Source organism: Anopheles arabiensis, chromosome 2 (genome assembly GCF_016920715.1).
Source record: "Anopheles arabiensis isolate DONGOLA chromosome 2, AaraD3, whole genome shotgun sequence".
Taxonomy (NCBI): domain Eukaryota; kingdom Metazoa; phylum Arthropoda; class Insecta; order Diptera; family Culicidae; genus Anopheles; species Anopheles arabiensis.
Genome location: NC_053517.1, coordinates 56,082,795 through 56,154,883, shown reverse-complemented (window position 1 = coordinate 56,154,883; position 72,089 = coordinate 56,082,795). Strand labels below are relative to the sequence as shown.

General features: G+C 39.4%; 5 protein-coding genes and 1 long non-coding RNA gene across 9 annotated transcripts; 2 read left to right on the top strand and 4 right to left on the bottom strand.

The window, feature by feature from the left end:
* Positions 1-389: 389 nt before the first annotated feature.
* LOC120893885 (probable serine/threonine-protein kinase DDB_G0282963) lies at positions 390-4,133 on the bottom strand. The gene is made up of 4 exons (XM_040296070.1): positions 3,846-4,133; positions 1,953-3,779; positions 1,670-1,885; positions 390-1,286 (listed from the first exon to the last, which is right to left on the bottom strand). Exons 2-4 carry the CDS (start codon positions 3,555-3,557, stop codon positions 1,218-1,220), a joined length of 1,890 nt encoding a protein of 629 aa, XP_040152004.1. The 5' UTR covers positions 3,558-3,779; positions 3,846-4,133; the 3' UTR covers positions 390-1,217.
* A 4,788-nt stretch (positions 4,134-8,921) lies between these two features.
* Positions 8,922-9,873, top strand: LOC120894382. 2 transcript variants are annotated; one of them, XR_005738191.1, is made up of 3 exons: positions 8,922-9,355; positions 9,422-9,519; positions 9,598-9,873. It is a non-coding gene; the product is annotated as an uncharacterized LOC120894382 (long non-coding RNA). The 2 variants fall into 2 exon arrangements; XR_005738190.1 differs by having other exon boundaries at positions 9,416-9,519.
* Positions 9,874-21,507: 11,634 nt separating this feature from the next.
* Positions 21,508-24,530, bottom strand: LOC120895219 (serine protease grass-like). Of its 2 annotated transcripts, XM_040298359.1 has the most exons (5): positions 24,396-24,530; positions 24,057-24,288; positions 23,784-23,995; positions 23,281-23,702; positions 21,508-22,500 (listed from the first exon to the last, which is right to left on the bottom strand). In XM_040298359.1, exons 1-4 carry the CDS (start codon positions 24,475-24,477, stop codon positions 23,320-23,322), a joined length of 909 nt encoding a protein of 302 aa, XP_040154293.1. In that variant the 5' UTR covers positions 24,478-24,530; the 3' UTR covers positions 21,508-22,500; positions 23,281-23,319. The 2 variants fall into 2 exon arrangements, with proteins under 2 accessions (XP_040154293.1, XP_040154294.1); XM_040298360.1 differs by lacking the exon at positions 21,508-22,500 and having other exon boundaries at positions 22,641-23,702; positions 23,783-23,995.
* Positions 24,531-25,042: 512 nt separating this feature from the next.
* Positions 25,043-26,273, top strand: LOC120895217 (serine protease easter-like). The gene is made up of 2 exons (XM_040298358.1): positions 25,043-25,428; positions 25,498-26,273. Exons 1-2 carry the CDS (start codon positions 25,091-25,093, stop codon positions 26,150-26,152), a joined length of 993 nt encoding a protein of 330 aa, XP_040154292.1. The 5' UTR covers positions 25,043-25,090; the 3' UTR covers positions 26,153-26,273.
* On the bottom strand, positions 26,225-27,441 carry LOC120895220 (serine protease grass-like). Of its 2 annotated transcripts, XM_040298361.1 has the most exons (4): positions 27,283-27,439; positions 26,981-27,212; positions 26,724-26,914; positions 26,225-26,643 (listed from the first exon to the last, which is right to left on the bottom strand). In XM_040298361.1, the coding sequence occupies exons 1-4, from the start codon at positions 27,341-27,343 to the stop codon at positions 26,249-26,251; spliced, it is 879 nt and encodes a 292-aa protein (XP_040154295.1). In that variant the 5' UTR covers positions 27,344-27,439; the 3' UTR covers positions 26,225-26,248. The 2 variants fall into 2 exon arrangements, with proteins under 2 accessions (XP_040154295.1, XP_040154296.1); XM_040298362.1 differs by having other exon boundaries at positions 26,531-26,914; positions 27,283-27,441.
* Positions 27,442-29,697: 2,256 nt separating this feature from the next.
* LOC120894901 (transcriptional activator cubitus interruptus) lies at positions 29,698-69,900 on the bottom strand. The gene is given in 11 exon segments (XM_040297764.1): positions 29,698-30,582; positions 30,763-30,828; positions 31,087-32,155; positions 32,157-32,543; positions 32,545-33,171; positions 33,302-33,466; positions 33,538-34,218; positions 34,293-34,697; positions 34,699-34,766; positions 37,003-37,454; positions 68,515-69,900. Coding segments are annotated over 11 exon segments (5,064 nt in total). The 5' UTR covers positions 68,898-69,900; the 3' UTR covers positions 29,698-29,821.
* Positions 69,901-72,089: the final 2,189 nt, after the last annotated feature.

Here is a 72,089-nt window from a genome sequence, read left to right as displayed (position 1 = left end):
CAGTTTGGATGATCATCTGTGTTTTAAATAACCTAGGCCATGCGCTAAACGGTACGGATTAAGCAATTTAAATATCAGAATAATTTTGAAGAGGGTATTATTGTTTTTCGTAATTTTAAAGAAATAAAATTATTTAAAATTATCAGAAATGAAATTATAGAGAAATTTTTTTGTCATTTTTGCTACATAATTAACACAGGTTAAATACGAGAAAAAAAATAAAAAAATATTTGAACACAACCATGTGGGGAACTCCTCAAAAACATCCGTTTTTGCGGGTGCTTGAATAAAAAAAATAATTATTCATGTTTGTAACATCAAGACAAATATTTACTATATTATAAGTATATATTCTTATAAGTATATTATAAGAATATAATCAATTGATAAGAACGAAAAAAAGATGATAGAGGGCCGCGTCAAAGCTATTGGTTGTATTTCGAAGGGCTTTGCGATAGTACGGAAGTCACTTTTTGTTCAAAGGTAAAGCCAAACTGTCAAAGAATTCTTGGTATTGTGTTTTTAAGTTAGAGTTTATTAGGAATGTATACATACACATAAAAAAATCTATCAATTTTGATGCAAAAAATGTCGCGCAGCCTGATAAAATCCAGAAGGAATATTCATGCTTGAAACCGTTTAATTAATTAGAGTATCTAGAAAGTTATAGAGATGCATAAGCGCTGATGGCAGGAAGTCTTAATCATTATCATGCTAAATATAGATATAATTTAGGTTTTAACATGTTCAAACATGCTCAGTAACCAAGCCAGGAACAAAAATGTTCAACCAATTCGAAGCAGTAATTATTCTATCTAAATAATGAACAAGGGCATTGAGGAAATTTGAACTTTAAAGGCAGGCAAGGCAGTAAATTTCCACTACTTCTTCATTTCTGATACTTCTAACAGTTTAAGTAACTCTAAAATTATGAAAAACAATAAATCTCTTCAAAACTATTATACTACAATTATTAGAGCCTTCCATAAACGTTATTTGGCTGGTACAGACCCTAAAGCGCTTGGCCTAGGTTATTTAAAACACAGATGACCACCCAAACTAGTCGATGGACCTTTAATAACTAATATCAAATGAGTTAAGAACCATATTGGTCAATTTTGACATCCTACATGGTGATGTTGCTATGAAATGAAGACTGTCCGACTTTCAGTGGAACGCATAAATTTCATACCTTTTACGCATAGTGTTCCGAGATTTTAAAATATATCGGTAGGATTTTTTGCAGGGACATAATTGAAGAGTAGCCTATAGAACTGTCCAGGGTGCTGCAAAGTCAGATAATAGGTGAAAATAAGAGGTGTCAGATTTTAGGTGTCCGCCACTGTACGTGTAAGTTTATTCGTTTTAACATTGATCAAAGCAAATCAATTTTAGAAAACCAACTGTTAGAATTGTTTATCTATGTTTATCTATATGCGTTAAATACTAATCGTTAACTGTTTTTACGATCGTTTCACAGAAATGGATAACAAATGAATTCGGGGCAACTACAACAAAAATTAAAAATTAGCGATTGTTCATTGCCATTACTGCAATACCTTATTGTTCGCCTGCAAGCGTAGTTAATGTTTCTTATTGTTGTGTAACGTGGTCCGTATTTTTTTAATGCATGACATATTTCATATTTCATAGTCATAACAATACTTACAGTTTTTTGTAGTAGCTTTACAAATGATCGGCGACAGAACTTGACCCTATCAAGCAGATCCGTCGATTTAGCAACTATATATACTGCAGATAAAATAACGCCGACCATCTTTTCCGAACCAGAGTAGGATTCAAACAGAAAAATCAACCATGGTTGAATGGGGGCTGCGGCACGATACAATTGGGAGAGCGATTCTATCATTAGGTAGACCTTGCCCTAAAGTCACGATTGAAACAATATATTAGCTTTTAGAAGTTAATATGTGCTTTTATATAGTACTTACCCTACTTTTGTAGTCTACCACTCGAGGCGGCATAAGCGTAACAATAATTTTGATTACAATGGTGATCAGCTTCAGTATTAAATCTGTTATACAAACAGCAAACAACAGTCCTTTAAGCGATTCAGGTTGCAGATTATCAGACATGAAAAGTATCACCAGACAGATACTCTTCCATTCAATCACAAATCCAAATATGAGTAATGCTAAAATGATAATTATCAGCTCACGCAGCAACACCATAACACGTCGTTGCTTTTGTTTCGATATTTCTTGTCGGACTACCCAATTTGCGTGGTAGAACGTCATCAATAACAACAGAAAGTGCATTATCCCATCTAAATGATCGTAGCATAATTTAGCCAACAAAATCAGAAGTAATGGCATATACCGTGCTAATGTTTCTATTAAGGCGCGAGTTTCTGGCAACTGATTAAGCGCTTCATGAACGGTGGCTTCCTCATTCTGGTGATTCGAACTGATGCTGTTACTACGAGTAGCACCACCAGCACCAATGGTAGGTGCATTTCCTGCCGTCGGTGTCAGTACAGCACCATTTGTGCCATCACTACCCATAGATGGAATACCCTCACCACCACCAATAGATATGGAAGACTGTGAAGCCATCGACACTGATGCTGCGGATAGTCCAGCAGCGGATTGCTGGTGATGCAAGGCCAAAGGTTGATGATTGTTAAAGTGGTGATGATGGTGACTGTAGTTAAAATTTGGCATTAGTGGTGAACGTCCACCAATCAAAGAGCCCGAAGGTGGAGCATTTTCATCGCCGGATTGAATCCATAAGAATGGTCTAATACTTGTATTAGCTGTGGAAGATGAGTTTGACATAGGGTACAGCTCATTGTGAGAAGAACGCGAAGAACCTCCACCAATCGTCCCGGTTCCGTCGTCGACATCAATTACAACATCACTAGTAGCGATATTAGAATTTCCATTTCCGATCGAACCAATAGAGTTACTCATCATCGGAGGTGTACTTGTTCCTGTACCGTGAGACCGCTCCGAATTGAGAAAGAGTCCTGTACGCTCACCGGAAAATAAACTACCCGGATGTCTTGCCTGCTGCAGAAGGGCCATAAAATCGTTCAGCATAACGTTACTAAAGTTGGAACCTCTTCGTGAAGTCGTTCCATGATTGTTAGACCGTCCACGTTCAACAGACATAAGCCTGCTAAACATACGTCCATTACTCAATGAGTTGCGAAAGCCACTTGGTCCTCCGCCACTACCCGAACCAGCTCCAATTGACATTGATGTACTATCTAATGATCCAACAGATGTCTGACGCTCGACCACGGGGGTGCGGATCTGTGACGCAGGTAACGGAGAACCAGTTGGTGGAACAGTACCGCCAGATGGTGGCTGCTGGGTGCAATTTCCAGTACTGGTTTCGTTAACAATACTTGAAATGTCGTTTGAAGTTATAGCAGGCGGGGACGATGATTCTACTGATGATAGTGAGTTGGATGCTACGACATTAGTATCTTCCGCTGACGGTACAGAATCATCCACAGGTCGGTTCGAGTTTTCCAGTTGATTATTGGTCTGATGTGTGGTGTTTACTTCTAGGATAGCCTTTTCGGACATTTTACACTATAACTGGGACGTGGGTTCACACACCACCTCCGCTTTAAGTTTTGTTCTTATCCTTCTGTTTTGCTGTTAGAACAAGCAGCTGTTTCCAAGTTTATCAACAATCGTCTCTCGAAAAAAAATCTTCATACAATGATGCGCTAACCCGGGATGTACTTTAGTTGCGGGCAATTATCTGTCGACCGTCACAGACTTAATCATTTTACTTCCTACATCCTAAAAATGATATAAGATTTGATCTAGTTAAAAATCGACATTACCAAGTCGGAAATTAATACGAACGGGTTGAAACACCATTTGACAATAGCGTATTAGATAGGATTTCACTACGATATCGATGATTCTAGTAACATTGATGACTCATCCTGCCGTGAACAATATGAGTGCTGGTTTTGGTTAACACAGTAATAATTTCAACTACCATCTTACGAACAGCAAAACAATCCTTAAAACAAGTTCCACATACGATATCAGAACCTAGCGATGTTATTTTTGTACTGAAAAGAAAGTTTTCGATTTTTGTACAGTTTTTCTTCTTCTGCTTGTGTTTCTGTTTTTATGTGTCACTTTCGAAATGTTTACATGCGTAGCTTCGATTCTCAAATTTCGTCACATACTGCCGATTTGATAATCGTAATGAGATACAGTTGTCCTTTTCCGTGTCCTCCCTTATGGCTATCATAACGGTATTCATTTTAATCTGTTTTGGGGTTCGCCAAGGTCAACTAGGCAAGTGAAGTACAATACATAAGTGTACAAATGAAATTCAAATTACAATATGTTCAAATTGGGCACTGTCTGTTGCAAAACAAAACATATACAGTATGTTCCTGAGTTACGCGGTTCTCGATTTAAGCGGCGCTTTGGCACCAATCGAACGAGACAAACAAACACGACTCTGTTCGATAGGTGCTCTGTCAGCTGTTCGTTGTCTTAAGCTACGGCTAGATGATAGCTACTTGTATGCGGCTACAATTGACAGCTTCCAATTTCTTTTGTTCTTAATGTCAAATGTAGTTACGGAATGTAGCTATCGTTTGGGAGCCCAGCTACGCTAGTTTGTTCTCGTGTCATATTGCGCTTGTCATTTATGGTTGATTTGTGTTTATACTTGTAGCGATTGATTGGTTTGGGCTTTGCTCCATATGTTTTATTGTTTTGTTAAGGACGACAATAAAATTTATCAAACTCAACTTCTACCAGCTATTGCTTCTGAAGTGGCCACTTTAATGATGCTTCTTATTGAAGAGGAGGAAGAAGAAAATCAACAGGAAATTGAAAGGCGCTGCTGGATGACCGATATCTTCCTGTAGCGGGAAAGTGTGTGGAGCCGGTTGTTTGGCTTCGTGCAATTTCTTTTTTGGTGCGTCTGTAGGAGTTCATCAGGTTTTTTCCATTTTTCCTGGGCGTCCTCTGGTTTTTCGTCTAGCGCTGCTCAAATTTCTCGCCAAGCCTGGTGGCGTATTTCGTGGTTTTTATACTGCCGCTCGGAATCCTTCCACAGACATCCCAAGCGCCACAGATTAAGCTTAAAGGACTGGAAAATTGAATATTCATAGAAAAAAAATGAAAGCTCCACAGCTTCATTGGTTTGATCAATAGATGGCGTATTACAACTCATCATTATATTGCTATCCTTTTCTCGCAATGAGTTTCAACAAGTTTCATCTTATCATGACCTATATAGCCTTCTAACTTTCTGAGCAAAAATCTATATGAATGGTCGTGTGGTCAGATACGTGGGTATCAACACCAACGACCATTACTCAAATCTCACTTGCTTCAGTGCTGTTGGTTTCCATTGGAGTTTAGTATTTAAACATTCGTATCGCCGTTCTAGTTCTAGCGATGCATAACTTCAAAGCGAAACCATACAACAGTACAGAGGAAATGAGAAAGCTCTCCTCCTAGCGATGAAGCTCAACTGGTTGGCTATCCCACAAACACATGGCGCCACCAGCTTTTTTGCTATTTTTAGAATGCATGAGTCGTTTGCCGTCTGCTAAACGAAGTCTTTCTATATTCCATTTAGGTAGAGTGCTTGAGTCGTTTAGAAGCCGTTAGGTGGTCGTTTAGTGGATTTGTGGCACTTGGGTTGTAGCCGCATACAAGTAGCTATCATCTAGCCTTAGCTTTATAGACCCGCCATGATGCGCTGCATCTTTTCATCTTAATAATGGAGTATTTTCATATTTTAAATAGATATCCATCTACAGAAGGAAGATTCAACAAATAATTTCCTAGTAATTCACATCAATAATAATATAAAAACCATTCAAATTTAATATTAAAAAATGTAAACAAACTTCCGTGCCCAAACACATACAGTGCATAGACAAGCATTAGTTACAGTAGAGCGTCGATTATCCGGGCAGCTCGGGACCGGACGGTTGCCGGTTAATCGATTTGCACGGATAATGGTCCAAGAAATGTCAAACGCATATAAAACATGTTAAATTCACTAGTTTTATTATTAATTCACCCATAATCAATCGATTAATCGTTAGTAGAATATTATTTTAATCAATAACTGTTGGTGTTACAACTGTTCATGAACAAAAATGAATTTCGAAAATACCCCTAGACACTAAAGAGCTGCACAAGAAACTGGTTACCCAATTGACTATCGCTGCAAACATTCGCCATACGTTCATACATGTTCATACGTAACAGCTGTCAGATTTATGCGCACGGTTAAGCCGCCTGCCGGTTAATCCGTCCCCGGATAATCGACGTTCTACTGTATTTTAGTCAAAAAACGTGAAATTCGACTAATGCGTATATTCGAGTTACGCGGATTCGTCGGGTACGCAGAAACCGCGTAACTCGGGAACAGATTGTACAAGGCAAGTTAGGGCTTGGTACTTGTTTCGACGCAGCGTATCGCAACGCATTGCGTGACGCACGCTGGTATCTGTTCGCTGCGTTCTGCATGGATATGTCAACACATTTTACTAAGAAAAACATCAACAAACAGCAATAATACCTCTTATTTATAGGTTCTCATGTGATTATAATGTTAAATTACAACTGTAAAATCATTTCCAGTTCTGCTCAAAACAGTGCAAAGCATGTTTTCGCTTTATTATTGCACATTGCATACTGACCCGCACACACCTATTTTGCAGCAATTACGAAATTACTTTCTCTACATTTATTTTGTTTTGTTAATAAAATTATTTAGTAGTCCAATTACACGTCCAATTGCGCTCGAAACAATTTAACGTGGAAAAATTTCGATTTTCACCCGATATGATTGAACCATTTTGACAGATGCATCACGACGTGCGTCGAAATAGAAATTTTTCTACTTTGACGCTGCGTCGTGCGTCGTTAACGCATGCGTCTGTCAAATCCCATACATTTTGGCAAAATCGCAACGCATTGCGTCGGAACAAGTACCGCTCTCTTACAGAACTTAACCGCACGACTCCACACAGCATAACACGGAGCGCAACATAACAACTGACAGCTGCTAAAAAAATCGAAATAAAATACTTACAGACTCTTTAAAATTACAACTTATGCTCCAAAAAATCATAAACTAAAAGTTGGGAGGCTACGGAAAATTTCAGGTCAATAAAAGCAATGAATCAAAAGTGATTTCAGTTTAAAGTTTAAAAAAATACCCGGGTATCCGGTTGCCAACTTACAGGGTTTTGAATCATATAATGGACTACTTGATCCACTCGGTGGAATGTTTCAAATGGTTAGGGGATGTATGCATCGTTGCTATGGAGGTTTGCAAGCATATAGGAGAATATGTCAAACGCTTAGGAGAAGTCTGCAAAACAGCTATGGAGTTTTGCATCCAGCTATGGAGCGCTCGGATGTAGCGCTGTAGAAATTAATCCTAGATTTTTTTAAAAAGGAAGGAAATAATGGCTAATCCGTAATAATATTTATTTGGACTAAACTTTCACTACGTCCTATCCGATTCAACATTCTATTCTACTATTTCTTTACATCATCAACACTTTCACACGTATTTAAACATGATGATTCTTGAGGGTATTGTCAAAGTTTTAAAAGAAATCGTTTGAGATATGCTTTACTATTTTCTGGAATTTCAGGCTGGTTCTTAGTTGGTTCTAAATTTAACACGGGTGATTAAAGAAGGGAGGTAATTTGATTACCAGGAGAACTATGATGAACGTTACTTGAATATGCGTGTTTAAATATGAGGAAAAATGTTGCCGCAAAGAAAAAATAGTAGAGTAGAGAATTTTACAAAGAATATTGTTTAAATAGCTAATTCAATTTAAAAATAAATTATTATGTTGCTTGACAATACCAAAAACATGTGTTTCATCACTTCAAACATTTAAATCATCACGCGGTGCTTTTTAAAAAATTCTAGGATTAATTTCGACAGCGCTCCACAGCTGGATGCAAAACTCCATAGCTGTTTTGCACACTTCTCCTAAGCGTTTGACATATTCCCCTATATGCTTGCAAACCTCCATAGCAACGTTGCATACATCCCCTAACCATTTGAAACATTCCACCGAGTGGATCAAGTAGTCCATTATATGATTCGAAACCCTGTAAAGGTTATTTGACACCTCTACAATTTGAAAAACTTTCTTATTTTAACATTTTCCACAGTCTCTTCATTTCCAGTACATTTTTGTCCCTCTAATTTGGAAACCTGTGAAATCTGTGTCCCTCTCAGTTGTGTATGGTGTTGCCATGGTTATTGAATGATGTATGCTCAAATTGGCAATCGTATGCACAATTTCCTATAGCACCAGTTAAGGCTGCATACTAAATGTCTCTTTCTTGTTTGTATGGACCTTTCATTCACTTTCAACCTCTGTAATTTGAAAACTCCTCTTATTCGACAGTCCCCTCGCCTCTCAAATAAGAGAGGGTTCACTGTATATGGAGGTGCACCGACACACACAAACAAACAATCGAAGTCGATAGTAGACAAGTATGTCGAAGACTGTATTGTTGATGAAACCAAGGTGTATGGATATTTGGAGGTGAAGTGCTTCAGAGCAAATTGACATTTCACGACTTGACATCAAGGTGTATGCAAATTAGGCGGTGAAGTGCTTCAGAGCAAATTGACATTTCACGACTTGACATAACAATACTGGAGTCACCGGTATTAAAATCGGGAAGGGATGGTGGGGGGTATAGAAAATTGTATGCGATTTTACATAACAATACTCAAAGATGGCGCCCGGAAAACGCGCTAATAATTCACCTTCTTAATAAACACACCTTGCTTGACATAACAATACTGGGTGCTCCGGTATTAAAATCAGGAAGGGCTGGAGGGGGGTATAGAAAATTTTATGCGATTTGACATAACAATACTCAATGATGGCGCCCGGCAAACGCGCTAATAATTCACCTCCCAAGTAGCAGAGCCGAAGTTGTTGAGAGGTTTTTCTGTGAGCCAAAGCGAGAGGCCCTGTCTTCTCTCTCTAGATTTTGGACGGCAAACCGCCGCCCGTGCAGAGGTGTGTGCGTGTGACGAAAAATTATGGATGAAATACGGGGGAAGCGGGGTCTGAAGTTTTTCGTTCGTCACACACACATGCATTTACCAGCGGATATCGCTGGACCGAGTCTACCCATCTCTCTCGATCCACCATGATTTTTCTGCTATCGCGCTCATCCGGGTGTTAGGCATCCTCAGTCTGTCCAGAACTTTCCCTGTGGAAGGATGTACTGAAGTGAGGTGCGATTTCTTGTGCGACGTACTTTGCTCATTTACGTTTTGTGCCGTGTTCCTTCTTCCTCAGTTATGGAATGATTTATCCTAGCAAATTGTTGAGGTAAGTTTCTTGCTGTGTGCTTGTGCAGGTACATTCAACTAACCCTTGGTGTCTAAAAAGTCACAGGTGTGTGCGCTATTTATCAACGACTACCTGCTTGCCTCGTCAACAATCTTCAAAGTGAGCGACGGAAAGAAAACGTTTTCCAGTTTTAAAATATTAAGGTAAGTTTTGATCTAATCCTATGCGCTAAACTCTCCATAGTAACACATACTACATACATTCATTATTGCTTCATTCAGCCCCCGGTGAGGACGTCATTACTTAACAGAAGCCGGTTCAACACGCGCAGCTCCTGTTCATGACGTCATCACGAAACTGAAGCCAGCTGAACACGCGCAGCACGGATGGTACCCCGAGCGCGGTAGGAGGAAGGAAGAACGAGAGGAGGAAGAACGGTAAATTTGGAAGGGGGTAAGCGTTCTGCCGTCTACACAGCGGGAGTATCCCAAAACACATGTGGGAAGGGAGAGGGATATTATTCAATAAACAGCATGCGAATGTGTGCATAAAGCAATTGTGAACAGCCTCATCATTTCTATAAGCAATCCGAAAAAGGGGGTGGAGCAAATACATTGGTATGCGTGAGCGGCTGAAGAAACCAGAACGTTTAGATTTGTGCGTGACGGATGGTTCGGGCGCCTGTGGCGAAGCTCTCGACAAGCCTGCAAACGAGAGCTTTGTGGAGAGCTTTGTAGGGAGCTCAGATTACACAGGCCGCCGTCGGTTTTTGCGTCCTTGGGCTTCTAAATAAACACACCTTGGATGAAACCAATACTAGAAACTGCACCCAGAAGCCACCATCAGGCTGTACTGTCGAGTTGAACATCAGAGTGGCCAGATTATTTTTGCGGTTTTCGGTAGGCGCATCAAAATTTTATCGGTAGTTTTCGGTAGGAGTTTAAGATTATTTCGGTAGTTTTCGGTAGGCTTTGAAGTGTTGAGCGGGGGGGGGGGGGGTTGTCGTAGATGGAAGCTAATCTGTCCCATGAGGAACAGCACGAAAAAATCACATCTTTCATTTATTTAAAGGAGATAGTTTGGATTTGGTTCATAGCGTCCGCGCAAAGCGATGGAAGAAATCAAGGCGTTCAGAGAATTTTATCATGCCTCCCGCTGCGCAAATTTGAGCAGTTTTCTGCGTAGTTTTTTGCGTCGTTTTGTGTCAAAAAATACGCAAAAAAATACGCTAGACTTCAGCCAAAACTACGATAGCCAGCGTATTTATTGCAGTTTTTAGGTGCGGAACGAGCGCCATCTGTTGAAGGAATGGATGAACTATTTCAGACGGTGGAGCAAAAAAACGGCCGAAAAATTCAAAAATATTGGCGCCCATTCCTTCCTCCTCCTCTTCCTCTAACTCCCTTCCCCTCCCTGCCTTGCCTTATACTTGCGCTTCAGCCCGTGCCTTTCGCTGTCAGCTGATTGTGTGTATGTGTTGGTGTATATGTACATTGCGGTTGTGTATTGTAATTGGTGGGTATTAGCATTTATTTATTCGTGTGTGACCTTGACGATGCGGGAGAAGCTGGTTCATTTTGGGATTTAAAGTGTTATCGGTGTATTGATGGTTTATTTTATTTCGTGCCGCTGCTTCCCTCCTTCCCTCCTTCCCTCCTTCCCTCCTTCCCTCCTTCCCTCCTTCCCTCCTTCCCTCCTTCCCTCCTTCCCTCCTTCCCTCCTTCCCTCCTTCCCTCCTTCCCTCCTTCCCTCCTTCCCTCTTTCCCTCGTCAGGGGGTACTGGCACACAGCTGTTGGAAGATTTAACAGTATACTTAAATTGCCAGCGGGGAGGGAGTTCTTCCCTCCTTCCCTCCTTCCCTCCTTCCCTCCTTCCCTCCTTCCCTCCTTCCCTCCTTCCCTCCTTCCCTCCTTCCTTCCTTCCCTCCTTCCCTCCTTCCCTCATTCCCTCCTTCCCTCCTTCCCTCTTTCCCTCCTTCCCTCCTTCCCTCCTTCCCTCCTTCCCTCCTTCCCTCCTTCCCTCCTTCCCTCCTTCCCTACTTCCCTCCTTCCCTCCCTTCCTTCCCTTCCACCACCATATTCGTACCTTTCCTTTCCCGCTGCGCATGACCGGGAGCAGGGGGTACTGGCACACAGCTGTTGGAAGATTTAACAGTATACTTAAATTGCCAGCGGGGAGGGAGGGGGATGGTCATGGGATCCCTACGATCATCTTTCCGGGGGCCTTTGTCGCTAATACTTGTAGACATACGGCCTACCGTTAGATACATAGTCCGGACATAGTCCGCCTACCGTTAGATCCGCCGCTGGTTTATGACGGTTTTTTTTAATATGGAGGTGCATTCTTGCCCCTAGCTGCAGCGTATGCATCGGGAGGGAGACAGTATGTTTAATATGTTTAATATGTTTATTGATTAATCCATCGGGAAGATCCTTGAAGATCCTACATGAATCTACTTAAATTAGTGCTTATAGACTATGTAAGGTACATAAATCGATAGGGGAGAACAGGTGCACAAGAATAGAAAATGTATTTTGAAAATAAAATTATTACGTAAGTTGTGTCCTGAGTCTATCTCTAAAAACATTCTGTAGTATGTTGAAATTCAATAAATCAAAGTTACTAATGAAAGTTTGACACATAGCTGACATAGGATCAGACTGGCCAAAACGAGTTCTATAACGAGGGACGGATATGAATTAACGTGTACGTAGATTCTTAGATGGGGCGTTAAATTATATCGTAGCTAATAGAGTAGGAGCATCAATATGGTGGTTAAGTAGTCCTGATATAAAAAGGCATTTAGCTATCTCACGGCGCTTTTTCAACGACTGAATCCCTAAAAGCAGACACCGGGAATGGTATGACGGTAACACATCGCCCTGTCGCCATGGTAAGAGTCTTACAGCATATCTAGTCGCTTTTCTTTGGATGGCCTTGATTCGATTACTCCATTGTTCGGTACAGGGGTCGCTAACAATACTGCCATATTCTAACACTGATCGAACGTAGGCACAGTAGATGGTTTTTATGGTCATAGGATTACGGAAACCTTGCGTTGATCGAATAATCCAACCCAGTAGTTGGTATGGCAGTATGCAAGTTGCACGCTGGATAGGAGCGGGCCCGCGGCACCGCCATCATTCCGCACATTTGCATGGCCGTCGTGGGTTCTAAACGCGCATGAACCGTCCGCCGTAGCAAGGGCTGACTATCCGGCTACGTCGTATTCAAGTCCTGAAAGGCCTGCATGATCGCGTAGGCCGTAATGACAACAATAATAATAATAATAAAAAAATATTAATAATAATAAGAATCAGAAGAAGAACTTAGCATAACAGTCCACACCCGGGGAAGAGTTTGTCTTCATTTTGTTGCTGCCGAGTCTACCGCTGGGGCGCGACTAATCAACGGAATACAATCGACCAAAACATGAACCTACCGATCCGAACCCATTCCAAGGCATTGCTGGTCAATCAGCGTCATGATAACGACTCCAAGCCAATAAGCTTCCAGATTCTGGACGGACAGGTGCAGCACCATACGCGCACCGTAATAAACAAATCCAGAATCCTCCTTTGTATGAATTCAATTCATAATGTTGTTTCCACTTGCATCCGCTAGCTGAATTGGAAAGAAACGTGCTACATATCACACGCACGTTTGCTTCGATCGTGTGTCTTTTTAATACCCTCAACAGCAGAGCCGGTCGCAAAGATTGTGGTGCCAATTAAATGGTTGTATTGTCTCCTAGGTAGCGGTAATCGACCGGGCGGCGTACAGTGCGTTTTCTGAGAATGCATGGAGTGTGTAGACGCAGCCGGTGACAATGCACGCATCAGAATCAAACAGTTTTGGGGTTCCCGCACGCACACACACACACGCGCGCACGCACGCATGTACTAGTGATGGGTAACCGGAATCGCACACACGGCTCGGAATCGCTTCCGAGCATTGCTACTCCGGCTCCGATTCCGAAAAATTCAAATCGTCGATTCCGCCCGGAGCCGTCGGAGCCGTCCGGAGCCGTCGGAGCCGTCCGGAGCCGTCGGAGCCGTCCGGAGCCGTCGGAGCCGTCCGGAGCCGTCCGGAGCCGTTGGAGCCGTCCGGAGCCGTCCGGAGCCGCTAGTCGGCAGCTGGAGCCGTCGGAGCCGTTGGAGCTGTCCGGAATCGTTGGAGCCGTCGGAGCCGTTCGGAGCCGTCGGAGCCGTTGGAGCTGTCGGAGCCGCTAGTCAGCAGCTGGAGCCGGTCGGAGCCGTCGTAGCAGTTGGAGCCGACGGTGCCGGTTGGAGCCGTCCGGAGCCGACGGAGCCGACGGAGCCGTACGGAGCCGGTCGGAACCGTCGTAGTCGTTGGAGCCGACAGAGCCGTCGTAGTCGATGGAGCCAACGGAACCGGTTGGAGACGTTGGGGTCGTCGGTGCCGTCGAAGCCGACGGAGCCAGTTCGAGCCGTATGAGTCGTTGTAATAGTCGGAAGTCTTCTGAAGCGCTTTAATTTCCCGATATCAGCGATGATTTCATTTAAAAACAGCTTACGAGTAAAAAAATAGTCTTCTTCATTTATTGCTCTGAACTTTTTTTGTATTTTTTTTAAACAATAAAATCAAAAACAATTGTTTGCTCCGTATATCTAGAGAAAAATTATGAATCAAACTATTATTGATCTTTATTTTTATAAAAGATGGGCGGATGATTGATAGTTATATTCTTTGTCTTGTCCATGTGCCATCATGTTATTCGGTAAAAAACAAGTGCGGCCTAAACCATACACGTTAGTCGATGTAAACAACCGTGCAAAACTGCCATAATTACGTTACGTTGTTTCGTATTTTATCAAACCCACCTCCCGTCATAGTTCTATTGCTCCTTGACCTCCTTATTTGATTCATTTTTTTCCTATATACATACGGAGCAAACAATTATTTTTGGCTTTATTTTTGAAAAAAAAAACACACAAACAAACTTCATATCAATAAATGAAGAAGTTTTTTTTTTACTCGTAAGCTGTTTTTTACAATAAAATTATCACTAATATCGAGAAATTAATGCGCTTCAGAATGCTTCCGACTATTACAACTACTCCGACGGCTCCGACGGCTCCGACGGCTCCGGACGGCTCCAACGGCTCCGACGGCTCCACCGGCTCTGGACGGCTCCGGCTGCTGACTAGCGGCTCCGGACGGCTCCGGACGGCTCCGACGGCTCCGGACAGCTCCGACGGCTCCGGACGGCTCCGACGGCTCCAACGGCTCCGCCGGCTCCGGACGGCTCCGGCTGCCGACTAGCGGCTCCGGACGGCTCCGGACGGCTCCGGACGGCTCCGGACGGCTCCAGACGGCTCCGAGGTCGGAGTTTTGCACCTACCTTCCGGAACCGCTTCCAATTATGGCGGAGTCATTCGGAAGCGATTCCGGATTTTTGTTGAATTTACCCATCACTAGCATGCACGCGCGTACGCGAGAACGCACCCCCGAACGCGCGTACACGCACGATCGATTTCCGCTACCTTATCGGTAGAATTGCTGGCTTAACTTGTAGCGCATCCTCATCCAAAGCACCGGGAGGGGAGGGGGATCGCGGCATGATAGAGTGGACGATCACTTTCCCCGCGCTGTGTGTGTGTCGTGGCCAGAAAACTCGAGACAAATTCCGGCACATTGAAAAAAAAATTTTTTTTATTGCCACTATACACCGTGCTACATGATGTTTAGAAGGTCGTTGATGCATCACACATGTTCAGATTAAACAAAAAATATTAGATCAGTGTTAGACGTTCTCGTACGCTTATTTGAAATTGGCTTCTTCACCCTCGATTGGCACGGGCATTAAATGGCCTCATCTGCAGCGGCACGAAATAAAATAAACCATCAATACACCGATAACACTTTAAATCCCAAAATGAACCAGCTTCTCCCGCATCGTCAAGGTCACACACGAATAAATAAATGCTAATACCCACCAATTACAATACACAACCGCAATGTACATATACACCAACGCATACACACAATCAGCTGACGGCGAAAGTCACGGGCTGAAGCGCAAGTATAAGGCAAGGCAGGGAGGGGAAGGGAGTTAGAGGAAGAGGAGGAGGAAGGAATGGGCGCCAATATTTTTGAATTTTTCGGCCGTTTTTTTTGCTCCACCGTCTGAAATAGTTCATCCATTCCTTCAACAGATGGCGCTCGTTCCGCACCTAAAAACTGCAATAAATACGCTGGCTTTCGTAGTTTTGGCTGAAGTCTAGCGTATTTTTTGCGTATTTTTGACACAAAACGACGCAAAAAACTACGCAGAAAACTGCTCAAATTTGCGCAGCGGGCGGTCACATGAGGCCTTTCTGAAGTGTTGGTCGGAAAATTGTACTAGGGAATTTAACCCAACAAATGATTGGGACGCTCTAGCAGCAATCGAACGCGATACCGAACATGAAAAATATATGGGGTTTTACATGTTCGATGTGATAACCCACAAATCGAACATGTGAACCCAAGTGCCACAAATCTACTAAACGACCACTAAACGCCTTCTAAACGACTCAAGCTCTCTACCTAAACGGAATATAGAAAGACTTCGTTTAGCAGACGGCAAACGACTCATGCATTCTAAAAATAGCAAAAAAGCTGATGGCGCTATCTGTTGGTGGGATACACCAACCAGTTGAGCCTTCATCGCTTGGAGGAGAGCTTTATCATTTCCTCTGTACCGTTGTATGGTTTCGCATTGAAGTTATGCATCGCTAGAACTAGAACGGCGATACGATTGTTTAAATACTAAACTCCAACGGAAATCACCAGCACTGAAAAGCAAGTGAGATTACAGTAATGGTCGTTGGTGTTGATACCCACGTATCTGACCACACGACCATTCATATAGATTTTTGCTCAGAAAGTTATAAGGCTATATAGGTCATGATCGGTTTCCTCGACTTGCACATCACCTGGCTGCGTTCATATTTAACTGGTCGTTCGTACTACATAAGCATAGGATCTCATCGTTCTCACTCCTTCACCAGCTCCTCCGGTGTGCCTCAAGGGAGTAATTTGGGACCGCTACTCTTCCTCATCTATATAAATGATCTATCTTTCGTTTTACCGCCAGGCCAACACCTAATGTACGCCGACGATGTAAAAATATTCGCTCCAGTTAGAAACGACAGTGACTGTGTACGCCTTCAAACGATCCTTGAGAATCTGGATAGCTGGTGCAGCAGAAACGCCCTCCAAGTGTGTGCTGATAAATGCCAGTGTATATCATTCAGCAGAGCCCGTCACCCCATCACGTTTACATACACTATGCTCAACACGGCTTTGGCTCGCACGACATGTATCCGTGATCTGGGGGTGCTACTCGATCAGAAGATGTCATTTCGCCCTCACATTGATAGCGTTGTTGCGAAAGGAAATCAGCTACTTGGTTTAATTACGCGGACCTGTAGCGAGTTTACCGATCCCATGTGCGTCAAGTCTATCTTCTGTGCCATCGTAAGGTCGTGCCTGGAGTACTGCTGTCCGATCTGGTGCCCGCTTGGTGTTGGTGACATCAATCGCCTCGAAGCCATTCAACGGAGACTCACCAGGTACGCGGTTCGACTCCTTCCTTGGCAATCCCACCACGCTCGGCCCACCTACCATCAGCGGTGTCTGCTTCTCGGACTTGAACCACTCTGCTCTCGACGTAAAAACGCCCAATGCCTTTTCATATTCCGGCTCCTTAACGGAGAGATCGATTCCCCGGCATTACTAGCCAGCATCAATTTGTTCGCTCCCTGTCGGATTCTTAGATCCAATTTCCATCTCCGTGTACCGTGTACCCGCAACAACCATAGCCAGGGACACCCCATTATACGTATGTCCCTCGAGTTCAATGAAGTGTTAGATTTGTTCGATTTTAGTATGTCTACATCTACGTTCAAGGACATATTGCGTCTACGTCACATTTAATGTTAGCTAGAGGTCTATTTATATGTTATAAATGATCATTGTCATATATATCTTAATTTAATTATAAGGTTGCCGATTAGACACGATGGTCCGTCAGTTGTGTATGAAAAATAAATTAAATAAATTAAATGATAAGATGAAACTTGTCGAAACACATTGTAAGAAAAGGATAGCAAATAATGATGAGTTGTAATACGCCATCTATTGATCAAACCAATCAAGCTGTGGAGCTTTCATTTTTTTTCTATGGATATTCAATTTTCCAGTAGTTTAAGCTTAATCTGTGGCGCTTGGGCTGGTTCTGGTTGCTAGTGATTTCCATATAGAGTTTACAGGGTTTCCCACGATTTATTGGTTGGTTCCCACGATTTATTGGTGCGTTCCCACGATTTTTTGGTCATTTCCCATAATTTTTTGGTAGCAACCCACGATTTATTGGTCGGTTCCCAAATATTATTGGTCGGTTCCCAAATATTATTGGTCGTTTCCCAAATATTATTGGTCGGTTCCCAAATATAATATAATATAATACCGACCAATAATATTTGGGAAACGACCAATAATATTTGGGAACCGACCAATAATATTTGGGAACCGACCAATAAATCGTGGGTTGCTACCAAAAAATTATGGGAAATGACCAAAAAATCGTGGGAACGCACCAATAAATCGTGGGAACCAACCAATAAATCGTGGGAAACCCTGTAATACATTAAGTGATTTGGGAAATGGTAATATGACTTTTTGGTCAGTATTACGAAAAAATCTGTGATTTTCGGAAGGATAAATGAAAAATCGGTAGTTTTAGGGGGCTCATCTGTGAATCGGTAGGCATATCAAAAATCGGTAGGAATACAGATAAATCGGTATTTCTGGTCACTCTGTTGAACATGTCAGGCTGGAAATAGACGAACCAGTATCGTCGCGGTACCGCGAAATTCGCGCCTTGTTTATAACAGTTGTAGGGGAAAGCGGGGCAAAATGGGCATGTTAAGCAGTTTACTGAATATTCCTTTTAATATGCCACAAAACACAACTTTTCTTTCATTATTGTATGCCTCCACCATTTATCTATGGATTAAAATTGCCACATAGAATGAAAACAACTTAAAAACATGAAAATAATGTAAAATAAAAGTTAATGTTTTACGAGAAGCTATTTTGACACGCGGGGTAAAATGGGCATAGCCCTGGGGCAAAATGGGCATATGTAAACAAACTGTGAAACGTCAAAACACTGGGGCAATATGGGCCACAACAACTGCGCTTAGGTAATGGTCTATGCTTTTGCGCACGTTTCGTGAAATGTATTTTTCGTTCTATCTTTTGATTTGCTGGTCAGAAAAGCCCTTAAAATTCTTCCAAAAATATGTTATCAAAATTATAACAGTTTTTACACGTTTAAATCTACAAAATCGAATGTTTTGAAGCTGTGCCTGTTATCATTATTGAGGCGACAAATACAACACCATAGCCTCACCAAGCGCCGTATGTCAAAAGCATCTGCCCATTTTGCCCCAAGAGTAACTGCCCATTTAGCCCCACGTGTAGCATTTTTGTATTTTTTGTTATATTAGTAAAAATACGAATTCAATCGCCTTGATTGCTTCAGACAAATTGTAAAGAAATATCATATCTTTAAAAATATATCATTAAAAACTTCAACGCATCCCTGTGGCACACGTTTAAGCTTATTTTCGAAGTGGCAAAAATTACATCAATATGCTGCTAAACCTTATTTTGCATTTTTCTTAGTTATTTGTTATGTAAGGGTTATGAAACTTACATGGTGTTCATAGAACACTCTAATGAATACATTTTGAGCATTGGAAAGTATCTTTGTAGTCAAATAATGCTTAAATAGAGGGTGCCCATTTTGCCCCACATGCCCATTTTGCCCCGCTTTCCCCTATAACAGTAGAGCTGTCAAATCTTCCGCGCCTCCAATCGCGCCTGCTGTTTCGCAGAGATACCCAACTTCGGTATTGCTGAGATTTTCGCGGTAGCGTGAACCGATTATTTTTACTTTTTCTGGCGGATTTGTGTGAAAACTCGTGTCGAGAAATGAGTTTTGTATCTTATTTTGCATACACTATGTGAAATAAATAATTTGATTCGAAAAATGGATAGAAAAATATTTCTTCTTGGCACATTCAATCGTCACCAGACCTCGGATGGTTCCATACACGAACCGCGATTATCTCGCCTATCTGTCAGATTTTATAACATAATTGACAGCTCAAGTCATACGCGATTTTCGCGGTACCGCGATGATCTCGGTTCGTCTATTTCCAGCTTCAGGCTGGTCCGTAAAGATATCCGTAAAGATATCAGGTCAAGTTTTAAGCCCGTTTTGACAGCTAGGTGGAAGAAGAATCGACGAAGAAAACTGACAGTTAGTTTTCCGCGTTTGGCGAACGCTTCAAGTTCTCGAAGGAAAATTTCCATTTTAAATCGGGTGCTCTAATAAACTAAAATATTCACCCAAATTGATCTCCACCAAATATTGACCATGCAAAACGTAAACAATCCATCAATACATGTACAAGCGGAAAACCATCTGTCAAAATCGGAGCCCAGGGGGGGATCGCCAAAAGCGCTATAACTACACCTCATTATACATTCCACCTTGGTATAGGGACTAGGTGGGCTTATAGGTTTGGCGGGAAGGCCATATTGGACGAACGAATGACAGGAGGGGGTTCGATTGTGATACGTAGTTTTTCACCCATACTATGACACATCAACCAAAACAGCCATTGGAATTCACGCGCATACATCAACAAATGATCGAATCCCCTCCTGTCATTTCGTTTTCATTTTTCTACAGCACGGCTGTCAAATTGTTCGGGATAAGCCCACCTGTATAATAAACCCACTTTGGTCAAACGTGTCAAAGCTACAGTAGATAGAACTCAATTCGGGACATTTTCAAGTTTGTGTGCGTAGTTTGTCTCTTTTTCTTTATGAAATTGCGTGCAAAACATTTGAAATAGCTATAAATGATGATTGTAATACTTCTCAATCAATTATAAAATGATATATACATATTTGAAACTTATAAAACTATGACGTGTACATACAGTAAAACGTCGATTATCCGGGGACGAATTAACCGGCAGGCGGCTTAACCGTGCGCATAAATCTGACAGCTGTTCATGCGTACGGCGAAAGTTTGCAGCGATAGTCAAGTGGGTAACCAGTTTCTTGTGCAGCTCTGTTGTGTCTAGTGGTATTTTCGAAATTTCTTTTTGTTCATGAACAGCTGTTAAACCTATAGTTTTTGATTAAAATAATATTATACTAACGATCAATCGATTGATTCCAGGTGAATTAATCATAAAACTAGTGAATTGCATATTTTTTATATGTGTTTGACATTTCTTAGGCCATTATCCGTGCAAATCGATTAACCGGCAACCGTCTGGTCCCGAGCTGCCCGGATAATCGACGCTCAACTGTATATGTTTTCGGAAGTTTTATTACATGAATGAGTTGTCACGATTAATGCAAATAACTGGCGAAAGAACGAGAATGAAAAAAATAAAAATCTTGTTTTCTGGTGGATTAAACATCCAGACACTAAGGGCGGTGGCAACGCTCATCGGATGCGATTTTATCGGACGAGATTTATATGGGATTTGACAGATGACGTCGGACGTGCGATTTCGTCGTCCGACGTTATCTGTCAAATCCCATATAAATCTCATCCGACAAAATCGCATCCGATGAGCGTTGCCACCGCCCTAAGCGGGAAAGACGGACACTTTGTTGTAGGGAAATATGTACACTGAATACAGGCGGTCCCCGAGATACACAATTAATGGGGACCGAAAACTGCCGCAAAATACCGCGTATCTCGAATTTCCGCGTAAGTCGAATCTCGTGATTTCCAGCTAAAATATCACAAATTTTCGTGTAATTTTGCAAGTAGGGGGCGGTTTTAGTCACTTTATGAATTATTTGATATGATTCTGACAGAATATAACTGTTTTAAACCTTTTGAAATAGTTTTGAACATTCGATCAAAACGGAAATTATTTGACAATTTGCAATTGATGTGTCAAATCAGTACAATTTGCTCAAAGAATTGTCAAATTTAGAAAACCGCGTATCTCCGAATCCGCGTATAAGAGGTACCGTGTATCTCGGGGACCGCCTGTATGTTGATTTATTTTACTTCTTATATCAATCAGTCACGACTTGGAGAAATTTTATCAATAAAAATAAGGGGCATTTATATGACATCGTTGAGGAATTGATGAGAGATTCTATGGGATTGCCCGTCTTACCCGAACATTTCAAAATTGCACGAGAAAACCCTTTTTTATTTCATGAAAAGATATAAAAATCGATAGAAGCATAAGGCCTGCACATTTTCATGGTCGCTGCATTCATATATCTCTAGATTATCAACATTTTCCTTAATGTTTCCGTCTTTACTTACCTTCCCCTACCTGTTTTAGACAGGGTAACTAAAAACTTAAAATCATGCATAAACGCGTTGAAAATTGTCTCAACACATATTTTTTAAATAGAGATATGTTCTTTTGTTATTCATATACGAAGTTTCACATCATGTCCTTGCATATTTGTCAAAACATCAAACGAAATATACAGAGTTAAAAATTGTTTGTCATATTTGCTGTCAGCCAATAGTTCGGCAAGTTTCATTACTAAGAAAACCAGAGCAGTAAAACAATGAAAGTGTGTAAAACAATTTTCCAACCCGTATTCGCGTTGCCGAAAATAGGAGCACTGAACAAACTCCCGAAAATATGAACAAAAACAGTGTTTGCATTTCCACGAATATCTAAATCTACCTCCCTCCCATCCCCTCCTCTCCCCCCCCTCCCCTCAGCAACACATTTTCAATGGCACGTCAGCAATAGGTCGCGGAGAATAAATGTAAAGCGAAATGATCCGCGGTACCACCATTTTGAATGGAGCTATTTCACTATATCTAAAATTTTGTATTGCATGTATTGCGTTGACGAAGTTAAATGCTCTCCCATCGCAAAGTCGTCGTATAAGCCCGTTTAGGCATTTAGGTCGCCAACATCTTGGCACTATTAGGCAACAATCAAAGCATCGAAAGAAAGCCCAGGTTCCAAAAGAAGCTAAAAATGAAGACAGAGGGGCAAGCTAAAAATGAAGACAAGGACAAGACAAGAAGGCTACATTACTGCGTTAGGTGGGCTGCGAGATCAATGCAACCGGCCAAAGAGTGCAATAGTACCTGTGAAACAAGAATAAACATATCAGGAATTAGAAATCGCATCCAGTGGCTTCGCAGCGGTAAACCATTTCGCCAAAAATCAATGAGATCATTTCTGGTGAATTTCGGCAGGATTTCGATCTGACACTCTAGTTCGCAAATTGGTTCAACATCAGTCACCTATGTTCCATCGATTTTTTTTTCTGGACCAACATGATGCAAAAGCTCTACTCTAACAATTTTGTCGTGATAACTTAGGAGAAATTGATTAAAATCGAAGGTAGAACTTAAATCATCCCTACACGAATGTCTTCGTCCACCATGGCGAAAATATTGGATAACTTACGAAAGGAAACTCGCTAAGTCTTAGATTTATTTGTGCAAGTAAGATTAAAAATTATCTTGAAAATTAATCATGTAATTATTTCTCCTAGTTGTTTTCCTATTCATTCATTTGATTCATTCAAAATTCATTTTTTCATCAAATGTTACGGGGATATTGACCTCGTGTTCGAACGTACTAAACGGTGCGTCATTCCATAGTCCATAGTATTAAACTGTAAAGAGTACGATAGTATAAAATATTGCACAAAAAGATCTTCAATAATTTGTAAACGAATAGTTTCTTCCAATCTTTTGCGGGCTTGATTGAATGTTGCGTTAGTAGCCCGTGGGCCGGACTTTGCCGATCGCTGGTATAGATAGTATTGTTCAGATTCAGACTGTTTTAAACATCTTTACAAAGATTTTCATTTATCTTCGGACCCCAATTTTTACAACGATACAAAGATTTATGTTTACCTTATTGACTCTTAAACTGTTTTTTGTGGTTTTATCATTCTACATGGACGCAGATTCATGAATCCAGTTTATATACTTTGCTATGTCGATATATAAATAAGGCGCTGCATCAGTTTCGTTGGGAAATCCAACCGATAGTAGCCCGTACTCAAAAATGCGACCATGATAATCGACCTGCAATGCAGAACCGGCACTCCCATTCATATCAACCGAATGTTTACCATAGATTCGGGCACATATATGACCTTCGGTTAAAGCAAACAGATTCTTTATCTGTTCTCGACAAATTTCTCTAGGAACGTTACGCATCCAAATTTGTCTCGGGATGCTGTCATTAGACCAAATCGTATTGTATATAGTTTGCTGCTGCACATCAGTAATATCTACTATGGATACAAACGGCAAGCATATTGGACGAATATCTACAATCACAAAAGAAACGTTAAAATAATGGTATTTTATGCCAAAACAAGCTTCTTTTCCACCGTTTTACTATACTTAACTGTTGTCGAATTGTACCGAGGCGTTCATAAAAAGTAACGCGATATCGTTTTCATAAAAACTAGTAGTAAAATTAGGATGAATCTTCACTATATCAATAGATCTTCGAGTAGTTTGCAACGAACAGTTCCATGTAGTTATACAATCCGTTGCAGTACTAAGATCATATTCACCTAATACAATCTCAGTTGCTTGCTGGAGTGCCGTGACGTTTCTAGAAAGATGTTTATAATCACTTGATATTACAGTGGCAATAAGTCGACATTTTTACTTACCCATTAGTCACTACATTCCCACCACAGATTGCCGTTGTAAGCACATATCTGTTGCTAATAAGTGTCCCGTGGCAAAAATGCAACGTTTCTTCAGGATGGCGTAATAATACGAGCCAAGGATTTTCATATACTCTGCCAAAAACTGGGCGTGCTCTAACACTGTAGGGTATCTCTCCGCATTGTTTGTTGATAATATCAGTGAATTCGGTGTGCAATTTATCCGGAAATATCCCTGAAACCAGTGTGTTACACAACAATTAGGAAAACAACATATACGACATTGTCAGTGAATTAGCAATACATCCAATAAACCACATTTACGAAAGGGAATTTACATACATTGTCCACCAATACTCCAGAGGGTCACTAACATTGTGTAAACAGAAATTGCACGCATTGCCAATCCATATGCGACACACATCTGGACTAATTGACGTATACGCTTCGTATGAAATCAAGTCAAAGCTAACTTGATTGTGCAGAGCGCTCATGACGTTACCTATGCTGATATGAATCTCTCCAATTACAGTCGGTAATAAATTACTTGCACACTAAATTGACTTAAAACAAAAAATCTAGTTTTGTAAATGACTTATACAAATGATGTCTACAAAACGTATTATTCGCGTAACTTGAGGAAAGACTGCTTCATTTGTTTACATCGCATTCAGCTGATTACCGTTATCCGTTGCCAGTCAGATATTTCACTTGGCAAATTGTTTATTGCGCTTTTTAAATCACTTCATTTATTCTCAAAATAAGTGTTTGGTGATATATAGTTAATGCTGAAATTATAAATTTTATAGAAAAAATACTGGAAATGGTAACATTCCGCTCAAATCTATAAAAGTTCTGCAAAAATATGTGGAAAATACGTAAAATATTGTAAAAGTATGTTTCCTCAGGTTTTCCTGAGTTTGTTGTGCCTTGTTGAGAACATAAATAATCGCCGGTTAAACATGTTTTTATTTTGGAATTTACTGTGAAGAGAGCAACTTGGTTTGATCGAGCTTTCTTCGTATAATCCGAGGTCAATGCTTTCACTGCAAGTAAAGATCATGGTTCGTATACTCGTTAGTTTGTTGATGTTGATCGCTATTATATTCATAGGAGGATGCCCTGCTTTAACTGAGAAAAAAGAAAACAATCTTCCTAATTCTGGTTTGTTAGCTCTAGTCAATCAAACGTGTGGAACTCGCTATTATGAAACTAATTTTCCTGTCGATACCCGTTTATTTGAACATCCATGGCTAGTGCAATTTGGTTACGAACGTGAATTAGTTGTGAACTATGTTTTTCAAGGTCTTTTGATACACTCAAAATACGTACTGACGACCGTGTTTGTCGTTCAGTTTCAAGATTTTGGTCAACTGTATGTATAAAATGTACAATTGTGGAGTGCTGTGGACGCAATAATCATATTTCCTCATTTATTCCCCAGCAAGTATGCAAGAGTCGGCGAACATAACACGTCAACCAATACTGATTGTGAGAAGTTGAGCTTACTCGAAGAAACATGTGCGCCACTAGCGCAAAGCATTCTTGTGGATGAAGTTATTGTTCATCCTGATTATAATATGTTTGCGCAGATAAACGACATTGCTTTGGTGAAACTAAGAGTAGCAGCAATAGTTGACGGCACTGCAGTGGCCCCAATTTGTGTAAATGATGATTTAAATTATCGGAGCTCTTTCCTGTTAGTAGCGTCCTGGTGCGGCCGAAGAGAAACGGGACTCTCGCTCGTACCGAAACAATACTTCATGAAACCAATCAGCCCGTACGAGTGTCAACGTCTCATGCCTCGTCACTCTGTATCTTTTGCAAATGGTATGTTTTGCATAGTGTTTGATGAGAGACATACGAATTCAACCGAATTAGCGTATGAACCTAACCTACGAGGTGGCAGTGGTGCTCCAATCTATACTGTACATGACGGAAATAGGATCTTATTGGTTGGCTTGCTTTCTTACGGACCACGTTACCCAGCGAAATTGCATGAACCATACGTAATCATTCCTGTGGCACCGTTTTACGATTGGATGACAGGAGTGATTGAAGCAGATCGGGAAAAGCACATGTACAATACGTTGATATAAAGAAGCGATAATAAAGTTAAAGTTCACATCGGAACTGTAAACCCCCTTAGAAAAAGTTAACATAATACTGGATCGATCGTAAATAAATTAATCAGTTTATTGGTTGTATGCATCTACCAAAGTATCATGAATCCATTTTATGTGAGTAGAAATGTTTACGTAAATATACGGCTCTGTGTTGGTAGCATCTGGTAGACCGATTGAAAGAATTCCAAATTGAAACGTGCGAGAGTGGTATTCTATCAGTAGCGGTGATCCGGAACCGCCAATAAAGCTAAGCTCCATTGGTTTAACATATTGCGCACAAATTTGTCCCTCCTGCAACAAAATAAGACCTCGCATCCGTTGTTGACATTCGTTCTGAGCGATGTACTTCATATGAATTTGCTTTGGTACTTTATGCTCAACTGTCCATAAAGTGTTGTATACGGTCGGGACCTGAACAAGGGATGGAATTATTGGCGTCAATGGCAAACAAATCGGCTGTATACCTAAAATAAAAATGGAATTCAAACGAAATGTAGCGAAACAGATTTCTTGTTGGGATAATACAACCGGTATGATACAGAACTATTGGTGTAAGTGATCCTTTCATTCATGGTCACTACTGCGATATCGTTTTCGTACGTGTCGTTTTGGAAATCGGGATGGACGATTTTCTTTTGGGCCAGTAGTTCAATTATCGGAGGAACATTACAAAGATTTGCCTCGAAACAGTCAGGATCGGTTGTTCGTTTATATTCACCAAGAGTGATGATTGTTCTGTTTGCGGGAGTAAACTTTTATTAAATGATACATAATATTTTACGCATTTCTCAATTCACTTACTCATTAGGCACGATTGCTTCTGTACAGATGGCTGTAGTTAACACGTGACTTTCGCTAATTAGAGTTCCTTGGCAAAACGATTCCTGCTCTTCGGGATGACGGAGCAATACCAGCCAAGGGTTTTCAAAAATTCTTCCATCTTCTGGCTTCAAACGATCACTGTACGGAGTTGTGCCACAGTTTTTATTCAAGACTTGGCTTAGCTCAAAATGCACTTTGTCCGGAAAAAACCCTTAAATGAAACGATGGAATTTGAAAATCATACCAATTGAAAGGAATGTTATAGAAAACAAGTTACTTACAGTTACCCCTAACTAGAACAATAAAACAAAATATAACAAAACCACGTACGTAGCGATTCATTTCGATTCTGGGCTTCGTTGTGCACAAACACGCCAGCAGCCTCACATTACTACTTTATCTCTGAGCTAAGTCGACTCCGCAACCGACCCGCTGATCTTCACCTTCACTTATTATTGTTAACAGTTGTTGAAAAAGATCGGGGTTTTCCGCCATCGTTATCACTCAACTTGAATGTACCGCCTTGTTAGCTTAATACTTTTTGGTTATCAACTTTTTTTTTACTTACTCCGAGACGTAAGCGTTTGATAGGAATTTCCAAGCTATTTGACGTTGATTCAAATGCACAAAAATGATTATGGTTTCCAAATGATTGGGTTTTATCAAGATTTTATTGTCATTAATAATATATATTCACATCTTAAACAACAAATAATTAACCTATTTTGTGTAATCGGCATATTATGTGTAACAATGAATAGATCATTTCAATTATCAAATGAGACAGATTAGGGTTGTGAATTATTATTATTATTACTATTATTATTATTTATTGATTAATGCCATCCAGCTATATTCAGCCTACATAACATCCTTCTTCTTCTTCTTCTTCTTCTTCTTCTTTGGCTCAACAACCGTTGTCGGTCAAGGCCTGCCTGTACCACTTGTGGGCTTGGCTTTCAGTGACTAATTTCCCCCCATAGCAGGATAGTCAGTCCTACGTATGGCGACACGGTCCATTTGGGGATCGAACCCATGACGGGCATGTTGTTAAGTCGTACGAGTTGACGACTGTACTACGATACCGGCTAAACAACATTACATCCTTATGATTATAAAAATAAAGTAAAAGCGATTAACAAACTGAACGCAACTGCACTATCACAATAACAGAATAAGCAAAGTACACATACATTGAACGGTAAAATACATAAACTGCTTTGAAATCGTCAAACTAAACTATGTAAAAAAGTCCTCATGCTACTTAAGCTAGTACTAAAATCTACACTGTTTCCTAACGAGTTGTAAACGTTGGCCATTTGTAATAGAGGGTCATTGGCTCCGAAATGTGTGGATCTTGCTTCGATATGTAGAATAGCTCTGGATCTAAGTGTCCGTCAAGGTGCCTGTATGTTATTTTTTTCAAATAAGCACTGCGCCGTCATTCTCCTATGCTGTAGTGGTTCAAGTCCAAATAAGAGACACCTAACACAATACGTGGGACATTCAGAGACATGGAACCGTGGGAGACGATAAAACAAAAAACATTAAAGCTGGAATAAGCGGTCATTCTGTTTTGCTCCAAATTATTTAACTTTGCAGTACTTACATCATAATTAGTACAGGTCCCTGAGATATGCGGACCTTTATTCACTAGCAAATCAAATAATTTATTTAGTGACTATAATTTCTCATTAAATGCTACATTACACGAACATTTGCTATATTTTGACTGAAAACTTCGTGGTTCGACTTCCGAAATTAGATATACATGGTTTCTCTCGACCCCCATCAATAGCGTATCTCGGAGACAGCCTCTTATTACAATCCCAATCCCAATCGCAATCGCAATCAGAATCCCAATCGAATCACAATCCTAATCAGAATCCCAAACGAATCCCAAACGAATCCCAATCCCAATCGAATCGCAAACGAATCCCAATCCCAATCGAATCGCAATGGAATCTTTTAGGGATTCAAATCCTACAAATGGGATCCGATCCGATCGAATCTTTCTAGGGATTGAATCTTCGAATCTTCCGAATCCCGAATCTCCCAACGTTTTTCCAGCCAAAAAAAAAATGTGAAAGTTATGCTCCAATGTAACGAAGCAACAGAAAGTAGCACTTCTATATAATTAATTACTAAAAACACTACACTAAACACTAAACAAAAGAACATATTGCTGATTTTATTTTTTTTATCAAAATTTAACGAATCATTTATTTTCATTCTTTGTCTTGGTTACCCATTTTTATCAGCCTATTTCAAGCGTTTACAATTACAATCATGCGCTGTAATTTTCTTATTAAATATATGTGTATTACATTTACAATAAAGTATGCAAAAACGTTGGCAGTCAATTCATTTTCAAATAGTTATATTATTTCGTTATGAGTGTAGTATTCACAGTACAATTTCGCCCTTAGCTTAATCGCACTCAACTTAATCATCCATTTACATTGAATAGCTTATTATCAAACAAAACAAAAAAGTGTTCAGCAAAAACAGGTGCTTTTTCATAACAAATGAAAACTACCACAGTCGCTCAAACACACAATTAATGTATGCATGCAATTAAGAGTATATATATATATATATATATATATATATATATATATATATATATATATATATATATATATATATATATATATATATATATATATATATATATATATATATATATATACACACTGTTTTCTATTGTTGAGGTATGGTTGGAGTGAATACAATGAAGACAATAAACATTAATTCTTTAAAATTTATCTACTGATCTTCAGAGAAATCTATCTTTAATCATTAATGACAAACTAATATCTATTGAATCATTTGTAGATACCGATCTTCCTCAAAATAGGAGCTCAACGACGTACTCATATCGTTGATGACAAGATTTGACGAAGGATGAGTACTACTGCTGACCAAGTCCGCCGATTCATTCCAATTTTGACAATTTTGAACATATTCTAGGGTTCTTTGATACGTATCTGAACCCATGGCACTTCCTTGATCAGTTTGTCCGATCGATATTCCGTTATCGGCGGTAAGAGACATTGGTAATGGTGCTGGCTGAGGACCTGCGGTTGATTCTCCAAAACCAGTCGGTGTAGATGGCAATGGAGGTGTTTGAAGGCTACTTTCCATTGGCTGCTGGCGTATTTGAGGTGCTGTGTCTATATCTAAGGCTTGTTGCTGATTTTCAATGGTCAATGAAGGATTATTCCTTGACGGTGCCATCGCTACGATCGCGGGCGACATCTGGGACTGACTGATGTCCCCACATTGTATCTCAATGTTCGAAGTTGGATCACCAACTACAGTATTTTGAACGGAGCTGTCATCCGTATTGAAACTAGCGAGGTTAAGACTGAAAGGATTCTTATATTGATTCATTTGCGATTGCGGTTGAATCTGACCACTGCCATTTGGTTGGTTAGGTGCACCATTAGTTGGTTGATTAATGTGAAGCGATCCTTGCATCATCATAGCCAAGCAACAATGATGCGCACTTTGATCTGTTCGGTGATAATATCCTATCAAATTAGAACATGCGATTGGACGATTTCGCCCAGGCGAAGATTGTTTTTGTTGATGTTGATGAGGCTGTTGTAGGGGCTGTTGCATATGCTGATGCTGTTGCATATGCTGATGCTGTTGCTGCTGAGGTTGCTGCTGTTGCTGTTGCTGTTGCTGTTGCTGTTGTTGTTGCTGTTGCTGTTGCTGTTGCTGTTGCTGTTGCTGTTGCTGTTGCTGTTGCTGTTGCTGTTGCTGTTGCTGTTGCTGTTGCTGTTGCTGTTGCTGTTGCTGTTGATGTTGGTGTTGGTGTTGCTGTTGCGGTTGCTGTTGCTGTTGATGTTGCTGTGGCTGTGGCTGTGGCTGTGGCTGTGGCTGTGGCTGTGGCTGTGGCTGTGGCTGTGGCTGTGGCTGTGGCTGTGGCTGTGGCTGTGGCTGTGGCTGTGGCTGTGGCTGTGGCTGTGGCTGTGGCTGTGGCTGTGGCTGTGGCTGTGGCTGTGGCTGTGGCTGTGGCTGTGGCTGTTGCTGTTGCTGGTGCTGATGTTGCTGCTGATGTTGTGGGATGTAATAATTAGCTCCGTTAATCACATGGAAGTTGTTATTATCATTTCCGAAATTCTGGATTTCATTGTGCAAGGTTTGACATTGCACTGGTGGTGTATGTGGAGTGTGCGATACGCTCAGCTGTGATTGTAGTTGCTGTGGCCCATTAGACGAAGGTGGTACCGTGAAATTATTTGTGGATAGTACTACTGCATTATCAGGCACCATCGGCGATAGCATTTGGGGTTGCGGAGTTTGTGGTGACATTATGTTGCTCATGACACTGGACTCATCGTTACTGTACTGGGATTGTGGACTCATTAGAATGTTCGTTGTTGTAGTTCGTGGTTGCATAAAGTTTGCAGACAAGTTAGAGGCAGATTCTAATGGTCCTATTGGATGGTTGTTAATACTCTGCATTCCATTTTCATGCAGAGGATTTGTCCAAGAGCTTCCGCTGGGACTAGCAAGCACGCTAGCTGACGAATTAATTTGGTTGGTTGGATTATTTATATTTGATGATACAGTTTCTCCAGCCATATCTGCAACTTGGTTGAGATACTGCAACATGTCATCTGGTATAACAAGCTTATTTTCTACCATTTCTCCTTCCTCTACTTCGTCCAACACTACTTCCTGATTAGGATGCAATTTACTTGTAGCTGTAGACATCATAGGCTTGTTATTTGCTGTTGATGGTACTGCCGACGTAACCGTACAATTCGTTGCATTAGTGGTGTTTGAGTTTTGTGGGCCTCGAATTGTTGCATTATTCATAGAACCCATCCGACGGTTTAAATACTGCGACCCTAATCGACCAGCCATTGATGGCGCAGCCATTATGTTCGATCCACTAGCAACTGGCTCTGACATACGCCGATCGATTTGAGCTGTAACGTTTTGCTGATGACCATAAAATCCTATACAATTGTTAGTCAAATTGTTCGGTATTGAGTGTCGGGCTCCACTGCCATTGCTATTAGTTAGTCCTCCTCCAGAACTTATCGATCCAATCAACTGACTGTTAGCACCAAACCGCTGCAGGTGTGTTGAAATTAGATGAGAAGAAGGTGGAGGAGGTAAACTTTGCCCCCCCAGTTGTAGTAGTCGACATGGAACTTGAACGACGCGAACTACCAGGTGAGATAGGATCATATAATGAAGAGGAATTATAGTAGCTTGGCCGCATAGTAGAATTACTGCTTTGTTGGGATGTTTGGCTACTGCGACGGCTAATGTCGGCCGACCGCATGCTGTAATATGAGCTACTCGTTGTACTGTTATTGCTATCCCGCCTGTTCAACGCCGCAGCGGGATTTAGATATGCATTCATCATCATCATGGTAGTAGATGTGGATGATGGATGCAAGAGTGGACGCATTTGATCGGTCTGTCCGCTCTTGCCAACTGTTGCTGAAGGAAGGGACCCGGGCTGGGGAGGAGGTGTCACACCTGGTTCCATCTTGAGATCAGTTATCTTTTTTGTTCAGGTCTCCTAGTCCGTAATTTTGCGTGTTTTGGCTGTTAATTTCCGGAATGTTTGACAATGGACTGCTGCTCAGCAAAGAACCTTTGTTGTTGATTCGGGTTCTAAATCGATTCCTTGGATTATTACGAGTCGATATTGCCGCTGTTCCTGTAGGACCTCCAAGATCAACCATTTCACGAAGTACATACGGCAGATCAGCCACTTCTAGATCTTCATCGACATACGGCCAAACGGGATCATCTATTTCAACGATACTACCCAGTGGCATATTATTCCCGTCGTGATAGTCTTCACCGAGTCCGGCAGTAAGTGCCGATAGTGACATCGGACTGTTAATTGGTGGATGACCGGGAGAATTTGCATCCGATTCTGACTTGATGCTGGGACTGCTCATGCTCGTTGTTTTGTCTTCGCTGTGCGGACTACTGTCGAACATGTGGTTAGATCCTTCACCATCCTCCCCTGGACCATCGCCACCATTGCTACCACCACCGTAATTGTTTCCTTTGTGCTTTTTGTTTGCGTAAAACTCAGCGCCATGGACAGTTTTTACATGTTTACGCAACGAACTGGGATCCGTGTATCTTTTGGTGCATCCTGGGGCTTTGCACACGTATGGTTTCTGAAAATAATAAAGAAGAAAACGATTTTTCAAAGATTTGGTTTTTTTGAATAACATAAACACATTTAGTAGCAATACGACCCGAACCGTTCCTTCTTTAAAAAAAGCAATAAGACAGGACATAACATACCTCATTACTGTGCGTTCGATTTTGATGTTTCGCACGATCAGATGCGTTGCTGAATGCTTTGCTGCATCCGGGATATTCGCAGGTGTATGGCTTTTCACCAGTATGTGAGCGAAGGTGAGTCTTAAGATTTTCCAGTCTTGAATACGCTTTGCAGCACCCTTCAAACTGAAAAAAAAAATCATTGTTTGTGATTTTAGAATTTATTTTAGTAAGTTCGCGTTTTTTTAATAACTTACCGTACACTTGTGTGGTTTTTCTCCCGTATGGCGACGCATATGTACGACAAGCATGTATTGTGCTTTAAACGGTTTTTCATCACGCGAACAATCTTCCCAGCGACATACAAATGATTTTTTGTTTGCGTGAATATGATCATTGTTAATATGCTTAACTAGCTCGTCTTGTGTATTGAACTCCAAAGAACACTCACGCCAATGGCAATTCGTCTCTATGAAATCGCCTGGTTCATCTTTTGGGTCAGTGGTATCCGCTCGAGTACCATCACGACAACTATTGTCCTCTCCATAAAGTCCACCATCGCCACTTGCATTGCCATTAGAACTAACGTCCATTGCACTGCCAATGTTGGTGACATTGCACTCTGCTCCCTGGACTCCGTTATTCAAATCGCGTTGCATAGGGCTTAGATTAAGTCCTCCATTTTTAGTAGTAGAAGTTGTCGAAATAGTTCCGTTGGTTGGTCCTTGTGTCGATGTAGGGCTTGGAAGATGGTTTGATGTAATCATATCCGAACAATCTTCTTGTCTATTTGGTTTATGTGAATATACTTGTGGAGCTTCACGTTTAACACGGATTTTCTTTTGTTGGGCGTTACTAGCACTATCAGCTTCGACACGTGTAACTTGTGAGCTAGATGTTGGTTGCTCCTGTCTTTTACTTGACAGGTCGGAAATTTGCTGCAAAGGATAACGAAAAAACTTAAGTTAGATCAGCATAAAATCTGCAACTCTGAGGCAACAATTGTGCTTACCTGTGGTTTGGTCAACGAATGACCTGCATGAAGAGGATGGTGAGATAATGAAAACATACTAGCTGCTGGCGTATGGTGACCAGGGAGTGAATGAAGAAATCCACTACTCCGTAGGAGATGTTGAAGGTGTGGTGGCATTGCGTTGTGCATACCAAGTGCTGGACTGAGCGCACTGGCCGATAGATGGCCATAGGAACCACTTGTACTACTGCTTCGAGAGGCGTTCACCAGAGATGCTAAAGAGTTTGGAGAGTATCGTATCATGGAACTAATGTCGAATGAATCCGAGTATGGCGATGACGAAAGAGCTCGCTTCCGGCTAACACTAGCTCGTATGCTGCCCGGGCGAGGACTGTTGAGTCGACTAGCTGCATCGATGCTGAAATGAAAATCCGCACTGGCTAGGGGAGTTGGCTGGATGTAGATCGGCGATGGCGTTCCTAGCATTGATGTACTCCGATGTCAATCCAAGACCTATTATACAATTGACGCGATTAGAAACAGAAAAAAAAGAAAATGCAAATGTCGGGGCCGTAATTCCGTATCTTTTTTGGAAATGCAGTCGTTTGATGCCTTAATTTCTATTCAACACCATGCTGAGAGTTGGCGTTAACGATCATCAATTCTTTACATGGTTCCACATTAAGCGGCTGTATCATCGAATGCCCGCACATGCTGCCAAATATGAGTACTCGTGAAATCATTCTCTTATGCATTCTCTATGTGCTCTCGAAAATAACGATCGTGCCGAGAGGACGTAGCTGAACAGCAAAATATTTTCGCTGTGTCAACCTGCACATATCTAATAGAAAATCGAATGAACACCCGAAGTAACCGTAAAAAGCAACTAAATATGCATATCCATTGCCTTATGTGCATTGGAAAGAGCCAGGCGTAATGTGCAACGCACAACAGGTGCGGTGTAGTTTGTTTTGCAATGGGTTTCATGGTGCACCAACATCAATTTCACTGATGTTCATTACAGCTCGAGACCCCAGGGAAGAGTCTATCGAAGAACATTTTAACGGTGTACATATGTAGCATTAGAGGACCGCATCGTTTCTTAGTCAAGTGTGCCGGTAGGCTCTGCACTACATTTCCTATTTGGTATTTCTTTTGCGTTATAGATAACGCTAGCAAGTAATTCTAGCGTGAACTCATCAACAAGCAATGGCTTCTCAATCTACGTTTGAAGTTTGCAAAAGAGTGGGTCATGTCATAGCATACCTTATAAAAGATGAAAAGATCAAAGCATGCTCTGGATCAAAGCATAGTGTATTAACAGAATTTACGTTATTGCCCCTGTACTCGTGGCACGTTTGTTGATGAAAAGTAGTAGTACGTAAATAATACATTTTAGGGTCTTGTGATATAAAGATAGTCCCCAAGACACGCGGTACATGTTTCGGAAAATCGCTGTTTTGTAAGCTTTACAGTTCCGGACATATTGTACTTATTTTAAACATCAACTGATAAAATAAAAAAAAAGTCATTATACTGATTATACCAACAAAAGGAATTTTTTACTATCCATTACAGGTTACACCATTGCGATTAGGATTTCCAATTCCTTGTCTTGTATTCGAAAAACTATTTGAAAGCGCGCGTCTGTATAAATTTGCTTTTGCAAGAACTTTGTTTTACACATGTTACACATTATTGTCGTTTGTTGAGAATATTGTACTTAATGGAAAGATACTTTAGAAAAATGCATCACCAACCGCAAGAACGTTTTCTCACTGGGTATGACGGAATCCTCCATCACAGAACGTGGACGTGATGGAACTTATAAATAGGTATCCCTTCTAGTGCCTTTATGTCTCTGCATTGCCTCTTTTTACTCATTCCTTCGTCTAACTCGGTTCTAATTTCTTGCATAGTACTCGGGCGTTTCGTCAACAGTAGCAGTAGCTGTTTTCTTTACCCAAGACCTGCTGAGCTACTGTTGTGCGTAGGAGTAACGGGGGGCGTAATTTGTCTGCATTTTATTGTTGTTTTTATTTCATTCAAATGTTTTCCTGTATGAACTAGGGGTATGAAAAATGTTGTCTTCGAAATTGCTCCCTGACGGTAGGCGAAGAATGTACGTATCCGTACGTCATCCGGCATAGCAGCGTAGTAAAGGAGTAGTGTGTTTTATGAGTTTTTTGAAACAATATTTTTACTCTCCTCCCGGTTTCTGAGCCAGCGATCGTCGCTGTATGTGCTACTTCCGAGCGAGGTTTAATACAAGTGAAAATCTACTGACAACCAATCAAAAAGGGAATAGTGGGAAAGGGTGTAACGACAATATGGGAACCTTCGTCATTTGGTGGTTAAAAAATACCAACCACAACTACATCCAACTTTTCATATACTGCCAGGAGAGCCATGTTAAAACAACATGTATGTTGTATTCAAGAGCGGTTACAATAATCGATAGGCCAAAACAACAGTGTTCGCGATGCCAATGAGTGCACCGACACAGGTATATTTTTAACAGCTAATGGAACCATTAGTGTGTACACGGTACGTTGCCAATCATATACTGACATGCTGGTGTTGACTGTTTGTAGTCTTTCTACAACGAACATTTCCGGCCAGCACGCCAAAGAGACAAAATCATCCACCAATTGGATATTCGAATTTAACTAATATGACAAGCATTCCCACCTGGCGTGACAAAGTTTTCGACATGTGCCGTTTAAATTATGACAATAACTATCCTTACCGTGTAGAGACGCCGAAGCGTGTTGCAACGAGTACAGGTGTTCCATGTAGCCGGGTATTCTATAGGCGGGATGAAAATCGCTTGGATGTGGTACTGGTACGGAGTGGATGTTGGTCTGTCCAGCAGAAGGACCCACGGTCGTTCCAGTGGTGCCGTTTGACGTAGGTAGTCCTGGACTGGATGTGCCTGTTCCTGCTGCTGTCGGTGAATTTCCGTTGCCGATTGGAGTTGTACCGGCACTGCAAGATCTCTCACCATTTCCTTTTAACGAAGCACCAGAAGTAGCCGGAGGCGAAATGGTTAACGGAACTACAGTTGCTGGAGCAGGCGGATGTGGAGATAATACTGTTCCGCTACCTTGTGCAACTTCGACGCTAGCAACGGCCGCAGCGACAGCCGCACGACGTGCGCTTAAAAACTGTAGTTCTGCAAAATTTGCATTACTTGCCAAGCTGTAAAGAAATCAATAAACAGAGAGAAAAGCAGAGGAAAAGAATGAGATTCACCGCGAAATCTTGAATCATAACATATCTCACTGTGGCAACGATGGTCTTTGGTTTTACGACACAGCGTAATAAGAAACATACATTACATATTCACGTGTATATGGCGATGTGTTTGTTTACGCACGTATAGTCCATTGCAGCACAATCTTTGCACACAATCTGTATCACAGTTTACAGCAATGGTTTCGCTGATATATGCAGTGTCTTAAGTTCCTACGAAAAACTTAGGCTGCATCGGAAAAACGAAAATCTTAACAAAGTAATAGCCAACTTTCAAACGTAAGGGTTGCGGATTTTGTAACAATATCAATGGCTAAACGTGTTGCTGGTAGTGTTTAGCTGAATAAGATCATACCTCCCTCGTCCGTCGTCATGTTATGGCAATTACAGTTTTTTAAAGGTCATGCTTATTTCATGTTCCACAAGATGATACCAGATAACTCCGTATTGTTTTAGGAACATTATCGCAAACACACTGCGATCATTTGGATTGGAGTTCTCTATATTGAAATGAACGAATGAAATGTGAAAGTTTCCATCATAGTAAATATAGTAACCGTCAGATTCATTCTAAATTAATTTAAAAGATATCTATCACACGCGAGAAAGTGAGCCACGTCCTCCAGATATCCAGATATCAATGCGCACGTTAACATATTTGTATTATTTTTACATTAAACTAGACTATAGATCTGCAGTAAGTCAATGGATATAGAATAGTAACTAAATGAACCGTGATAAATGGGCTACTAATGACACATTTCACATAGATTACTATTTTATAAAAAAGACGGTTTATGTTTGAAACAAATACATGAAAAAATGTATTATTGACCATGTTCACACAAGCGCTTGAGCATAAAACAATACGGTTTTTGTTTTTAATTTACTGCAGAGTCACTGTTAAAAAAAATGTTATTTAAACTTCCGCAAAGAAACGTTAATTTTGTAGTATCGTTTTCTACGTGATGATCTGTCGTGAAGGTCAGGATGTCACCACTCGGAAATTAACTATTTCAGGAACAACCGTAGAAAACTGTTGCAACATCATTCAACATTTTAGAAGTAACATGTAGAAGTAGAAGACCAGTTTAGGGAATATTGCGTTAAATACATTATGTTTGGTGGTCTAAATCACTGAAGGGAAGTCTAAAGTTTTTTATGAAATTTCCGGTGTAGCGGTATCAAATTATTGGAGCGGAAGTTCGGTTAGCACGACGAATCTCCCTGAATCCGCGATTCTGATAGAGCGAGCTTAATGTATCCGGTAAATTTATACTCATTTAAGATCCAAAACTCTGTCACTCGCCGTCTGTGTGGCGATGGGAGTGATCGAGAGCAACACTTTAACACAAACTGGTATTGTTTGGTTATGCGAAGAGCACGGTAACGAACAGTACGTGGAAAACATATCGTGTAAAAAGAAACCTCACGATCTTTCGCATACGGATGACGCTGCATAGTACTGGGAACAACCGAGGAAGGAAGCTCTCGAATTTCGCATAGTCTTACCATCATTCATAAACCATTACAAAAGTCGAAGGAACCCGTAGCGTTCATACGTGCTAGCCTAAACTATCAGAATGGTGGTCTGAAATAACTAACAGCGAAAGTACCATCACGGTATACACTACGCCAAAGTAAACCTTTGGGCTGCAATCTGATCTTTCTTTTGTTCAAATCGGTAAACTTCATCTACCAGCACCATTGCGCATCACCGATTCACTTGCCATCATACACAATGAACCTCTGGATTCTAAGCCATTGGTTTGGTGAACTGAATAAAACAGTCTACCGTAGGCGGGATGTACTCACTATAGTGGTACATTGTTTAAGTGCAGGAAAAGTTCATTATAATGTGAAAAATTATACTATGCCAGCCAACATTTTAATGCAGTTGCGTGCAACTAGCATAAGAAAACTAATCACGATTTTAATAAACAGTAAATAACCCAACTGCCGGTCTCGTAGTACAGTCGTCAACTCGTACGACTTAACAACATGCCCGTCATGGGTTCAATCCCCAAACAGACCGTGCCGCCATACGTAGGATTGACTATCCTGCTATGGGGGGGAATCAATTAGTCACTGAAAGCCAAGCCCACAAGCGGGTACAGGCAGGCCTTGACCGACATCGGTTGTTGAGCCAAAGAAGAAGAAGAAGAAGAAGAAGAAATAACCCAACTAAAACTTGTGAAAGCGGTTAGCATATCCTGAAGACCTGTTTTATTTACTATATTGATTTTACATAAAGCAATGTAGAAAACAAATTTAAAGTAGTTAACAACATTCATATCATTTAACATATTAACATATTAGAGTAATATATTGGAATAAAAAAAAACATTTATTTAGCACATGATTATTAATTTCTCCCCTCATAACACTCAGAGACCAGCTGGTTTTATAATACATAGTGTATGTAGACTAGCTGTTGAATCTGTTACCGCGCGGCTACATGAGTGTGAAATATACAACGAAATGAACTATTTGACAGAATATCTGACAGGTACAGCTAAAGGATTGGGGGAGTCACAACATCCGCTTTCAAAATTATATTAAAAATAGCGGAATTATATTAGCGGAACATTCCCTAATTGGAAGAAATTATGAACTGTAGACTGAAAATTGACGAAGTACTCGATATTGAAGGTTTTTTACGATTTTGTGCACGTTATTTGTTTACATTGCTCATCAGTTAGTTGCTGTGACGTTTTATTCGTCAGTTATTTCGGCTTTCAAATAGTTCATTTCGCTGTATATTACACCTCATGTGGCCTCGCGGTTACACAAACTATTTTCAGTGCTTACTACGTATGTAATCTTTAAGTTAAGCGATCCGTTTCTATATACCAAAGTCTATATAATACAGAGGTCGAGTCGTCCAGAACATTTGATCAAAAAGCGTGGGAAAGTTTTGACAGCTGGATGAAAAAGCTTCAATGGTTTCATCGTAGCATACATTGACGTTTTAGTTGTTGTGCAAGCAGTGGTCTGAAAGCATTTTCGGCCATTTTTACATCGTTTGTTTGTAATATTGTACTTTAAAAAGTTGACGAATATCAAGAAAAGATAGAATTATAGTGAAATTATCAATTACAACAAGATCAGCGCCCGAAATTACGACGAAATCTTGTGCAGCTCAAGAGGGTCAAAGCTAAGAGGCCTGATTTCTGATTGTGGTCATTTTTAAGTGATAAATTACTGAAAAAACTACTCCATGCCACGTTCATGAGAAAGAAATGTATAGTTAAACTAAGTTTTGAGCACAAAATGCACAATTAGCCTTAAAAAGTGTATGGTTGTTTGGAATCGTTTGTGAACGCTATTTCATCTAACTGTCAAAAATAAGCTTTCAAAATGGTGGACCAAAACCGAGCTATGCATCGACCTCTGTATTATATGGACTTTGCTATATACATCAAAGTGTATTTAGACCAGGTGTTCTCGTCACATACAAATTGACAACTAATTTCGGAAATAAAAAAAAGCTCCTTTTGACAGAATGGGTGAAATGAATTTCCATAGGAGCGGTTCGCTTTGTTCTTAGCAACACATACGTAGTACACATTGGTGTTCTCATCGACGGCATTACAGTCCGAAGCACTAGTTGAACTTCGATTGCCTGCCAACTATTGAATATGTGCTTTTATTTGGCACGTTTTTTCATACAAAAAATATGAAATTTTTCTCGGCATGCCATGAGATTTTTGTTACTTTTTCAAAAACCGGTTTTTTCATACAAACGCATGCTTTTTAATTGAACTGTCAATCAACTATCGAGCGTTCAACTATTGCATTCTGACTTTAATCACTGTATGTTTGATTTTTTGTGCTATTGTTAATGTATTCCGAACAAAGCTTAACTCGAGTATCCGCGTTTGCCGAATCGCGATCGAGAGTTTTAACTTAAAAACGTTTAACATATCGGTAATTAAAATTCAATTCGGTAATGTTTGGACACAAAACTCATCATTTGTTAGCGTTCAGGCTGTCAGACTGCCTATTTATATCTTTTTAAGGTGAAATGAATGAAATGAAATGATAAAATGTTTAGCAAATTTGAACAATTTCCTATAAAAACTGCAGAAGAATCGTGTACATATATATAAAAAGGTAAAGAAAGGTCAAATTTGAAGTCTATCTTAAACCGTGGGCGATTTCGTACACTCATGAAACATGCCAATACCGCAAAGCGGATGTGGCGGCTAATAAATAAGAAAGAATGGCATGTAATTATTGAATAAAGTGATTATAAATATGGTTACCTTGATACGTAATGTGCTTAACAGTGAAAAATCAAACAAATATTGTGGTATAAAAATGTTATACATAAACCACTTATAACATTAACCACATTATGTTATACCACTTAAATTCTTACTTTCGGCTATAAAATAAATCAACCTTATTAAGCGGATGCAATTTGTAATCAGATAGTAGTGAAATTGTATATTGAACTGAATATTGGCCAAAATAATAATTCGTGCATTAGCTCTTGGTCACGCCCACCCCAAATAAATCATCTTAGCTGTTTCCAGAGATACACAAAGCCAGCCAAACGTACGAGTTGTATATCGAGGGCTAAGACAAACGCCTCCCACTCTCGGAACGATTTATGTATAAGTTAGAAATCTCACTACATAAAAGTACATTTTCACAGAGCGCTCTCAAATCACGAACACATAGGCGAGAGCAACCAAAGTGGAATGATTTGAACGAGATCAATCGAATGTGCTATGAATCTCACCTGAGCGAATCGATCACTTTCAGTTGTGCGATCGCTTAATTTTCTCTCCGCTTCAATACAACAGCTACTGAAGTTGCCGTTGTTTTTATCTCAATAGCTACCGAACGAATACGACCATGGACTCGTTGGATGAGCACTGACGTATTCGAACCCGAACGAAACACAACACGTTGAATTGAGAGAGGAATTAAGATAATGAAGAGAATATGCCTTTTCAAGGCAAGATTGCATACGATCGCTTGCTTGATGCGCTGTTAAAAACATATTTATTGGCAATCATACCGTCTTCACGAACCGGTCAACTGACAAGACTAAAACACGAAAATTTAACATCAAATAATCACATCACCCTTCGATTGTATGCCAATTCTGTTTGCTTTATCAAAATTTAATGATATATTTATTATATATTCATCTACTGCTCCTGCAAACTGAATGTAAACAACACTGTGCTCAATATAGCCTAGTTGTTTAATAAATGTAATTAGTAGATCAATCTTCTACGTGGCGTAGCGTCCTAAGAGGCTTGAACCCTTTGTAAGTATGTTGTTAAGTCGTACGAGTTAGCGACTGTACCACTGGATCACCCAAGTGATCAATATTTATGTTTTTCGATTTTGAAACGCTAAGTATAAGGAGTAAGCATAATTCATGTAAAGCAAAAAGGACGCATAATATATGATCTTAACAAACAAATAACACATTTACGAAACGAAAGGTTCGAACTTTTAGGCTTTGGTATGATCAATGCATAAAAAATGTACAAAAATATGAGCTTCGTAAAATTACCATCTTCTAGCAAATCACTTACTTGGCCCTTTATGGCTGGCTTCTGTTAGTGACACAGATACTGCAAGAGTACCGTTTTTTTTAAACAGAAGATTTTTAAGAGAATCATCAAGAGTGAAAGGACGGGGCACAGCTAAAAAACAAATAACCGTTACGAGTGTAATCGACTGTACTGCGAAGAGTCACGTAGTTGATTTATTTGGGTAATCGTCTAAATTACAGGGTACATAGTAGTACAACCGACGATAAACGGTAGATACACAAACAGAAGAACAATAATTAGTGAAACAAACGATCGTCAGACAATGACCATCGTATTTGGCAACACGACAATTGTACTACGTACTCCCATTTCCTCCGACTGATCTAATCGAAGGGCACACAAGGCCATTTGTGAAGTTGTTTAAATACGCTTGTTCGTTGTTCTTGTTGAATATGTCACTCTTGCCAAGACTACGCGAAACTACCAACAGAACATAAATTACACCTCCAAACGACATTGGACCTCTTTGTGTGTGGGGAGTTGCGATGGTGGTTAATCAGAGACGTCCTCAGTCTGCAGGACTCATGTGCGAAAAGGGCGCAGAAAAACCTTCAGCGACATTTCAACCTACAAACTCTGTATCGAAATCATGCCTGTGCGCGCATTCCATACCACGCGCATAATAAATTGTCTGGAGAGTGCGTTTGCTTGTCGCTGCTGTCTTGCCTTTTTACACTGGGCATGATGTTTGTGTGTGTTTGTGTGTGCGTGCGTGTGTGTGTGTGTTCTAGCCTGTACTTTATGTTGGCCAACGTGATCAAACAGGGTGATGATGTGTGGTAAGAAAAAAAAACATTCACGGTGCAACAACATCCGCACATGACGACAACATCGTTGACGGCTATCGAGTGTCTTTTTAGGATGAGAGATTTTTATTTTTGAATTGTGTTGCGGTCGTTTATATCCCATTGATTTAAATAGTGTACGCTAGGAGGAAACATTCATATAATACAAATGATCTAATGAGTTGGTGCAACGAATCATATCTACATATGTTACCGGCGTTTACCTTTTATTTTCTTTGTGCTGCGCATATATGACTATGAACAAGCAAACACTCTAGACATAGTGCAGGGTAAAACGTCACCATCTAACGTCTCTGTTCCTGAGGTCACACTGTTAATATTAAATTATAGTTAAATAGGTATCATACGGTAATGGAAGAAATTAAGCAATCATGGGCCAACGATTACCATCTGCGCATCATCGAATCTAATATGCTCTGACCAATTATCTCACTGATCGCTCATATTTAAGCTGTAATGCTATAAAAAACTGCTTTCAAGTAGGTAATTTGATTCTTTTTTTTCAGATCATGCGCTTTCTTTCGTTTAAAGGCACCTTTGGTTGTAACCGTAGCCGCAAAAGCCACTACATCGTGTAGAAAAAAGAGTCAATTTGTAACACATATCTTCTTGAACTCAGTTTGGTTACACAAAGAAGGAAGAATCTTTGGCACAACAACCATTGTCGGTGTAGGCCTGTGTATACCACTAGTGGGGTTGCCTTTCAGTGACTTATTGATTACCCATAGCAGGATAGTCAGCCCTACATGTGCGGGCATCGGGTCTTGAAACCATGACGAGCATGTTGTAAAGTCGTACAAGTTGACGACTGTACCACGAGACCGGCAGACACACAATCATCGCCGTCCATCTGGTCTACAAAAATCAGGTTCCGATTTTTCCCATCGTCGATTATTCAATTTCATAATTCCGTTCGTTGCAGAATGTTCGGAAACAATAGTGGTTTACGGTTCGCCAATATAATTGGTTTTTTACTGTGTATCTTGTGTCTGAATACAGGATGGCAAGCTATCATCGCTACCATCGACACATCCTATTTATGATAGAGTGGTTCAAACGAGGTGTTGAAATGGGTGTCTTGATTTGGCGCTAGTTAGTCTTTTGCTCCCTACGGTACTGACTCATTTGCGGTTAACCACCGTCGTGGACGTTTTTCTTACCGCCTTTTGTATGAAAAACGTGTGATACATGCTCTGACTCACAGTGTCCATTATTTATGCTTGCTACCCGCGTGCTGATAGAGTTTCAAAGATCCAACATGACGGATAGATTAAATTTCATTTGTCGTCTAGCAATTCACTCGTTTGTTTTCTGTATACCTACGACAACAACAATAATGTGAGATCACTTGGCTGAGTTTGATAAGTGTAAAATAGATGCAGTAGGATATATAAAAAAACAGTTACTTCAATGACAGCAAGTTCATAATACAGGTTATTCTTACGTAAAGTGTGTAACATTTAAATCAACTCCAAATATTCCATCCACCCTAAATTAAACTCTTGTAACGTGTTTTTCTGTAAGCTCAACTAAGCTACAACTGTGAAAGGTAGACATGCTATAACAAACGAAGCTTATTTTTTACTAGCTTTTGTCGTTTTGACTCCAATGAGCATGACACACTATTCATGTTACTGCTGGCGGTTTTCGTCTAATAATTGATTAATTACAATTGCTTTGGGTGCGCTTTTAATATGCGCTGAACTCGAGCATACATGTTTTTAACCAGTGTTGGGTTTTCTTTCCTCGGAAGCGTCGAAGGGTTTAATACACACAACGTTAAGAACGTTTTATTTTTTTTGCTTGAAATTGTATTACGAACAACATTAAGGTAGATAGTGAGATTGATGGTCTGTGGCCAGATTCGTTGGCACGTGGTGGCGAAGACCGCGGTTGAGTATTATCACAAGTGGCAGATCTTATAATCCAGCACGGCGTTCATTTCATCCATTTGTTCCTTTGATTTAGAAACTACGACGGAAATGCATGGACCATGATACGAGCTTAATTTCGATATGGTATTGCAGTGGTATATATTCCATCCAAACCGACGTCTGATTGTAATGTTGATGTTACATAGCAGATTGCCGACCAACGAACGTAGCACGAATTGATGCAAATAATGAAAGCAAATAAAGAGCACATCAATTCACTCTGTCTTTCATTCGCGCTGCCGCACACTCTTGCCCTTCTAGTGTGTATGATATCAAGGCAGCAGACAACAGCAAAAGCCTACGACACACTTCCGCACCAAGGCCTCACGCCCGGAATCATACGATGCTTTCGGCAGACCAGTCTTTTCAATCTGCTCCGATACGCTCGCGTATGCACTGGCGTTCCCCTTTCCATCTATGTCGCCCATCTTTACCTCACCGTACTAAACACCATGTGCAGTTCAATTTATTGCAAAAGTTCCTCTGGGCCTTTGCTGCTTTGCGAGAAGACGAAGAAAATGCAAACTACCGTACTCATTCGCGGCAAGATCTGCCACAGACTCGGTTCAACTCGATCCCGCTACAAGTTGACTGGAGAGTGTCGTGGTAATGTGACCAAAACAGAAATTATCTGATTTATTATTATTGCGATTTATATGATCAGTTTCGTTTAGTCGTTCCCCGTTCCAGCCAGAGCTGCACATTTCATGATACATGCTCAGACACTGTTACATACATAAAAACTTCAACACATCCTTCCAGCGAATTGCATTTCTGATAGAACGCTATTATACGGTTCAGTGCGTATTCATTACAGCTACACCGCTATTGCTTATGAGCTTCTGCAAATTTCAAAGACGACAAATTGATAATTCGTCCATGGTCCTACATTAGATGCTGGAAGCATGAGTTCTCACTTAAATAAGTTGTTTTTTTACGTTTACGTTAAAATCTTGAAATTCCTTGTCACATTTCCGTGTATGATAACTCGATATTAGTTCTCTCAAATATCTTATACTGATACAACTTTGTGATTGGGAACATTCTGCGTTGGATGCGAATCGAAATATTTAAAAAAAAAGTCCAACCACGTATAACGTCACAAATGCCTCGATCATGCATCTTTTCTTTAAACCTGATAAACGTATGTTTCCGGTGTTATCGACCTTTTCGATGCCGAGTTTGGAGAAGAGAGGCAGCTAATCGAGCTCTCGCGATCAATGAGACTGGTCCTGTCTTTTCAATGGATGATATCTCTCAGTTCCCATGGTGAGCTACAAACTACCCCTTTCGAAAACGTACAGTGGGATACACTGTCAAATGGATCGGAAATCAAAAATAACTCCTTCAAACTGACGAACACAACAACAACCACATTTTACGGCGCCGTCCCATTACTTTTTCCGCCCAATTAGAAGTTCTATTTAATTCCGTATTCGGCTCCCGGATGAGCACCAGGCTGAAATGTCTCCATCCTGCCGGAAGGGTTCTGTCTGCCCTTTGCAACTATCATCGTGCACCGTTCGCTCACATGGATTGTTTTCGTTTGACAAATAACACACTAAACAATTGCGACCAAATGGAAAATGTCTGGCAAACGATGGTGTGCGATGTTTTACGTACTAGTAATTTTGGGTAAATTTCTAATGTTATATATATATGAATATTTGTCTTGTTTCATTCTCTTCATACACTTTCAAAATATCAAAAGAAGTCAATTTATAATTTACTGTAACTTTATCGTGCGTGTTTGGCCCAACAACCGTAACAGGAGGGAAGGGGGTAAATTATTAAACCAGGAGTAAAAGTAAACACAGAAAACTTGAAAAATATCAACTTTATATGATAAATGTAATTTAAAACATCTATTTCTGAGCAATTTATGCACACCATACATGTATCATAGTTAATGAGTTAATGAAATTTTTTACTGATGTAACATATTCAAAGACTCTTTACTTTCTATTGAAAAAATAAGAAATTAAAAAGGAAAGGAAAGATCAAACGTGCCGTAAGCAATGGTATAATACGAACAAAAAAAACTACCAGGCGTATCCAAAACCAATGTCCAATGACCAATGTGTATTGTCATAAAAAATGCACTCTCGAAAAGATTTAATTTACATATACGAGTTAATCAATTTGAATAAGTTGTCAGGAATTGAAAAAAAAAAATCATTCTCTTTCATTTCCTCTTTTGCATCTTTGGTCATTAATTGCTGTTCTTCTTTGGTAGAATTTTGTATGAATGGTACTAGCAAAGAACACTTTTTTGATTTTCTTCTTCAGGTTTCTTTGATTCTTGGTTACGTTCCATTCAATCCAGCTGATTCTGCAAGGTGGTGTTTCTATTTCAATCTTATTGAATCGTTAGTACTTTCCGGTTTCAATAGACAGCCCAACTTTCTTCTTCTTTGGCCCAATAATTGCTGTCGGTCTAGGCCTGCATTTACCACTAATGGAAGCGACTATCATTGGTCCATGCGGGGCTTGAACTCATGACGGGCATGGGCATGATGTTAAGTCGGACGATAAAACGACTTTACCACGTTTTTTTAATAGACAGTCTAAGAGAAGTAAAAATCGCATGTCGTAAAAACCTTGCGGTCATATTCAAAAAATCCCTGCAGGTTAAAAAATCCAAAATCTTTAATCAAACTTTAAATATTCAATGATTTCTTGGTGTTTTGGGAAGGAATTTAGGAACTCGATATGATTCTAACAAAACATATCAGACCATAAGTTTTATGAATTCATGGTTTTGCCGGCTACTACACTGTGATACAACAATTTAAATAAATTATGTTAATAATGTCGTTTACGACCTCAACTGTATTTTTATATGAAGTATGATTTTCAAAGAGAATTCGATAATAATATCTTCCGATTGGAAATATTATATTATTTCAAATAAATGGAAACATTATTTCAAATAATACGAATACAACTTTTTAAATCAGTTTCATACCTGATATAATTAAAATCCATGATGGCATGTTTCAACACAATATTTATTTTTTTCGTTCTGCATGTAGATATCAGCGCATCGATTTCTAACGTCAACAAATGATGAAGCGATCATTGGGATGCAGATTTTTCTCGAATTTAATGATCTTCAGCCATGGCAAATCGATCGAGCGGGACTCTAGCATGCTAAGCAAATGTTACCTAAAGAAATCGCACAAGATGCTAAGCACAAGTTGAAAAAGGCGTGCACGCCCTTACTCACATACCAATCACTGAATACTTCTGGATACCCATGGTCAGGACGTTTTCTAAAAGAGTGATTTTAACAATCAAGTAGATCGTCGCTCCTCCCTAAAGTCGCAACGCAGATCCACGATGTAATCTTCAATGTGGTCTGCTGGTTAAACCGGAGAAGATTGATTGGATGAAAAAGCTCTTAATCCTGACCAACGCTCCTCATAAGGGTCAAGAAATAGAGATACACGAGAAGAAACTGTAGGAGCGGGGAATTGTTGGTGAGCTTGACGGCCGAGGCCGATAAACTTGATCGATCACTTGGAATTGCTGGAATAACAGATGTCAAATTAATAATTTATTGATCGCTCACTCCTTTCTTACAGCTGGATAGTAGTGGAAGAGGTACCACAGTGCGGTATTTTGCTTTTTCAAACAGTGGTTGAATGATCGTCTTCAAATCTTATTTGCAATTAAACCGTATAGTCTATGCCATGTATTGGGTTGATGTTGATGAAAAGAACATAGGAAAATTAGATATGTTATAACCATTATCCAATAACGAATTCATATTCCACTACTTGCTACTATTTGAGCCAGAAGGAATTAGATAATACATATTTCACCAATCGAAATAAAAATCAACGTCTTAAAAATCGTTAAATGAATTCCTAAAAACTAGATATATTAATCAATTATACTAAAAAATGGATTTTGCTCACAATCCCTGCCCTACGAAAACTGGTAAAGAAAACTGCTAAAGAATACTTAAATTACCAGAATATGTCGAATTAGGAATTTTAACGAGTGATCTCTGTAATCCGTTATTTGATTCTATTCTTGTAAAACTCTGTTCTGCGTAGAAAGTCATGGGAAAACAGTATACTATTAGCCTGGATTTTTTAGCTTTTCACAGCGAATGTTAATCCATGCCAGGGACTCATACCGGAAATAGTGAGGAAAGAATCGTCTATGAAACCCACGTTCGAGGTACAAGGGAAGCGTTAACTTGTGATGGTCTTTTTACTTTGGCCGCTTCATTTGTGCTACGTTAACACGCAGAAATAACAGGTAATGGTCCGTGTCGATCTGCTGGCGGAAAAAGACGGTTCGTGGTCCTCATTTCGGTTAGGGCAAGTTATTGGTCACCGGCAAAGACGTAAGCCTGTTTTCTGTATCAGTCGAATAGCACTTCGGGCGGATTCATTCGCCGTAAACTAAAACATTAATCATCGTCGCTGGATCGAGGCAATACTGAAATGACGATCATACGAATCGCCCTATTCGAGGGATTTGGTTACAGCAAAGATAATCAAAACGCATATTCTTACTCTAGTACGAATGAGTTTCGATAACAACAAACATCAAAAACAAGCATCCTACGGAACCAATGTCATACATTTAATATGCATACAGCTGCATGAGTATAATTCCTCTTCTTCTTTTTGGCTCAACAACCGTTGTCGGTCAAGGCCTGCCTGTATCACCTGTGGGGTTGGCGGCATTTAATGACTTTTGGGTAACCCCCCATAGCAGAATAGTCAGTCCTACGTATGACGGCACGGTCTATTTGGGGCTTAAACCCATGACGGGCATGTTGTTAAGTCGTACGAGTTGACGAGTTTACCATGAGACCGGCTTTGAGTATAATAGGAGGATATCAAACACTTGATATGTTTACTCCAACATCCAACATTAAAAATGATAAAATGAAGAAAAGTAATGGTAATGGTTGTGCTAGACATTTAAATCTAAACTTATTAACCCTTTCAGTGATTTACCCGAGCGAGACTCGGGCTGTGCTTTTGTTCTCCGTTTCGATTCAATCGTTGTTTGGGGCAGGGGAAATGAGATAAAACAACGATAATGACGCATTTTGCACACCATCTTTTGTGTAATGCAACGGTTTGCAAAATGGGAAAAAACTTTTTGTCATTATTTCATTAGGGGTTTGTGCATTAGTTTTTAATTGTAAGATTGTTAAAGCTATAAGGATGAAACACGGGACATGAAGAAAACTGAAGCTTCGATTATCGGAGAAAAATTCCAAATTATTCGTTCACTATTTATTATTTACTATTTTAAACTAGGACAAGACTTTTTTTTGTTTCATACCTGTGCACAAGATTCAATTAAATCATTTCCATCATTTTTTACAAAACATGTTTAACATATGGTATATGTTCGAAACGTAGTGGCGGATCAACACGAGAGGAAGCCCTCAGCGGCCACCGCTTAGTTTGTGTACTGTTAAATCCGTCCTTGTTTAAAAATTAAATGCTTAGCATTTTAAATGTCTTAATTATTTGAATCCAAACGCATGACCCTTGATCACCTATGATCACCTTGACATGAAATATAAAATTATTAATATACCATATACCAATCCGTGGCTTAATGCAGAAATTTAATGTTATTCATCGTTTAAATATGGGTTTTCAACACATGTTTTCAATAGAATTAAAATTAAAACATAGAACAACTGGAAAATTGTTGCTTTACAAATCGTCTGTCATATAGAAAACCGAGCGGTCACCGAATAAACGGAACGCTGCAATGAAATTTGCGTAGCTACTGCGAAATCCAAACGTAGCTGAAAACGATTCAGTCGTAGTTGACCATTATCATGGATCGCAATCCATAGCCACTGGTTAAATATTCAAAGGGAGGTGAGAACAGGTAGGGGAAGGTAGGTAAAGACGGACACTGCGGGTAAGATGGACACTTCTCATAAATGCATGAAAAAGGTAATTTTCGTGTAATTCAACAATGTAGAATCCAAACTGAAGGTAGAACAACACTTTTGAGAACATTTTTCGTGTAATATAAGCGAAATTGGTTAAATTCACGAACAAAACAAATTTTTAATCGTGCGCACCTTTGTGGATCTAATTTGATTATTGCGGGTCTTAAGCTCTGTATCTGGCATTGTTTATATTTTCGGAAGTTTTATTACATGAACGATTTGTCATGATGGTAAAGCAAAAAACTGGCGAAAGAACGAGAATGAAAGCAATACAAAATCTTGTTTTCTGATGGTTTAAAAATCCTGACACCATAGCGGGAAAGACGGACACTTTGTCATAGGGAAAGATGGACACCGAATTTGTTGAGTTATTTTACTTCTTATATCAATTGGTGATAAATATATTTCTTCAAAAACCTTAAATAAGGGTATTTTGAAGATATAAACCATTACGCAACTAGAAAAAGTAATAAATAAGCGAGAAATGAAACACCGGTCAAAATAGCAGTCATGCGTTATGATATTACTCGCTCGACGCTGATAAGGTTCTCCACGAAATCCAATATTTTTTCACGACTTGGACAACTTTAATAAAAAAAATTTAAGTGCAGATATCAAAACGTTCAGGAATAGATGAGAAATTCTATGGGTTTACAGATATCAAAAAGTTCAATCTTCAATGTAAGAAATGGCTGGACCTATTAACAAGTCCCTGAAATATGCTGTGGTCGCGGACTTTCCGCGAAATAATTTCCTATAGCGAAGTTTTAAATTGTTGTTCTGTAAGCTGGTGCTACCTCCACTGTTAGTGCCCGATATTAAAAAAAGATGTCTTAGATTCTGCATTCTACGTTCTATTAGTAGCGATGCTTACAATTCCTAAATTCACGACTGAATGAATCGTCGTTGCAATTGGCCTAGAACTGTTTTATAAACGTACCAGGACGTGGAAAGCGATAGAATTTGTTAAAATACTGTAAAACTTTTCAATTTCCAACGTTTTCTAAAGGTGACCATCTTACCCTTCGTGGTGTCCATCTTTCCCATATCAGGTGTCCGTCTTACCCGAACATTTCAAAACTGCACAAAAAAAATCATGTTTTTCATTCATGAAAAAAACGCAAAAATCGATGGAAACTTAAAAGTTTCAACACATTTTCTGATAAAACATGAGTGTAAGATAATGTATGCATATTTTCATGGTCGTTGCACCTATATATCCTTAGATGTTGACCATTTCCCTTAACGTGTCCGTCTTTATCTACCTTCCCCTATAGTTTCTGGTGTTTTAATAGCCTAAGGATGCGTGCAACTTATTAAAAAAAAAAACGCACGTGATTTGTAATTCCAAGGAATTCGTTAAAAGAAGGTCATACAATACCATTCCTGGGACTAATTCCAAACCCATGTTGAACCATAGGAATTTTACAGAACTCATTCTGGTGCTGGGCCTGATTCCAATCCCATATAGGTGATAGAATTAGGTCCGTGGTGTTAACAGAAGTGGTTCACAAAAAAGGTGTATTTTTGAAAGAAAATTACTATACATATCATGCAATTTCTTCCCATAATCAAGATTTAATTTTCAACAGGCACGTCTAGAATAAGTTTTAAATACCTTTTTGATTGAAAACCTTGTAACTAATTCAATAAAATTTATGCGCTCAATTGAGGTAGGCCGCGACAAATGTATTTTCAAAGCCAATATACCCGCGATCCTAAAAAGGTTGGAGAGCACTGCTTTAAATAATCCTGACACCATACCGGTCGAAACCCTGTAAACCAAAAATTAGGCCCATGTATGGAAAAAAATGAATTCTAACTGTAATTTGCATCGTTCTTCTCCTTACCTTTCAAAACACTAAAAACTAAGTCGGCGTTGCTTTTTCCATAACCAAAGCGGTCGCCATTGTATGAATGTAATGAATCCAAGCTACCGATGGCAAGAAACGCTAATCAGCCTTCACTAGAATTTTATAATAGAGAATCTAATTCATATTCTTGATAGGACCTAACTGAATACAACAACTTATATAATCAAAGTCTTCTTCTTCTTCTTCTTCTTCTTCTTCTTTTTCTTTATATTATTGTTGTTTAGCTTACATACACATTGTGTCACACCATCCTGTAGAGGGTTACTAGGCTTAAAAAATACAGTGAACCCTCTCTTATTTGACACCTCTCCAATTTGAAAAACCTCTCTTATTTGAACATTTTTCACAGTCCCTTAATTTCCAGTACATTTTTGTACTTCTAATTTGGAAAACCTCTGAAATCTGTATCCCTCTTATTTGTGTATGGTGTTGCCATGGTTATTGAAAGATGTATGCTCAAATTGGCGATTTTGTTCGCAGTTTCCTATAGCAACAGTTAAGGCTGCATACTAAATGCTCTGTCTCTTTCTTGTTTGGATGGACCTTTCATTCACTTTCCACCTCTGTAATTTGAAAACCCCTCTTATTCGACAGTCCCATCGCCTCTCAAATAAGAGAGGGTTCACTTTATATAATCATAGTTTGAATATGTTCAATCACTTGGTAGAATGTTTCAAACTGATTTGGCTGTGGTATTTTGCAAATGAACTTAATCTATCTAATTGATTTCAATAGATTAAACAGCTCAATTGCAACTCAAATTCAGAAAAAAATTATTTTACAATTCATGTAGAAACAAGCTTATGTTTTTCACCCATTTCATTATATTTATTTCAGAGCAAATTGCTCTGTTAATTGTCAATAGCTGATTTAACTATACCTTAGACATTCCATTACTACAAATTCCAGAAAGCAGATAGGGGAAGTTATAGTTATAGCAATAAGCTTTGTGCACAGACAGAACAGAAATTAAATGTTACTGTATCATGGGAGATGCTTACTACTAGTACTACAACTAGTCGCGTATAAAAGAAAAATAATTAGGTATTTGTGAAACATTTGCGTTCAAATTAAGTTTCTCCTTGCTCCAGCAATTTCTTGCTATTATGAGGTAGAACAATAGTATCACTTGACTTCTATTATCTTTAGTTTTCCATCATTCCCCATCCTTAGTTCTACCATCTCCTTTTTTTTGTTATGATATGCAATTGATGAAAACATCAGCTTTTCAACCCGGACAACGATTGTCAGATTGGTTAGAACAACGTTTGTGTGTCTAAGCAATATATAGACTAATCTTCAAGAAAAAATGGAAAACTTCTTATTTTGAATGTAGAATGCGTAACCCAGATTTTGGAAGAGCCACGAAAGGACGATTAAAACAGGAATCCTGCCCGTTCGTATTTGTAGCATTCGGTAAATCTATCCAACAGACCACCGAGTCGAGTAGGATAATGCAGTGATTAGTTTCACCTTTTAAGTAACTTTATTTTCGAAAAGTAATGGTATCTTTTACCTGTTTTTACAGACGAATTACTAAATCAACTACAGGAAACAGTTTCATAGAAGCACCAGAGACCCATATGGGCGAACATCGACTGGGAAACTTAAGCTCACAATCAACATTTTAATTAAGCAATTTGTATGTGTTCCCTGGTTCCCTGGTATGTCTGGTGTCAAAAAATCCTGATTAACATACATTTTTACCTTTTTCTAAAGTAAAGCGTCGGTTTCCTATACCAGGCTCGACATCAATAACTCCACATAACCAATGCCAAGAAGATATCACGCACACAAAAGTAAGTCCCATCCAAAACCCCGACTAACACACAAAAAGCCTTCCACCGAATCCAAAAATAATCATCATTCCGCTTTTGTGCTTTGCGCCGTTTAGAGGACGTTTTTTTTATCTATGGGCAGTTAACATTTGGTTTAGCTTTGCCGCTGTTGACCGGTTCCGTCGAGTGTGATAGGAATTATCTTCCCACATTCCTGTCACATAGTAGAGTAGGAGAAGAAAAGCTAACACGCATCTAAGCTACCTATTCCTAAAATTTATTTTGTATGATTAGCAACCCCAAACGGAAGGTTCGGAATAACACAAGAAAAAAAAACTTAACAGCTTCTACAACCAAAAATATCTTCATTCGGAATGTGGCCAGAAAGCAACAAACTGCTTTTTCATTCTAGTAGAGTACTGCTACTATGTCTACATTGACTTTATGCCTGCAATGGCTCAGGTAGGTTTACAAAACATTGTAAATATGATGCACTAGGAAGATGGATCTTGGAGGCACAGCAAACGGTGGATTGTTAAAGCTCCTTTCGCTGAATTTTTAAATAAAACTGTAAGAATAAGACCTAGACATATATAGCGTGAAACGTGTTTCAATTAGGCTCAAGGCAGTGCCAACCACATATATCGATCCCAATCCTAAAACATTCCAATTTTAGTATTTCAGTACATAAGCATAGGTTTATCAATGCAATCTGCGGGATTCATTTATTAGCCGTACTTAAAATCCAGGTTGGATGCAATTGCCAAACTTTGAGGGTTTACTATCGAGATGGTCTAATTAGTTCTAGGATTTATCAAAGTATAGGATAATGGAAAACATTTAAAAACTTTTAGTACTTTGAGGGACAGCTGTCGCCAGTGTTATCACAGCTCTGCTTTATCTTTGGTTTTTTTGGCCTGTAGATTTCTTGTTAAGGCCGGTTTCGTGATACAGTCGTCAACTCGTACGACTTAACAACATGCCCGACATGGGTTCAATCCCCGAACGAACTGTGCCCCCATACCTAGGACTGGCTGTGGGTACATTCTGCTACGGGTAAATCAATAAGTCACTGAAAACCAAGCAAATTAGTAGTACAGTGGTACTAGTGGTGACCGACAACGGTTGTTATACTTTAAAAGAAGAAGAAGATTTATTGTTTATGGCGGTTTTGTAAAAGTGAACATACAAATGTTAGTTTTCTTCTCGATATTCTCATCCACGATTAGTTGGTCCTTCAACTGTTAATGTCCTAAACTTTGTTCTACAAGTTTTTAGTGTAGTGTTTAAAATGTTGTTTTATTCGTTGTTTTCTATACTTTTTCATAACTAATTGCCCAATTGAAAATTGCACTATGGAAGCAGCACAGTGCAAAATAGCAAAAAATAGTTGTCAATAAAAAAAAATATCAGCCATACGAAATAAACGAAATACGAAAGAACAAATCACGTGACACCTTTCGAAAAAACATAACAAAAACATACCTTTGTTACAGTGAAGCGGCAACAATATCGCATAAATTATCTTATGTTTCGATCTTCCTAGAACTTAGGACGATTGGCACTGTAACATCAGTCACCATTCTTCTTTAGATAAACGAATACCATATGCTCGCCAATCATACCGATCACAATTTTCTCGTTTACATTTTATTTCATAAAACCGAACGGGAAAATGAACTATAACACAAGAATTCAAAAGATTTGTCTGATCCAATAACTGTCATCTAGGGTAAATTCTATGTGAGCTCTCCATGGGGAACGGTAATTCTATCCCTACTCAATCTTCTGAGCTTTCACCAATAGTGTAGTGAATAAAAGTACGAGTCAAAACGGTCTCAAATGTGCAGAGTAATTTGACCTAAGAAAACCTGCAGTTATGTGTAATTAAGTTATTTTTTATTTCCTTTTCCACATTCTAACCGTCTAAACTGAATTGACTGAATTGATTCGATAACTTGTTTTCTATCCATACTTGGCATGATCAACATGCTCGAAAACGCAGCGCAAACAAATTCAATGTCTCCACGGGGGTTTTCGTACGATGATCCTCTGCCGATGATAACAAAAACTGCAAACATAAGCTCGGTACAGTCCAACAATTTCAATGTAAGTCTGCAGAACGAGGAACATTCTTCGATGCTTTTTTATGTCCAAAAGACACGTTTTCAACCATCACATTTTCTTCCCTATGAGCAGATGCATACATACGGTTTGTTTACGTCGGTGGTTAGTGTTTTCGATGGATCGTGAAATATTGCTTGCCTGCTGTCGCTTTTCGTTAGCGCTTTTTCAGCTTGACGAATGTCGGCAGTTTGTTGATTGTTGCGTGAAGCTTTATTCGTCGAAATGAATCCCGGAGTAAAGGTGCTTTGCTTCAACTTCAAAGACAATTTAGATACAAATAAGAAGAATAACAAAGATTACATTGTTCAGCGACGAACCTGATAATCGCTGGCAAACCACATCAATTGAATGTTATTTATATAGAAACAATTTATTAGCATCGATTAGTAAGCAAGTCGTTTGAATTTTAGAAATATATTTGTATCTCTTACTTTGCTTCAATAAGGTTAACTTTTACAACTGTTGAAATAACACAGTTCTTACTTTATCTCAGACGGTAAAACTACTCCATTGCTTCATCAAACATTTGACTAGCACGCAAAATGCATTACGATATACTTAAGGACTATTCAAGAATCTGTTGTAGGCGACACAGTTTTTTTCACAGTTACGCGATTTTCGATACCTGTTAATTCGGAGGTACGCGGTCTTCTTAATTTCACAATTTATGTGTCAAATCAGTACAATTTCTCCGGGAATTGTCAAATTAAAAACAAATTGCTGTTTTGCTAAAAACCCAGAAATATAACTTTTTCCTGTATGAAACATATTAAATAAATGATTAAATGTATAAAAGTGCTTTGTGCATAAAAAATCATTAAAATGTGCCATTAATCAAATGTATTTGGCTAAAAACGTGATATTAAACACACACGAACATTCAAGTTAGTTTTTTTTATGAAATGAAAATTGTTTACCTCAAGGGTTATACAATTGAATATTTTTACTTACTTTTACTTAGATACTAACTCTAAACCTAAAGCTAACCCTAATCTAAAAATAATAAGGTCCAGTAAATAAAAAGCTTTAAAAATGTGTATAAAAAACAAATAAAAAGTATAGAGAAAAAAAATCTTATTACAAGATCACAACTGATCTGATCAAACACAAACAAAACAAAGAAAATAAAGTTGGAAAGAACAAGAAAAGACAAATAAAATAAAACACATACGTAAGAACACTTACGGGAGACGAGAAGAGAGGCAGTTACGAAAGGAGGATAGAAACATAGAGAACACAAAGTTGGTCTTATGTTGTTGCACTCAGCATTGTTGCTCGGAAACATATCGCTGAGGTGGACTATGACTGTTGCTGGAAGCTTTTAGATTTGACATTGAATAACGTCAAAAAGTAGGGTAATTTAAAGTTTCGAGTTTTTTTTTTACATTTGCTGAAAAAGCGTTAAAATAATAAAATTTATACCAACAATTGAACTATAAATGATTATATTTAAAAAATTTCAAATGGCACTGAGCTGCTGTATCATTTCATACGCTCCATAATCATGATAAAGGTAAATATAAAATGTTGCTGGACAAGAGTCAAATTGGTTTGCATTCGGTCGGCAAAAATGTTGCGGTAGCTGTTAAGTTCATATATTTGCTCAGCAACAATGTTGCGCGCAACAACATTAGACCACTGCCTATCTTGGAAACATACTAGAGGTGTACCAAATGAACCAGAGCCATACGGATCATTCAGTTCATCTGAAAAAAATGAATGAACCGCTTCACAAGAATTGAATGATACGGTTTGTTTGATAAATTTTAGTTTTTATTTAATTTAGGAACGGCTTCGGCCGTATTGCCTAATTTATTCGGCTCAGGCTGTTCGATAAATTAACATAAAAAATGAGTGCATGCTCATGGACATTTTGAACAAATCAGCAGGAAAAACATCCAACATTCGCAAATGTATATGCAAGACAAGAAACGATCGATTGTAAGCTGCGCAATGCGTTCTAGAGTCAAATGATAGATTGTAAATATTAGTTTGCTGTTCACACTACCAAGCCACCCGCTTAAATATGTAGTTTTACCAATGTTCTGACAGTGTACTGATTCACAGACTCTACCGTTATTACTGTTTGAAAAAGAAACAAAAAAAGAACCGAAATGCCCACCTCTAGAACAGGCTGTATGGCAGACTATGGAGGTGTTTGAGAAATTTTGACAGCATTTTCTAGAGTGTCATACGTTTATTTTTGTCGGTTGTTCAATACGACAGATTCTAGAGCAATCCGTAAAACGATATCTCCTTTTTTATTCAGAAGGAACTTGATCTTGCTTATGATGCAAAGCAAAATACAAATACGATTATATTATTTTTTATTCGTGCAACGACGGCCATTCCACATCTTTTGATGTTAATCTTACAAAAAAAAAACAAAAATTAATCAAAAATTAAAAACGGAACTCATAAAATCTTCCTGTTCTTTCCTAGATTTCAAAACAGTAAAACTTTTGAGGCTCACAAAGACAAAGGCATCTCTCTTTTCGTTCTTCAGTTTTCCGTTTTGTGCATATAACTTAACATGTCTTGTATCTTCATGCACACATGCAGAAACATATTTTGGAGAAAAACATCATAAAGCATTAGGAATGATACAGGTACGAAAAATCTTCGTGGCAAGTACGACTTTATGTCGGTTAGAAGGGTGTGCATTTCATCTTAAATCAAAAAAATGAATAAAGTAGACCTGTTCGAATGGACTTGTCTGAAGGGTGCGTCCCATGAATGTATGAATAGGAATAAACATTTAGGGTAAACCAACTCGACGTCGAGACGACTCGATTACAAGAATAGAATACGCCTAATAGTAGGTATAGAAACAATGAAAAACTTGTCTTCATTAAAGTCTAGTAGAGCTGAATTTGTCAATAAATTCGAGCTTATTGAAGTATTGTAAAATATGCGATATTGGGTATTAACGAACAAAGAACAATTATTATAATGCATGTATTTTTTGCTTTTTATATTGTGAACCACAAACTGTAAATGCATTATATGCGATAAACAGTGTTATTAGATATTTATTGTTTCATTTGACAATATTCAAACTATTTCAGGTCAGGTATCTTTTTTTTCTTCAGAAAAAAATCTATATTACTCAATGATCGTTCAAAATTCCGTCTTGAATTCCATACACAATTTAACGACGGTCGCTTGAGTCCTCCGCATGTGTCGGCCTTGATATGCCATCGGATAACGTAATAAGTTCATTCTACAATTTTGTTGTGGCCATGTTTCATCTGTTCTCCCGAACCCAGTTTCATTGCGGCTGCGGGGACAGCGGCGTTAATCACCTTGAATGACTGCATTATTTCGGCAGCGACAGATCGTGCCTGACGCATCACTCGGCACCCGCAAACTGACAGACTGTGATTGACTTGTTATCATTCATTTTGCTTCGATCTCAATCTTCGCGTGCCAATCGTCCATAGAATGGAAAGAACTTTGAGCCGCCTGGAGATACAATTTCAATCGAATTATTTCCCATTCATCTCCTGCAGCATCAGCGGTATACCGCCAATCAGGGTGTTTGCCACCGATTGTGGTTACATTATTGCATGCGAGAGAAACACAAGCATGCTCAGCAAACTCCCACTTGTTCAGCACCAGGTCCGGTGATATTTGATCCATCCATAAAAATATGTTGAATATCGATAGTAGTAGTAAAGTGTCGAGGGAGTTGAAGTGTGAATAAGTGGTGGAATGGCCACCACAAAGCTTTCTAACTGAGAACATCTCTGAGAACAGCTAACAGGTAAATCTTATTCGCCGCTAGATACACCTGCGACGGTATAGAGTACATTACCACGCGACGATATTCGATATTCTTTCTCATGCTAATTGTTCCCAAAGACACGTGAAATCTGTCAAAATCATGTGCATAATTTTCGGGCACCCCTGGATAATGTAAGCGACGATGAAATGCGTTGTCGAATTTACACCCTTATGAGCAAGTTCAAACAAAACAAAATACTGGAAACGTGTGATTGAGGTTTGCTTTTTTATTCATTTCAACTAAACCATCGAATCGTCGTTGCTAAATGCTGCTGAAAGAGACGAATACAACATTTCCAGTAGTAACAACATAAACTACTACCAGAAGCCAGATCGGCAGTCGAAAGGCAACTGGAAATCAAATATTAACTCACACAAAAAGATAACAATAAACAAACAGTACGATGTGTGAAATGTGAACGCACAGGCGCATCCACTACACAACTTCTTCGTCACTCATCATCTTCGTAGGTTCATACACATTCTTCTGTTCAAATACTTCTTCTTTTTTGCTTTCATTGCGACAGCTTATTTCACAGGACAGTCTATGAGTATCTTCCATTGCCCTCAAAGGATGGTGTGGCTTATTTGTACAAATAATATTTAGAAAGTAACACATCGTAAAATTGTTTTGCGACCCGTTCATATATCCCCGACCCGTTTCAAATAGACTTTTTGCCCTTATGCATTTTTGTTTTAAACTTATGGTTTTTTTATTTTTCTAACTAACCTTTTTATACCATTCTTTTACAGATGATTTTGTAATGGTTGGAAAATGGTATTACGGTATTGTTTTTTTAATATAAATATGATATTTAAACACACAAATACACAAGTTTATTCAAATGTATTTAAAACAGATAACGAATGAAATTTTCGTAGCTTCCGAATCAAACCTATACCAAACAAAGAGAGTGGCACGATTCAATTGTTTATTCGAGTTTTACATTTGCATGCATATTCTTGCTGACCCGACGCTAATGCAACATTTGATGTGTGGTATAATGTAATTTTGCCGTAAAAAGTGTTGCACTCACTTTGTGTTGTTGTTCTTATTGCATTCAATCCTTTTTGTGCGTTGGTAAACGTGGGAGCATTTATGCTGGCTGTTTATTATTAGTTTGGACTTCGTAAATGCGAAGGCTTATTTTATCGTACTTCTTAAGACTACGCTTTTTCCACTTCGGAGAATACTTGAGATAGAATTCACGCATGCACACAAACGCACACATCCTCGTGGACAAACACAAAAAAGGGCTGCAATTGTGTATTCCAAGAAAAACAGAAAAGCTTCACAATCATCTCATGAGATCTCGGCAACTGGTTAGCACTTTTTCAATTCTATCTCATTCTGTTCTCCATTCGGTACCGGTCCTTTTTGGGATGTGTCTTGCACTGCTCCTTCGGTCATCATTTCTTCTATCTACTCTATACCGTACTTCCTCCTTACTTCCTTGCACTGTCATCTTAGTCTTAGACGTCGTCATCGTCCATGGCGTATTTTCATCTCGTTATTTTTCTCTTTCCTGCCTTTCACGAAGCGGATATCTTTCAAGCCTGCGCTTGATAGGCGCATTGAAGCCTTGAGGCCAACATTCCATCTTACTTCGCAGTGGTTGTCGTCGTCGTAGCCGTCGCATAGTCGTCCAAAAGGCTCAGAAGCTCCCATTTCTTGCTGAGATGGAGCACCATAGCACGGCAAAAGCGGATTCAATTCGAAAGGCACTACAAACCGTCATCTTCATCGTGCTGCCACTCTCGTCGAAGGGATTGGCGGCCATGATTGTTTTCTTCGATCCTCGCTTTCGTACGTTCGTTCGTCCATTCTTTTGCCGGACACAATCGTTTCTTTTTAGGCTTTTTGATTTCCACGCGCTAAAAGATCACAGTGCCTCTTTTTAGTTGGGCGAGAAGAAATCGTCTTAGGTAGAGCACAACTTCCCAGCATCAGCTTATTCTATCCAACGCAAAACAAAAAAGACGATGTCAGGATGGCCGCTATTTCACTGTACCCAAACAAGCAACTTAAATTAGTTGATCAACTCAGTTTGTAGACTGGCAGGTATTTTTTAACACTGTTTTATTTTGTTCTACTGGGCTGAATACAACCAAAGCTTTTGCGATGATTCCTACAACTTTAGCAGACAACAAAGACGCAGCTTGTATCTCAACCGTTTCGTATGCAACGAGATAGTGGAATAAAAAATGCAGTCCAGGTGTGTTGATGGCAGTAATTGAAATGTTGCAACAAGAATGGATAATTAACCGATCGCCGCTATGATGGTCACTCTTTTTTTAGATTCACTGGAATTCACTTCATTCACTGGAATATTCTAGCTGTCTTATCATTGGACACTTTATTCACTGTCTACTATATTCGGAACCTGTCAACCGGGAGTGATTAATTTTTATGCACCAGATCGATGAATTCAGCCTTTGATATGATGTGCATAGATAGCTACCATTGTACTATGAACTACCAATCTTTACCTTAAAAAGACGTTTTATAGCGATGTGAAAGATTAGTAATAATAATTATTATTACATTATCTATTATGCATGGATTACCAATAGTCCTGTGGCAATAGTATTAGGTGACCAGGCTAGTGATCATGAACTATTGAACAACGTAATGCGGAAGGCATTCAAGTTGTTATTCTCTTTTGCTAGTGCACTATCCATAGAAAAAAAATCTTTATGTGGAAAGCTTATATAAGAATTTTGTTCGGAATAAAACGTAGCAGTTATAAGAATAAATAAAACAACAGTATGATAAACCAAAAACACTTTACATTAAATGCTAGTGTTTTTCATTCTTATTTATTACACAAGCCCTATTTCAAGTTCTTTTGACGATTTAATGTCTCATGAACCTTCTAAGAAGGGTTTTTACTGCTTAGTATTTTTCAAAACAGTGTTCTTCGGCAACACTTGATGCATAAGAAAATAAGTTTTTGTGACATAGTGTGTAGGACGCAAACACAACTTTAAGGTGTTATTCCTACATTTAATATTGTGCTTTTACCTCTTGGTTGGTAACAGAAAAAGCAACCAAAGCAAGCTCATAAGTATCTGGCATGTGGTGTCTATGCCATCAGAATTCGTCCGCTGAAATATTGCTTTCCAGTTGATCTGCCATTTCTTTCAAAATTTGCACTGTAACACTGTTCAGATTTCAAAACGTCTCCAGGAAGGATCAACGCAAGTTCTATGGAAAAGATACCATAGGAAATGCATTGCCTGCATAGTGTCATTGTTGAAACGCAGACACGTAGCAACCGAAAAGAAAAGTAAAAGAAAAGGATAACACATGCACCTTTTTTGTATTTTAAGTTTAACACTTGCACCTTTCTTTCTACTGCCATTTTTGTGTCCTTATGGGAACAATACTGAGAAAAACAGAAATGCCGACTGCTGCAGCGCTGCGCTAGCAGAACTTTTGACTTAAGAACTTGTCCTATTGAAACTATCGATTCTTGTCGCAGACATCATAAATATAAAGAACATCTTCGCGATTATATTCTGGGAAAACAGTGGTTAGAGAATCGCAAGATCAATGCTTTGCCTCTGTCAACATTTTGTGCATTCGAGCTGTTTTGTGCACTCAAAATCATATAATATTTCATTGACAAATATGTGTTAATTTACGGAGGACTATTTCTAATATCATTAGGATATATATCACACCTACACACATTCTTTTAGTATATTTACTCTTTATACATGTACATCCGTCGGCGTACAGCACGATCATACGTGTTGGTAGAAATGTATCGTTACAGCTGAAACTGTACTGAAAATTTTTTAACTTGCCAAACTCGGTTCAATCCGACATGTGTCGTTTCATTTTAATAAGTGGAGACCATATAGTTCAATTATAATTTAAGAACTATTACAATTACAATATTAACAAACACTTTAAAACATCTTGTTAACATTCCACAATATCGGCCAACGGCTTTTTATTTATGTTTGCGACTGGCGATAGCAAAATTATATATATATATTATATACATTTAAAAAGGTCGCACAATTCTGCACCCTCAAGCATAACATTGTATAAGGCAAAAATCGATACTGTTGCACCTCAAGCTTGCTTCTATAATTGTTATTATATCATTTACTTTTTTTCTTTTCATTTATACCGTTCATTTATACCGTACACTTGGACGTCGTTTCATAGCCGGAAAGTAAAACGCGACAAAGATGAATACTAACAGTAGCGTGTAAATGGGTGAGAGTGATGGCTCAGTTCCGGTATGACCTAAGGAGTGTTAAATTTCGTTAACCCGATACTGTCCCAAAATATATTTGAAGAAAGATTGTGTGTGTCCACCGACACAAATCGATGTTAATGGCGGTTGTGTGGCAATGATTTAAATAGATACAAACAAAAAATTTTAGAAGTTATTTTACATTTTTAATTTTTACACATTGTAATTTAAAAGTAAAAAACTTCTGTATTATTAGACTATTTAGTACCGTTTTGACTCGCGAAAATGTCATCAAATTTCATTATCATATTTAGTAAAAGTATCCTTCTTCAAGTTTTCAACGCTTACGCCGTGCATAATTAACGAAATAGGTTATTTTGTTAAATATTCTTATGTCTTCGTTTTCTCGTTATAGACATTTATCTTTATATTGCGAAAGACGCGAAAAGAGGTGTCAAATGTCAAAGGTCTCAAAGCCGATGTATACACAAAACTGCCTTAAATAAACGACAACATTGGTGTTGAAGTAAGAAGAAGAACAACACACCCATGAGGCATGAGGATCCTTCTCAGAAAGCTGCGGCACATCAATTACTATCTGTGTAAAATATGATCATGTACATATGGATTGTAGATAGATATTTTTGTATCATAGAGCAAGACTAGCATAAAAGACTGCCGTATAAAAAAATATTAAGTCGATGAGCCAATGAGTCGAGAGCCAATTCAAATAGGACTACAAGGACATGATCTTGTGTTGTCAGAAAAAAAAACAGTCTACGTGAGAGTATCTATACTATGTATGTTTAACACGTGCTATTTGGATCATGTAGAGAAGCACAAGGTTATAGTTGGAAATAATCCTACATTTTAAAAACATCTGGAAAAGGCGAAGAATGCACACTATAGAAAATGCTGGCCTCCCGACACTGCAGGGAGTATGAAATATTTTCTTCTTTTTTGTAAAAAAAAATGGATCCTTTTACTCAAAAAGCAGCAGGAAACAAGATAGTTTCACCAAGTTTTCTCGTCATTTCTGTAAGCAAGTGTCACGAACGCTTTTGAATGAACCGACCCTGAAATAGGGTTCGGGTTTTGTCAGTACAAAACGAACAGGCAGATACAGGGACGGTCAGAAACTTCTTAGCACCTTTTCTGTTATGAAGGGACTGCTTTCTATGCTCACGCGAAAAGGAATGATATTTGTTCCCTACACGCAACAAGAACTACTACCTGCGTTTGTAGACGTGACAAAAATACCCAAGTCCGTACGCCATACTTCCGTGGCGGCGAGAATGATCCAATTTCACAGTGTTTTGGAAAATAATCACCTTACTGACAGGTCTAGATGTGACGCTAAAACTAAATTGCATTTCACATACATAATAATGTCACAATCACGAATCCACAAGTATAAGGCCATGTATTTTATTTCTTTTTTATCGAAATTCCTGGTAGACATTTTAATTCGATTAAAGTAGAGGTTCATGGGGTAATACGCACCTCTAGGGCAAAACGCACCCTTCCTGATTTCCTATGAAAAGCGCGTTTTGGTCGGGAAAAGTAGTCAGCAGTCAAGCACGAACTTAAATATTGTCGTTGAGTGCAATAGAGCTGTACATGCACAGAAACCCAAATATTCACAAAACAAAAACTTCATCGGTTCAGGTGCGTTTTGATATAATTTTGCTTACCGTTTCGCTAAGAGATAAAGATTCCAAATTCGTTGTTTTTTATGCGTGGAATACATAGTTTTATTAACTAGAATTAGAGATTTGAATTGTACATAAGTTTACCGGTAGGTATGGAGATTTACACCTGTTTTCATTAATACTGTTTTCAACTATAAACTGGTTGGCATTTATTTTGGCAGGTTTTACCCGATGTTGGGATGCGTTGTTAAGATGCGTTTTCCCCCGTTGCTATGCCGCATTTCACCCCAAAAAGAGGTGCATTTTGTCACAGCCAGACTAAAATCGTTCTAAAATTGGTTTGTTTAGAAAATTATTTATTCTTGTTTTTTCTGGAAAAATTGCGTTAAAAGATTGCAGAATGTTCCTTAAAGAATCGTATTATTTCATCAAATCAACAATCGCTAGCGAATTTCATTAAAAATTAATAAATTTCCCTTCAGTGGTGCGCATTATCCCACGATCCCTTAATAGTGGTCAGAATATAAAGATAACTAATCCAACACATAAGTTTATCCATTTTGCTAATTCGATTGAGATTGCTGCAGGTTAAACATTTACCAAATAAGATGCATTTAATGGACGATGATCCTGGATCTTAGGTTTATTGAATCTTGGGATCTGCTCTTCAGTTCCCTGTGCGTTACAATACTGAACCTAATAAAAGCCGCCTCTTTTACAAACGGTACATCTTCGCTAACGAGAACACTGTGTATATATACAATGCTTGTCCCCGCCTGATCATGCTCTAATGTTCCACGGAAGGTTGATTCATTCAGTTTGAGTTTCGAGATGTCTCAGATTCCTTCCCTCGATTCTAACGGCACAAATGCACACAAGGCTAGGTACAATACTGCATATCGTGCATCATCAAAACTGTCTATTTTATTTATAAATAAAGTTCCCTCCCATCGCATTGGCGATCGCATTCATCGATGCGTTGTTAAGAATATTTGTTTACATGTGTTGTTGCGCCCTTTCCCTCAGACGAAGAATTTGTTCCGACGATTCATTGTAATCTTCACCATTTCACTATCATCGATGCGCCGTCCGACGCATTTGAACGGCTTTCGAGCTCGTAATTGTGATTGTGAAGCCTGGCGAACCATGCGAACATATGATCAAACATGTCAATCATTTAGAACTTCAATCGTATTTGTAGTAAATCGTGAAAATTAGGGTATTAATATTTGTAAAGCTTTAAAAGAACATTGCTTTTGAAGCTCTAAATAGTTTTATTTAAATTTTTTAACAGAGCTTTGCTTACCCATGAGGTGCGGTATGGTGGGGGTGATGAAACGATGGGGCAGAAGGAGATGCTGTAGGATCCCATAGGTAGCGACCATCATGAGCAGCTCGCTGATCGAGCCCAGCTGCAGCAGGCAGTTGAGTGTGGAATGCTACAAATGCCGACGGGATTTGCAGCGGTCCGTACGCACCACTTCCGGCGGGTCCTGCACCGTTGCTGGTTGCCGCTGCCGCTGCTGCTGCTGCTGCTGCTGCTGCTGCTGCGGCAGCTGCTGCGCTTAACCCGTGCGCTGCCAATCCTGCCTGTGGGTGATGGTGCGCATGATGAGCTGCCAGAGAATGACCTGGATGGTGGAATGGATGCACTTGCATATGCTCGTGGAATGTTTCTTTCTCTGGCATTGTGAATAGGTTGTATTGCTATACATGCAGTACTGGCAGCTTGTATCAAGAACAGATTTGTTTCACTTTTTTCTCGATCTTTCTAATTGAGCTCAAACGACACGCTATCACTTGGGGTGGTTTTTTTTCTTTCTTTTCCACTGTGATAATATGGACCCCATGTAGAATGAACAATTACACGCACTAGTTTGGAAACGTTTGTTAAACAAGCGATCTAGCGGCACTTTCGTCTCAAACACTCCCTAGCTGGTGCGTCCAAAACATGCCGAAATACACAAATTTATAATTCATACGGATATACCACCACGAAGTACCACAGGTGATTTTTACACATTTGGAAGCATACTCTGCACTTCATAATGCATTGTTGGGTATTCTTTGTTGTAACTGGTGTAGTTTAGTGAAACGTCACAAAATAATTTTGAGATGAAATATGAGTGAGGAGTATGTACGTACAATTAATCACAAAAGTGGTTAATTACGTTCCGTTGCGCTGCTATCGGTTACCTTAAAACGTAGCGGTACACTGAATACACTTTTTTATAGATTATCATCAGCTCGAGAGTACAGTGACAGTAAGCACTAGTACGCTTTTCTTTCACTGAATTTATGCTAATTCCACAACACTATGACGAGAATCAACACCGGTTTTTGGATAGAAACACAAAACTAATGGAAGCATTGTACGGATAAACTATCACCATGCGTCGATCATTTGCGCATGATACGAAATTCCACACACCACACACTATCTAACTATGGCACTGTCAAATGACAATTAATTGTGTTGAAGAACACGCGATTGACCGATCAATCGATGCTGATTTAAGATTCGTCCGTTCACTCCCGTAGCCTCGTGCTCGCACTGTGTATGACTCGGTGAAACTGGCAATGTGCTAAGTCGGCATGCAGGCGGCAAGCAATCACCACCAGCATTCCGATACAATCTGGTAGTCGCGCTCACGGCCCGATCGATGTGTGTGCGTGTGGGCGCAAAATGTAGAGTCGAGAGTTCAAAACACTGCAGGAGAGCGTTGTCGCTGCGGGTGCCGCTAGTTGGCTTTCGGTAATGAAGTGATCATGTACTGCAGGGATAAGAAACTTGACGCCGAGACCGAGATTGTATAATAAAGAAATTTAGCATAAAGTAAATCAGCGATAAAAAAATCTCACTATCTAACATACTAACTCATTTGTCATGCGAATAAAAATTTGTATATGAAACTATTCTAAAATACCTAACACAAACAGTTACCAGATAAGCAATACGAAAATGAAAAAAAGATTCGCCTATGTTTCGTATGCAAGGTTGCTATACCCTGTCTCGACCGGTTCGGTTGTTTCTCAGACAAGCCTCTGTGGGTGTTAGTGGAAGCACCATCCTATGGTTGCCATTGTGTACGTGTCTATTAACTTGTTCGTCCTCTGGGAGAATGAGATGTAACATACCTACACTCCAGTTAAGAGTGAATGAAATGCAATTAAAGCGTAGAGCAGAAACATGTCCCGGTGAGAATGAAAGAACCCTCTCTCGCTCAAGAGAGTATCGATCGTGATCATGCGAGAGTAAGATGACAGTGGCAGTGTTAGTGGGCGACAGGAGACAACGAAAACAACATGGAATACGAAAGACGCTACCAAAGCGGAACTGCCGATAATCGTCTGGTGGAAGAAATGGCTCGCCCAGAAGAAATAAAGTCCTCAAACGTTGACTGCTGCTGCTGTTGATGGTGACGTTATAGCTAGCGTTGCTGAAAACGACGACGACGCGTTCAATGACGACGACAATGATGATGTTGCTGACGATGATGATCGTGATCAAGCTGTTTGTTTGCCAGCAGCGTTGCGTTGTCGTTCCATGAACTCGTATTTGTAGCGTATTTTCACCTCGTTTTGCGTACTCCTAATGTCATGCTTACTCATACCAATGAAGAACCGGCCTGCTTGAGTTTTCTGTTTATACATTCAGGTCTTTCGCTGTTTCAGCAGTTTTGTTAGGTTTTGTCTGTTTACTTATTCTTGTATAACATCATGAAACAATAATTTTTGCATGGTATTTTTGAAACGCATAACGAAATTTTACAGATAGTTTTTTTCTACCTGTATCAAGCACAGCAGGTAGCGTAAGTTGCAACAGGTTCAGAAAATAGGATTCAAACATTCTACCTTTCTCTGTGCCAGCTTACGCGTAATATGCCATGCCAGAAAAAAATCTAAAGGCCATTTTTGGTGCCTAAGGCACGATGTAATTCCTTCTGATTCGACATGGACAGGGATCCTTCCAATAGTGATAGATTTTGTTTTGTGTTTGTTGATTGTTCGATGATTACTTCATCTAACAATTTGACATGCTCAGTGGAACTGAAATGTTTGCCTGGCGTTGACCATAAGGCTTAATAGAATGTTCGCACACATTTTCATGTATTTTATTCCATGTTCTTATCTACACGTGCGATAACAAGCCATGCGTCTCCATCGCACAAACATTTAATAGAATATTGTAAGTATTTACACTAACAAATAAGAAAGAACTACAGATAAGTATAGAAAATACTTTGCGTGCTGTGTGCAATCGAAAAATAACAGATATGAATAGGCATGTTTTATACAGTAGAATCCCTACGTTAGTAATAAATTTGCAAAGCGCGTAGTGTCGTGCAGCGCCATTCCTGGACGATTCCTGGTCTGGTACACCTGTTGGTTAGCCACCCGTCGCTGGGATGTATGGTGCGAGTTTTTCGTGTCCTCTTCTATCGTATGACAGAGAGAAGGATGAGGAAACGAAAAAGGCGCTCCGCTGCTCTGCTTTGAAGGGGTAGGTTATAAATTAACCGAGCTTGAAACCCTCGCCGTAGGCGGTGTTACTCTGTATTCGATAAAAGTCGAGGCCAATGCAGGAAGGCTGCAACTAATAATACCCAAAAACCGATTCTAGATGGTCACAGAGGAAATAAAAATCCATTCGATTGCCGACGGTGCGTCGAGTCATGCTGTGAACTGAGATTTAGGAAATCTTGTCGACAAGATCAGCCCAAGAGTTGCTTGTTACAATACGTTTTGCGATCGTATTTCGCAAACCGTGTTCCATCGAACCATAGTCAAGTCGGGCACTGTAGCTGCCTTGTGACCTAGCAGAGATGGTTGAACAACTTTTCCGTTTACAACTCAATTCAGCCGATGTATGAGAGAGAC

Bases quoted from the DNA above. Each gene is read 5' to 3' on its own strand.
- LOC120893885 (XM_040296070.1), bottom strand. From the start codon at position 3,557: ATGTCCGAAAAGGCTATCCTAGAAGTAAACACCACACATCAGACCAAT. The intron at 1,886-1,952 runs GTAAGTACTATA...TCGTGACTTTAG, and splicing joins TGGTAGACTACAAAAGTAGG to GGCAAGGTCTACCTAATGAT. The intron at 1,287-1,669 runs GTAAGTATTGTT...CTGACTTTGCAG, and splicing joins TAAAGCTACTACAAAAAACT to CACCCTGGACAGTTCTATAG.
- LOC120895219 (XM_040298359.1), bottom strand. From the start codon at position 24,477: ATGTGTGTCGCATATGGATTGGCAATGCGTGCAATTTCTGTTTACACA. The intron at 24,289-24,395 runs GTATGTAAATTC...CACTGGTTTCAG, and splicing joins CTGGAGTATTGGTGGACAAT to GGATATTTCCGGATAAATTG. The intron at 23,996-24,056 runs GTAAGTAAAAAT...ACATCTTTCTAG, and splicing joins GGGAATGTAGTGACTAATGG to AAACGTCACGGCACTCCAGC.
- LOC120895217 (XM_040298358.1), top strand. From the start codon at position 25,091: ATGCTTTCACTGCAAGTAAAGATCATGGTTCGTATACTCGTTAGTTTG. The intron at 25,429-25,497 runs GTATGTATAAAA...TTTATTCCCCAG, and splicing joins TTTCAAGATTTTGGTCAACT to CAAGTATGCAAGAGTCGGCG.
- LOC120895220 (XM_040298361.1), bottom strand. From the start codon at position 27,343: ATGAATCGCTACGTACGTGGTTTTGTTATATTTTGTTTTATTGTTCTA. The intron at 27,213-27,282 runs GTAAGTAACTTG...GTTTCATTTAAG, and splicing joins TGTTCTAGTTAGGGGTAACT to GGTTTTTTCCGGACAAAGTG. The intron at 26,915-26,980 runs GTAAGTGAATTG...TCCCGCAAACAG, and splicing joins GAAGCAATCGTGCCTAATGA to AACAATCATCACTCTTGGTG.